The 72089-nt window shown below is 32.6% G+C and overlaps 3 protein-coding genes across 3 annotated transcripts; all 3 read right to left on the bottom strand.

The window, feature by feature from the left end:
- Window positions 1-6650: 6650 nt before the first annotated feature.
- On the bottom strand, window positions 6651-35383 carry LOC145306433 (uncharacterized). Its single transcript, XM_080148528.1, has 25 exons — window positions 35326-35383; window positions 34543-34567; window positions 27037-27168; window positions 25693-25724; window positions 25194-25234; window positions 24672-24783; window positions 24048-24172; window positions 22858-23017; window positions 22381-22522; window positions 20891-20943; window positions 20081-20133; window positions 19380-19762; window positions 19050-19121; window positions 17385-17430; window positions 14868-14941; window positions 14521-14623; window positions 14131-14223; window positions 13762-13829; window positions 12933-13004; window positions 10511-10567; window positions 10016-10101; window positions 9600-9663; window positions 9190-9246; window positions 8610-8717; window positions 6651-6774 (listed from the first exon to the last, which is right to left on the bottom strand). The coding sequence occupies exons 1-25, from the start codon at window positions 35356-35358 to the stop codon at window positions 6710-6712; spliced, it is 2256 nt and encodes a 751-aa protein (XP_080004654.1). The 5' UTR covers window positions 35359-35383; the 3' UTR covers window positions 6651-6709.
- Window positions 35384-37558: 2175 nt separating this feature from the next.
- On the bottom strand, window positions 37559-42777 carry LOC145306580 (uncharacterized). The gene is made up of 4 exons (XM_080148784.1): window positions 42590-42777; window positions 41591-41744; window positions 39007-39160; window positions 37559-37989 (listed from the first exon to the last, which is right to left on the bottom strand). The coding sequence occupies exons 1-4, from the start codon at window positions 42626-42628 to the stop codon at window positions 37788-37790; spliced, it is 549 nt and encodes a 182-aa protein (XP_080004910.1). The 5' UTR covers window positions 42629-42777; the 3' UTR covers window positions 37559-37787.
- A 16255-nt stretch (window positions 42778-59032) lies between these two features.
- Window positions 59033-63950, bottom strand: LOC145305249 (uncharacterized). Its single transcript, XM_080146845.1, has 3 exons — window positions 63779-63950; window positions 62515-62662; window positions 59033-59734 (listed from the first exon to the last, which is right to left on the bottom strand). The coding sequence occupies exons 1-3, from the start codon at window positions 63815-63817 to the stop codon at window positions 59379-59381; spliced, it is 543 nt and encodes a 180-aa protein (XP_080002971.1). The 5' UTR covers window positions 63818-63950; the 3' UTR covers window positions 59033-59378.
- Between the last annotated feature and the right edge of the window lie 8139 nt (window positions 63951-72089).

Consider the following 72089-nt stretch of genomic DNA (forward strand, 5'->3'; position numbering starts at 1 on the left):
CGGTAGATATGACGTTTGCACGGCGATAAAATGAATTATATTCATGTGATTTAATTTGTAGAAACTTTGCTTATTATTTAGTCATTATATCTTTTATAGTTTTAGAGAAAGCAGTGTGGGAGTGGGGGCTATATGAGCCCCATGCACCCCAGAATAAGTATTTTAGGGAGTATTAACGTAATAACGTAATAATGGTCTGATTATTCTAAAAAGGATTAATAAGGAAAAGTCATACAAATTTTTAAGGATCTCGTACTCATTTGTATATAACATAACTGCATTTTTATTACAACAAGGATGACAACATCCATAAAAGCGAAGCACTGAAACGGTAGGACAAACGGACATTAACACTTATATAGTGTCAGAACTGAATAATTAGAATAAAAATATATAAGAGTCGAAGCAAAATTGTAAACAAATTTGATGAAATACTGCCTGATACAGGATAATGTTTATGGACATACTTACATTTTTAGGACTTGATTATAGAGTTATAACATTATAAAACATGATGGAAATACAAATGAAACCATAAAAACATAAGTAATGCAGATAAAAAAGAAGGATGGGGTGATACGTAGGAACATCCAATCACAAAATATAGATGGGGTAAAAATCTCCAATGTAGGAAGATTGTACCTATGTAAAACTTTCCTGAAACCTAAGCCGTTGACGAGATCATGGCGGACAAACACACATGCATACATAAAGACTTCCTGGTACTTTAGCATATTGGATCTGGTCGACATCTAGTCAATTCTGACGGAATACCGTAGTAACTCCTCACCTAATACGGACAGATCTGGGACGCTGCCACTTTTACCACTAGCAAAAATACAACCACTGTGTTTTTGATAAAAATTTGTGTTTTTGTCGATTTCGTTTTTAGCTGTGTTTTTGGCAATATTTTTTTATCCACTGTCAAAATTACACCTTTACTACTGTCAAAAACACAGTATTACTGTCATTTTCACACCCATGAAATTCATTGAGCTGTTGATTAAATTCACAGTTTTTAAGACAAAAATACACCTAAATATTTTTACCTTATCATAAGTATTTTAACCAAGTTAACTTATAACTTATAACTATTAATGCTTATAGTTAAATTAATCTACACAACAATAATTTTGTAATGTACCATTCCACTTTTAAACTGACCATTTAAAAACGATAACATTAATATTTATTTATCGCATAGTATTATAGACAGCATTCATCAAATAATAAAATAAAAGATTATAAGTTGTCTTTAATACGATGCTATACATGATTTTTCAGTATGGCTAAGAATCGGCTTTAATCCAAAGGATATTAATCGAAGCCATTCTGGAAAATAATATTTAGGACTTACGAAGAAATCCTAATTTGTGGAGCAGCTTTGCTGTAAAAACAAGGATGACAACATCCATAAAAGCGAAGCACTGAAACGGTAGGACAAATAGTTTTAGAACTGAATAATCAGAATATGAATGTATAAGAGTCGAAGCAAAATATGTTGTTGAAAAACAGCTTGATACAGGATAATGTTTATGGACATACTTACATTTTTAGGACTTGATTATAGAGTTATAACATTATACTTTGTTGACCAAGAAATCAGCATACCAAAAATCAGATCAATCGGATGATTAGATCACATGAAAATTTGTTGTTTAAAAAGTAAAAAAAAAAACATGTTTAAAATGTACGTACGGACATTCTTGTAATGATTATAGAGTTGCTAAATCGTATCTAACTTATAAAGGAATCACCATGCAAAGTTTGAATTCGATGGGACTATTTTAACATGCCTAAATTAACGAAAAAAGCTATCCGTCTGTGACGGACGTACGGACGGACCGACCCTATTAATAGAAAAGCTTTGCTTTTGAAAAGAGAGAGAAAAACTTGGTTATGATATTAACTAAGAAGAAAAAACACGTAGGTCTTCTGATGAAAGAGTTATTAGCAGCCTTTTCAATACAAATATATGGTTTCATATCTGTCAACAAGGATGACAACATAATAAAAAATAACATTTAAAAAAACAAATAACTATTGAGAGACAGCACTTTCAATTTAAGATAGTAAACCGATTAAAATGTTCAACATAAATTGAAAAGAAAACGCTATTCCCAATCGTTCAAGGATTAAGCAAATAAAGAATGAAGTTCATATTTTTTAACGTAAAAATTGGGTTTTAAAAAATATCTAATAGTCATATGGAAACGATTCTAGAGTTGCTTTCTAGATTATACCAAGCTGTTAGAGGAATCCTTGTGGATAGGGTAGGTTCTAATTTTAAAAAAAGCATGTTTAAAATATCTAATTTATTGACTAGAGAACAATGTGTTGTGGACGGATATATAGAAAAGTGTTGCTTTATAAAAAAGAGAAATAGCTACTAGTAGTTGTATAAACTTTTAAAATGAAACGTACAGCTTACTTTTGGCTACACTGTCAGGTGTATGCCATTAATAAATATAGAATATATGTGTATATCTTGCCAGTTTCAATTTATTAGAGAACATGAAAATCTGGTGTAAGATCCAAGTAAGATCCAAGTATCCATTATGCCAACAATATCAAAAGGTGGTTCAAGTGGACCAATCCTTTATTCGCAACTTTTGTTTTTTACTTAAAAACTAAAAACAACTATAAAAATCAAGTTTGAAAAACAATTTTTTCTGAAAGTGTCTTCAGGTAGGACAAATAATTTGGCCAAGTTCAAAGTTTGTTGGAGACCTGGAGGATCATGGCCTGCAGGATTATATCTGGCTGCAAACTGGAATACGATTGTAAACAAAACAAAAAGTTAAATATTCGCTACTATGAAACTTTATTCTTGTTTTATTATGAAATGAAATAGCTTTCTCTTTTTATTTCTCTGCGTGCTAATTTAATTAACTATAAAAACATGTTATTTGTTTTTAATAAAATTAAATTGTATAGGTTAAAGGTTATGAAACACTTCTTTAAGAAACAAATCGTTTTTAAACACATTAATAACCAATGTGGTACTAGCTTCTAAGAAACTTAGTTAAATATAATCTTTTTTTCCTTTTAAACAAATATTAAAAATTTTGTGTCTTATGTACGTAAGAACATTTCAAATGAAATGATTCATAAAAACACAAGGATAGTTATCTCCATAAGTAGAGTAGCAACTTAAACAAACAATAATTGAGATAATAAACAAATTACTAAAAAAATCATAAGTTTAATTCTGTAAAAGGGACGTCTAAGTTTTTTTTTCTTGATGGTGGTAAAGGAGTAGTTTCAAATGTTTCAGAAGGGTATCAAATGTATATTTTTAAAGGTGATAAGTTCGACGCATCGTCATAACTAAAGACGCAGTTCCTACTTCTGTTATTTCAGGTCTGCTACATAAATTATTAGAGTACAGGGATTGTCTTGGCACAAAACAGGCGCAACTCATTAATTTGCACATATGTACTACCAGACAAAGGTCGTGCAATCAAAGGTTTTGTAGCCATATATATATATATAAAATCATTCACATCAATTAAGCAAGATTCAGTTCAAAGAATTCACACTGTCTTTGAGTAAAAGTTAGACTGACTGACGTACGTACCTTATTGTAGAGTAGCGTTATAAGTAAATGTACAGTAGAAAATAATCTAAATATTTGTGCAAATGTAAAAATGCCCCATTGACGTAAAAAAACAGTCTTATACCAAATACATATTTTCTGGGAGGTACAGTAAGGTTTACTGTCAATAATCATCATTATGCATTGGGGACAAACTACAAACTTTTCCACAAATAATTTCAATCTACAGAAGGGGTAATTTTGACATCATACATAAATTATTGGTGTACATCCATCTATTTTATATTGTCTTATTCCTTGTAGATTATACTTCCACTATTTACAAAACTCCAATACATATAGACAAACTGACACTATTACCACATATTGTAGAATGGCTTCGCAGGCAAAACAAAATGTGAAAGGTTACTTAGTGTAATGTTTAAAATTGTTATGTTATAAGATACTCCTCTGTCATTTATTATCATTTCTCTTAGTAAAAGCAGAGATGGGTTTTTTAAAGATGCCGCGTTTTTTCTCGACATTTTTTACGCTATGAATAACAAGCGCGGCATTCGCAAAATCTAAACAGAGTATATAACTATTTTTAAAATTATTTCGCTTTTGTTGGTACAGCCTTTTTGAAAGAAAAACAAATTATCGTAAATCCATTTTTGCTGCATATTTATTAATATATCTTTTTATAGCTATATTAGACATTGTACAAATGGCTAACATAATAATTTTAAATTTTGAATTCTTAAGTTGTATACTCTGTTTAAATTTCGCGAATGCCGCGCTAGTTATTCATAGCGTAAAAAATGTCCAGAAAAAACGCGGCATCTTTTAAAAACCCATCTCAGGTATATAAGGTATGTAAAATAGAAGTAAAATTATTTGTGCCAAAGGTTCAATTCAAAGATGAAATAGTGACAAATAAAGGGTAGCAGAGAAAAGAGGGGCGTCGAAGTTCAGTGGTAACGCACTGAGTTACGGTGATGAGAGTTCGAGTTCTAGTCCACATGTGGCAACTCGAATTTCTCAGTTGAATACATTCATGCAACTTCCCCTGGTTGTGTAAGAAGGTGATTATTGAGTAAGTTTGGATACTTAATAGTCACGTACATAATAACAGTACTACCCTTATCCCAAGCTCCTCTGCGGAGAGCATCATTCATTATGGTGACTTAAATTGGGACACCTGCCATACTCGGCGAGGGTGATGTAATAATGAGTAGCTCTCATGAGATAGCGGGTCAAGTCATAATGTGCTTGAACGTGGAGCTTGATAGCCCTAGTGGCTATACAAAAGTGTCTCAGCCTACTCCATGACTACTTAGGTCCAAACCCTAAGAGACTATGGCTAATCAATCAAAGCAGATAAAAAGGAACGTAAAACAAAGAGTTACATAGTTACAAAATGAGCAATGCTAAGAGCTTCGTCACAAAGTTAATGCAAAAAAAATATCTAAATAAAGTCACCTTTTTTCATTAAATAAGCCATTTGGCTTTTGATGAACTTGTGAAAAGCTTGACAAGTATCAGATACAAATGCTTGTTGAAGAGGGATATCAACTTCACAGGACAAATTGAAATTGGAAGCGCCTTTACTCCCCCCCTCTCCCTTAAGAAATACACCCCCTTGTAAAACCCTGTGGACGCCTCTAATCTGATGTAATCCTTCATATTTGATATTTTGTGGATATTTTTTTTATCCCTGCTACAAAATATATCCTGTAGAGGTAGACATGTGAGAACCAAGGAATTGGATCATGTTTAAAAGCAGAAACCTTCCTATAGAATATATGCAAAATTATTATCCTGCCATTAATCATTATCCTGCCATAATTTCAAATATAAATGTCTCCCGTTAAGTCTTTAAAGTTTACAATTTTAGATAAAACATTTCTTACAACTTAGGCATTTAAGCTTTCTTTCAGAGGTTTTATCTTTAAATTATCCATCTTATCATATCGTCATATGTTCAGGTTTCTTTACTATCACATGTTCCAAACCTGAGGTCCCCAAGTCGACAAATAAAAGTACTAAACATCTATTTTCTTTTGTATGGTATGTACTGTTTATAATCCTTCTATATAAATATGATGTGTGTCTATCTTTTTATGCTGTAAGATCTAGCTAACCGCGTCACCGAATTGATCGAACTTTTTAATAAATCTTCCAAAGCCACTGTTAGGGTGGATATAAACATAAACAAAGAGGGAGGTCATTTTCTAGTAAATCCCGTAAAGGTGTGTGTTATAAGGCCTAAAAATAGTAGTAGAACGATAAGGTGCTCTATATATTTGTATTCCCTATTGAATAGAACAATATGGAAATTTTTTTTTTTTTTTGATAACCGTACCTGGAATATCTTTAAAAAATACGAAATTTCTATCAAACGCTTTGTTTGGCTCAAACTGACAAAAATTTTAAAAAAATATAATTATAATAATAATGTTTTCTATAGGTACAAGGTAAAGGTTAAGAACAATCTATACCATTAAACAAAGGAAGAAGCCATTCTTTACAGGTTGATTTATTATAATTATATTTTTTTTAAATTTTTGTCAGTTTGAGCCAAACAAAGCGTTTGATAGAAATTTCTTACATTTTAAGATATTCCAGGTACAGTTATCAAAAAAAAAAAAAAAATTTCTTCCCTATTGTTCTATTCAATAGGGAATACAAATATATAGAGCACCTTATTGTTCTACTACTATTTTTAGGCCTTATAACACACACCTTTACGTGATTTACTAGAAAATGACCTCCCTCTTTCTAATTTAAATCTAGTAGATAATGATTTTTTTCCAGCATCCATCAGACAATCATATCCTGAATTGCATAACTTTTTTCTGGAAGTCTTAACTATGTAGGGTAATGAGCATTTTTGAATCTGACATATTAAAGGACCTCAGTACTCTGATTTTTCTTTAAAATTAGATGAGGGGGGGGGGGTTAATCTACTTACAGTTTAGGGGGGAAAAAGTAAAAATTAATGGAGGGCGGGTTGATTTTAGTCCCAAATATTTATTATTCTCTGAATTGTGAATAAGCGAAGATAACCAAAATTATAGAGAAGTTGCACTTTAAAAAGATATTATGAAGCTTATCTTATAATATTTTATTTTGAGTATGGTCATATAAAAATAAAGATTTAAATTATATTTAAACCGCGAGTAGATAGATAATATCTTCTTCATACAGCCCAATCACCAAAAGTAGAACAACTCCTAATAAAAAGACATATATAAATTAACAAAAAATGATCCTTTCACTGAAGCCTATTCATGGTTGGGTTCTTAACCTGCGGGGCATCCCTGTACCAAATTAAACCTAACCTAGGTTAAAATACTAATACTTTACGAAAAACTTAACACCCCAACACTTTATTTGATGTTACTTTTCTTTTCGCAGAAAAGAATTTGGAATTTCAGTAGTTAAGAATTGATTTTAGTTATTTTAAGTTATTAACCAACAGAGAAAAGGGAATGTGATTCTGACAAACAATACTAAAGGAAAATTTTCCCACAACCCCCTTCCCTTTTTTCTTCCCTTCTTACCCACTTCCTTTAAGTTACATAAAATAAAATGAATTATCGCCAAGTTTGCCCAAACAAAATATTAGGGAATAGTCCCTTTCGTAACATCGCCCCATAAGGGGAGATTCGTCGTATTTTTAAAATGACTTTTTATAGGTTATTTTAGGTTAGGTTAGGTTATATTGGGGTAAGTGATTGCCCCTCAGGGTTAGGTAATTGGCCCCGAAGGATTAGAGCCCCCCACAGGTGCTAGAAATAGGAGAAAAGCTACTGTGAAAAATACAAAGAATCGCCCCATAAGGTGCGATGTTACGAAAGGGACTATACCAAAATATTAAATTTTGCGGCAATTTCAATTGGAATAATTTTGCTGAATAGTAGCCCCTGATTAACCATAAATTATTAATTTTGTGTTACTAAACAAGGGGAAACAAAAGTTATTGAGTATCTTCACTCTTAAGAAAGTGTCTACTCTCAAATTTCAAAATTGTTGATACGTTGTGGTGCAAAATTGAGATGAACAAGGATAATTGCATCCAACACCAGCTTAAGTCTGAGTTAAGATTTTATTTTAGTGCTTTGAATGTCAATATTTTTGTCATATTTTTCCCTTTTTATATACTATTATTTACATTCATATGGGGGGTTTGAAGGTGGTTACATTTACCCCCCTATTCATTTTCATAAGGGCAATATACATTCCTTCCTTACTTAAAGTCTTTTTCATTGGAGGGTGTAAACAAATTGTTCCTTTAGTTTACCCCATGTGAGAAATAAAGCTAGTGGGGAGGGTTACAGTGTATTCAAGTTTGTTACTTATAAAAAGACTAGCGGCTTCGCCCCTAGCCTCTAGGGGCTGTGCCCCAAGAGGTGATCAAAAAAATAATTTGGCGAAATTCTTAAAAGGACCAAGGAAATCTAAAAAAAAAAAAAAAACGGGGGGGGATTTTTTTGTTTTTTGGGGGGTTGGGGGTGTCCCACCCCCCAAGAAAATAGCCTAAAACCACCACAGGACCAATAGGCATATACCCTGAAGAGTAGAATCCGATCGGTTCAGTGGTTACCGAGATCTTAAGGGACAGACAGACAGACGGAAAGACTGACAGACAGACATCGTTCTACTTTGTATTATAGATAAATCTAGAGTAGCTACGCTTCTTGAAAGGAAAATAAAATTTCATTCAATAAGACACAAGATACAAATAGGCATTTTCTTAGTGAAAAGAATATCTAGCATGGTTTCGAAACCAATCAATATCCGTTGGATTAGAACCGGTTCTCAACCAAACTGGAAAATCATGATCGGTTTTGGGATGAATAAAAAGCCATATTATAGCTAGGGAGGGAAAAGGCCGTAAATTAAAATATTATTCAAAGTTTAATAACAATGTTATCTTATTCTTTGGCTCAAAGCTTTTTAGATACTTGCATTGAATTCAATTGATTAGTTCCAACAAACAAGTGTCCACACTTTTCAACCAAAATTATTTCCTTGATCCCTTATTGCAATATAAAATAAATCCTACCTAGTATCATACCACCAATGTTGCAGGCCATCATCAGCTTGGTGTTTGCAGTGATTTCTGGCAACATACTGACAAGGGCCACATACAGAAATACCCCCATTATTCCAGCTAAACAAAAACACATCAATTTGCAGGGAGGGATGGGAAATTTGACTGTTTATTGCACTAGTCCTCAAAGTATTATAATAATGTGTTCTTATTCGTTGGCTTAAAAAGTAAGTTGAGTGATCAAACGTTTCAACCACTAATTGTTATCTAAAGAAGGAGAAGTTTTGTGCATCATCATTAGGATTATATAAATTTATCGGCATTTGTCTTATCCCTTTATATCCCTTTTATTTTTTTCAGAATTGCGGGTGTAAATTTTGTGCAAACTAGATGAATATTGTGTGTAGTTTTAATGCAATTGACAATAAAATTGATGGATGTAAAAAGGCCAAGGTAAGTATTTATGTAAGATAATTTATGTACATCAATCTATCAATTATTTTTTCATCCCTTAAAATCTCTCCAACTTTACAATTTCAGCCATTAATCCTGAATATTTGATTGGAAATTAAAAATAGAAAATAAATGTTACCTATCATCCAAGACGAGTAATCTCCATTTGAGCCCATCACCATACCAAGACACATTCCTAATTAATAAATAATTTTCAATATTAACAAGTGAGCGCAGAGGAGGTTTGGGAGTGATTCCCCACTTTGTTTGATTTACAATGTTGCCATTATTATTAATAAAAAAACATTGATAATGTTAAACCAAAGGGTTAAAAAAACGCAGCCTTTATAATGTTTTTTCAATGTTTTTAAATTTTCTTTTCATTAGGTTTTTTCAATGTTTCCCTAGGTTTTTTTTTGAATGTTTTTAAAAACATTGTGAGAAAAAAATCTATGAACTGGAAAACAATGAGAAAAAAATCCCCCGTTGAAAACGTCCAATAATGTTCAAACGAATTTTTTTAAAGTACACAGTAAATAAAATTCTCACCAATAAAACCAGTTACAGATGAGACAAGATTGTAGAACAGGGCCGTTTTTATTGTCATGCCATTCTAAAATTTAAGATATTTAAAATCAAGAATCATGAAACCTTTCTATTTTATTTTTTTTATTTTCATATTTTGTAGCATGACTGATAGAACCGACGGACAAAGTAACTTGCATAATGGATGCTCATTGGTATTAGGAAAAAATCAAAGCGTTACAGACTGAATTTGGGCTGGGGAGGGGGTGGTTGTTGATGGAACAGCTAACAACAATTTTCATGACCACCAAGAAAATGTTTTTTACTTAGAGATGGGGTGGGTGCCCCCTAAAAGTGATGTGAAATAATGAAAGTGACCCATCAAACCCCCAAATTATTATAATTGCCCTAAAGGTAAAAACTCCTTTATTTATATTAACCTGAATAAGTATGGCAAAGTCTCCAATTTCATGAGGAAGCTCATGACAAAGCACAGCTATACTTGTGGATAACCCAGGACCATAACCTGATTAAAAAAAAAAAAACAGGTAAAGTATTGCTTCTTTCCCACAAAGTTCCAATGAAGCACTGAAAATTAACTGAAAGTAAGGGGGATGGGTAGATTTTTTTCTAAGCCTAAACCTTGCGAAGGGCTATAATCTCCCGGGGCTACCCAACAATCAATATAATCTAACCTAACCTAATCTAAAGTAATGAACACACAATCGGTTTTTTTCGTGTTGCTTTCTGTCCCTAAGTTCAAACCTTAAATCAAAAAACACAATTTTACCAATGTTTGATTACTAAAATAAAATTCTATTAACAACTAAGAAAAGTTTTCAAAATAGTAATTTGCATGAAATATGACGTTAAATAGTAAAGGGGACGAAGCTTTATAAAACACGCTTTGCGCACTAAAATTAAAGAAGAGTTACCAATAGAAAAGGCAGCGCCAATAGCAATACCATCTGCAAAGTTATGGATAGCATCACCTAAAACATACATCATAAAAAAAGTAATTCACTGAATATTAAAGCCAAACAAAAAATGTTCTATACACTAAATATATAGCTATATGTGTGCTATATAAGATGTCATAAATGGCTACACAGATTATTCCACAATTTCTAAACACTTCACATTCATTTAGAGGAGGTTTTAGGCTAACTTAAGAGGCATCTGTTTCCTTCCGATAAAACTTGTAGCAATAGGTAAAAATAATCCCTTATTTAAAAAAATATATTTATATTTTAAGAAAAAGTGTTTTCTAAACTCCTCCCTCCCCTTATCTATAAAAACTGCTCCTTAATGACAAATTCTCTTTCGACAAACGGACGTAAATCTAAGTATGATGACATTTATATTAAATTGCCTTGCTCTGTATAAAAGTACAAGAATAAAAAATCAATTATTTTTAATATTATACAATTTGTACTCTATTATGTACAGAATACAGGGCTTGGTAACTGTAGCCGCATCCTTATCCCAAATCCACATCTAAGATGCATTTGTTTTATTGGGAGAGAGGTGACATTAAATTGTAAATTACACTGGTATCCAAAACATAAAACCACGTCATATTATTCCTGAGCACAAAAAAAAACTAGGTACTTTTATTGAAATATGATTGGTTGGTTCCAAACTAGTAGTGTTCCAAATATTTAACCAATAGCTTTAATCAACAAAAGTTTAAATTTTGTTTACCACCATTGGGGTACACAACATAAAAATAACGAAACCTTTCACATATGATTTATACGAAATAATAATTATATTTTTTAAGCATGACTAACAGACCGACGGACAAAGTAAATTGCATTCCTAATACTCATTGGTACAGAGTTCTCCTAAAAAACTAGGTTGTTGTCAGTAATAGCTGCTAAGAAAATCACAAATCCCTCATAGATAAAACAAAATGAATAATAGAGTAGCTTTCTTACTACAAATACCAATCAAAAAAGCAACTGCCTAGCCCTAAAGAAAATCCAATATATTATCTTTATACTCCATATAAACTGTTTTTACGTAAAAGTGCTATAATACATGGATCTAAAGGGATAAGACAATAGTCAATAAATTTCCCCAATCATGATACATAAAATTACCCCTTCTGTAGATTAAAAGTAGTAGTTGAAACGTTTGGACACTTGAATTAATAAACTAACCAATAAAATTCAATAAGAGTCCCCAAAGTAAATGAGCCAACGAATAAGATAACTTTGGGACTAGCGGAATGAAAAGCCCAATATCCCCTTCCTCCCTGGCTTTAATAGAACATCATACATGGCTAGACAAAAGAAAAGTATAAAAATACAGGGATTTTAAGGGAGAGGACAATGGACGATAAATTGATCTACAATCTTTACTTTCTCTAGATAAATGATACAGTCTCAAAAGGTTTCGTGAATAATCTTTACATCCCATTGCGCGCTTAATTTCTCATAATAATAGTTATTTCTCGCATCGTATTATAAACAGGTTTCCGCGGATGTAAAATGTACAATTAGAAGATTAAAACCAGTTTCTTAGCCCCGAGATGCCGAAGGCACAGGCTGAAAAACTAGTTTTATTCTTATGATTGTACATTTTTATATTCATAGAAAACTGGATATAATACAAGGCTAGACATAAATTTTTAGTATTGCTGAGAACCGAGCTGGATCTTTAAATTGTTTAGTGGTGCGCTAAATCGGGGCGATCCAGTTCGGCGCACCTAGATATTATTAGATTTCAATCTTTAAATCAAAATGGAATGGGCGAACCAGCGCGCCCAGTGGTACGTGCGATACTATACTGGCGCGGCAATGGCACTCAAAAAGTGTCATTGCCGCGCCAAACCGGGGTGAACTGAAATCGCCCCGATTTAGCGCACCAGTAAACGATTTAAAGATCCAGCTCCGGTTCAAATTCTTTTAACATTAATTTGATACTGGAAAATATATTTAATCATATTTAGTTATTTCAATTACTTATTATTTAAAATATTTATTTGCTTATAATATTGTACTTTATTGTCCCAGGAATCAGTATAACAAAAATCAGAACAATCGGATGATTAGATCACACAAAAATTTGTTGTTAAAAAAGTAAAAAATCAACATGTTTAAAATGGACGTACAGACATTCTGATAATGATTATAGAGTTGCTACGCTATCTAAATCGTACCTAACTACTACAAAAATCACCATGTAAAGTTTGAAATCGATAGGGCAATTCTAACATGCCTAAATTAACCAAAAAAAAAGCTATATATTTCGGACGGACGTACCGACCCTAATTATAGAAAAGCTTTGCTTCGATTAGAATTATTATAAACAAGAATGACAAAATCTATATTGGGCACAACTAAAAATTACCTATAATAACCATGAGATTTGTATTTGATACTTTATGTTTATGTGGGTGTTTCCCGGTGCCAGACACTGTTTCTGAAAATAGGTTAAATCTTAAATTTAAAATTATAGGATTTACATTTGTCTTGCAACATAGATTAGTAGCGAATAAAAATTTGTAGGTAGGGTAAATGACCTTCACATATTAACATAAACCTAGTTTTTTCACCGAGGGTTCGAATAAATCTTTTAAAATAGGTATCCGATTTTTTTCAAATCCGCTAATTAAAGGTGAAATAAAAATGGAATTTTCTTTCCCCGAGAATTTTACCTCACAGAAATTAAAACCCCTTAAAAACTCATTCCCATATAAACAACCCCTTAAATAGTGGATGTAAATATTCATTTATTTCCCTGGTATCTCATTTATATCCCTGGTATGATTTTAGAAGATTTTTAATTTTTTTTGGAAGATTTTATAATATTTATTAATTACTAAAAGAAAGAAAAATTATACCAGGGAAATAAATGAAATTTAAAAACCAAAATTAAACCACATTTTACTAGCATAAAAATGAGTTTTTGTTTAAATGAGAATGATATTCCTGTCCAGTTTTTTTGTATAGGAATGAATATTTCTTACCCTTGTGAATAAATGATGACCTATCGGTCCATCATTTATTCCCTCGGGTAAGAAATATTCATTCCTAAACAAAAACTGGACAGGAATACCCCATTTTTATGAAGAATCTGCACACAAAAAAAATTAATAAAACTCTAGAAAAACACCTTAAATTTGCTTAAATTTGCTTAAATCTTTGGAGAATGATAATTAGAAAAAATTAAAATTTACCATGTAGTATGCTAGCATTAGACAAGGACCCACATTCTTCAGCCATCATCGTCGAGGCTTGAGAGAAACTACACAAAAAAAGAATTAGAGTTTATTTTTTAACTAAAATCTTGCTTAACTTTTAGGTGTCATTGAGGTTGGGGACTGCGGGTAGTTCTCCCAAGACTAGTCATATTTCATAAATTCCCCTAATTTTTCAAGATAAATTGTATACATTGAGGTTTTTCGATTGTTCATAACTTTAGGCCAAGTTAGGTTAGGTTATCATGAGTCCTTAGTAGCCCCCCCCCCCCCCCAGCCCGGGTTGGTAGTGTGGCACAGATACCCCTTATTTTGATATGAAGCTACGCTCTGAGAGAACGTAAATACCTGTCATCAGTTAGTTTGTCTTGATCCTGGTCATTCTTTATAATTGGTTCAAAAACTGTGACATGGCTGTGACTGTGCTTCACTCCCATAAAACTAAAAAAACAAGGATAACAACATCCATAAGTAGCGAAGCACAAAAAATCATTAATAAACAACAGGGCAAACTGAGTTATTAAGCAGATGTCATGAAAATAAATTGATATAAAAAAACTTCAGAATGTTTATAGCAACGATTATAGAGTTGGTAAGCTATCTAAAACATACCTAACTGTTACAGGAATCATCATGTCAAGTTTGAATCCAATATGATGATACTAACATACATAGATTAACAATAAGAGCTATCTGTAACTTACCGACGGACGTAAGGACCGGCTTTAAATTGCTTACCTGAGTATTTTATCCAGTGTAATGAATGCCATAACAACCATACTGGCCAGAAATCCCTTCCAGGTTGTCTCAGGACTGTGGCTGTGGGTCAGGGCGTGCGGAGCTAAACACAACAGAAAACTGTTATACAGTAAGAAAAGTAAATCTTTTGGTGGATTCAGAAAATACAGTTTTTCAACCCTCCCACTTTACATTTCAGTTAAACCTTCCCCGAAATAGTTATAAATCTTCTTGAGAAGCTACAATGAAAAGGAGAACCATATCGGTTTATCAGTTAGCGAGATCCTTCGGGACCGACCTACAGACACACATCCTTATACTTTAATATAAGGAATTAGAGGATTTACCTAAATGAATAAAGGAGTCACCAACGAGAGTTCCGACAGCAATGCATATAAATGCTTGTAGAATTGCTTCTCCCCTTAAATAGAATATGATATATACCAACCAGATAAGTGGAGAGAGGGGGTGTATCCGACCCCCTAAAAAAGAAAAGGGGTATAGTGGATAACCCCCTTGGGGGTTCATTCTCCTAAAAAATCTAAAACCCATTGACAACCTCCTGTTACTCAGGGGTAGCTGTTGTAACAATCAATGCTACAAAAAAACTCACGAAACCTTTTAATGTATGTGGAAGTATATTTTGTTTTGTTTTTTCTAATTGAAGAGGGGTGGGTAAGAAGGAAAAGTGGAAGGGGTTGCAGGGAAATTTTCTTTAGAATTGTTTGTCAGAATATCATTCCCTTTTCCCTGCCTGTTACAACCTGATTTAAACTAGTGTAAATATAGGGTTATTTTAAGATCAGTTAATCTTATAGTGATTTGTCCCTAGTGATAATTAAGAAAATAATAAGTTAATATGAAAAAGAGATTAAGATAATTAAGTATTGAATGCAGTTTTAGGTAAAATATTCAGTGGGAGCGCCTAGCTAGTGAAAACCCACGATAAAAAGGTCTTTTTCGTACATAACTATGAAGCATTATTAAGTGATCATCTAGAAAATCCAAGAGCATCAGCTTGTAATGGGATGCAATACTCACTGGTAGGGAAGCATTATTATGTCTTAGCCATTCCCAAATAATTGTAAAAAAAACACGTAAGGTCATCCATTTGGTCACTAAATGTCAATAAAGTTCTTAGTTGAGACAATAAATATACTACCATAGATGGGCTGTGGAAAGACAATAATCTGTCCAACTTTAAAACGAATTTTTAGCAGACAAAGATTTTTGTTTGTATTTAGTCACATAAAATTCATTCAAATAAAATTTTTTGGTTGGTATAATTTAGCCTTGTTATAAGAAATTCAACTATTTAATGATGATTTATTAAATTTAGTGACTAAGTAAAAATGTGTACACGTTGTAACCAGTAATATGGCCAAATTGTTCCTGAACTGAGTTCTTATTAGTTCATTTTACTGATTTGGGGTCTAGATATACTATGTTAATTGTAAAGATGAATTATTCGATTTCTCCAACATTTTACCGTGAACTGCATAAGATTCGATAATTTTTTTAAAACACATCTACGGACTAAAAAGACCATTACTTTTTAAAGAAAACAAGTATGACAACATCAATTAAAGCAAAACACCGAAATGGTAGTAAAAACAAATATGAACACTTGTAGGGTGTCATGAATTAATAAGAAGAGGATCGATTAACAAGTCTAAACAAAATTGTATAAAGCATGTTGCAAAATTGATTGAATACAGAATGATATTTAGGGACATTATTATAAAGGTACTTCACTTTAATATTGTACCTTGTTGTCATAGGATTTTTTATCAGAAATGAGATGAAGATGATAATTATGTAATGACCAGAAATTGTTATCAAAAAAGGTAAAAATAGAACATAAATGGACGTATGACCTTTCCGTTAACAACTGTACAGTTGCTGCGCTTTCTAAATATTACCTAGCTGTTACAGGAATCATAATACAAAGTTTGAAATGGATAGAACAATTCTAACATACTTAAGTTAACGATAAGAGCTAAATGTTATGTACGGACCGACCCTAAATACAGAAAAACTTTGCTTTAAAAAATATATATTTACAAGGCTTCAATAGAAATTAATTCCTCTTTTATAATAAATCTTTTTCTGTAAAAATCATTTTTACATGTGTCACATTAAGGATGAAACCATTAAAATCAATATTCTTTCAAAGAAATATGTTTCAGCTAATTTTCAACAAAATCAGAGCCAAGGGGCCCTTTTTAAATTAAGCAAACATTAATTAAGATGAAATTATTAATAACTAAAGCTTTTGCTGGTTTTAAGGTTTGTTTAAGATTTTTTAGATTATGCTTTAAAAATCTAAAAATTATTCAAAACCTGAGTCAAAAAAGGGTTAAACAAACCAAAACAATTTCAAAAATGTTTACTAACCTCCATCTATAAACTATAGAAAATGCATTGAGTTTTTAAAAAATAATAGAAATAAGTTTTTAGTAGAGAAGCTACTTTATTATTAACTGAGTCTGTCCGTCCTTCAGTCAACCAAACTACTCTTTAATTCACTTTGTATGTCTGTCTGTCTATCTGTCTGTCCGTAACGCCAAGGGCAAAATGTGAATTTCACGACTGCATTTGAAGATAGACAGCTGCACTTTTTAGTGAAGCATTCTATGACAATGTTTTATCTGTCTGTATGTTAGTGAAAAAAAAATAAACCCCACTTTTTAAATGTTTCGTGATTTATTTGAGTTTTTGTATATTCTCTCTCTTATTTTTCATCAATATAAGAACTAAACATCTGCTCTATAGCTCACGCTGTCAATTTGTCCATTCCATGATTTTCGCTCTCCTTTGCTACTTTTGGATTTTGTCATCCTTGTTGACTTACAAATGATTACCTTTCGTTGGATAGCAGAGGTAAAAATGCAACAGAAATCACTCCAACTAAAAATAGTAGGGTTGGGCCGGATATCCGGCCATTTTCGATATCCCGCCGGTCACCGGATATTGGAACTATCCGGATACCGGATATCCGGCTGATTTTTACCGCCGGATATCTGGTAATTTGCCGGATATCGAGCGTTGACCAGATATCCGGCCGGATACCGGATATCCGGTATCCGGCCAAAAAAGTATCCGGCCCAACCCTAAAAAATTGTTTATATCATATTTCATTGGTTTGCCTCAAAGTGCCCATTCGAGCATTGAGAGCCTCTACCCTTATTTTAGAATGATTTGAAATTGGGAAGAAAGGTTTGTCTTGTGTTTGAGTTTTACTTTAGGACAGGTTAGGTTGGGTATTGCTAGTTGTTGCCATCCCCCCCCCCCCCCCAGCATGAGTTAGGTAGTTAATGTAGGATAAAAACTACATTCCTACTTCCATATTTTCATTTTTTAAAAGGGAGGGGGTAATTCTGTGCTCGACAAGCTCTTTGAGAAAAAGTACCTATACTGATATGTAGGATCTACTGCAGTTTACGGTAAAATATTGCTGGTAAGCAATATTTCCAAAAATCTATGAATTTTAAAGGCTGCTAGCTGCCAAACGGCTGAACGTACAGATCATGCCCGCACACTGTTTTAAGCGGCATAAGAAGGCCTACAAATAATCTGGAATAGCCATAAATCAATAATGCATAATTATCTCGCAGTGCAGAGAAATGCGCGAAAAAAGACCTATTTTACGCGTTTTTTCTTCAGTGAAGCTTTCCCTGTGCATAATTGAATCTTGGCTATTCCAGATTATTTGTAGGCCTTCTTATGCCGCTTAAAATGGTGTGCGGGTATGATCTGTACGTTCAGCCGTTTGGCAGCTAGCACCCTTAAAAATTAATAGATTTTTGGAAATATTGCTTCCCAGCAATATTTTACCGTGAACTTCAGTAGATCCGATATGTATATTTTATACTGAAATGTGAGAATGTTAACAAGAAAAATCGGAGATCTAGTTTTAATAGCAGCTGAGTAAATTTCATTTACCCCATAGCGTTACGGACTTACGGACAGAAATGGCGAATTATATAGAAGCTTCGCTACTAAAAAATATTAAGAGTCATTTATCGAATAAATAAAAGAAGTGATAAAAAATCTAGTTTTCATTCGTTTACCAAATATAACCAGAATATAATCCATATTTTCAATTTCAGAAAAACTAAGCAGGTTTTACATTCTGTTTCTTGAGAAATTTAGTACATTCTATTGACGATATACAGCCTAAATTTTCATATAATTTTGATAACCTAGATGTCTTTCATAATTTTACATTATCAAAACTATGCCCCTACTCTCTAAGGCTATTATCCTCTCCCCTTAGAAATAAGCATAAAACCAACCAATTCTTAATTAATAAAAAAATCTAAACATTACTCCACCAGGATTTTATTTTGAAGGGGGAAGGGAGAGTCCGACTTATAAATTGTCTAAAATTAACATGATTTACTACAAAGGTTATTTTTAGGATCGAGGGTGGGGGAACATTTGGAATGGGAGGGGAGTTAAAATGAATAATCTTTGACAACATTTTGTTTAATTAATGCATATGATAAAATGTCTGAATATCTTACCTAGACTGATGACTAAAACAGATGCACATGCAACCAGCCATGTGGAACCAGTTATGTCAGATAATGCACGTCCTTAACATTACAAACTCACTCAAGCATACTTGCATTATTTTCATTTACTTTAATATTTGTTGATTAACAATTACATACACCGATATTTAACACAACATTTTATTGATGTGATATTTCAATTTTAATTTAAATGCATATTCCTAAAAGGCAATAAAAGAATTTGAATGATTTGATAAACAAAATCTGCCTTATGATATAAAAGAAGGGTTTTCAAAACAGATTATTTTAAACTAATTTAAAGTACCCAGTCATTCTTACCTTTGGCTGCATGACTGTGTCCTTTATGACCACTATGGTCGTGGTCATCAGTGCTGTGATCATTATCATAACTGTGGTCATGGTCATTATGATTGTGGTCGTGGTCATTATGATTGTTGTCATGGTCATCATATCTGTAGTCACGGTTATCATGACTGTGACCAAGATCATCATGGCTGTGGTGTTGATCATCATAGCTGTGATCATGATCATCATGGCTGTGGTCATGATCATCCTGGCTGTGGTCATGATCATCATGGCTGTGGTCATGATCATCATGGCTGTGGTGATGATCATCATAACTGTCGTCATGGTCATCATGACTGTGGTCATGGTCTTCATGATCATGGTCATCATGATTGTGGTCATGATCATGGTCATTACTATAATCAAAACTATGAGGATAAGTAAATAGTATTTAAGAAAAGATTTAGCTTACAATTCTTACCATATTTTACAAAAAATAGTATGATTCAATTGCAATGAATACTTAAAATAATCCATAATTTATTTTATAGGTATTTTCATTTTTAATGGCAAAAAAAGTTTGATGCTAAGCTCTAGAATTTGGCATGGCAGTTGATTTAATATTGAATAGTCTAATTCTTGTTTAAAAAAGGATAAAATGGTCAATCTTTGCATTAACAGGGGAAAAAACAAAGTCACAGAAATGATTATTATCATTTACATATCCCTTATCCCTGTTATGATCATGAATATTATTTCCCTCATTTCTTCTCAGCCATCCAAAATACTGGTTTTAAGTATTCAATTATTCCTCATATTTTAAACAATCCAGATTTACAACACCCCCCCCCCCTTTCCCTGAAATATATAAAGTGGAGGCGAGAGGTCAATGGAATTTCCAATTAAAAATGGTTTATTTCTTAATTTCCGGTATGATATTACAAAAGGTTTTGGACTGATTTCATAGATGGTAAAATGATAGAAAAGAATACTAAAAAGTAGATTAACTTACAAAATAAATTATGCCTTAACAAAAAACTTTTAGGCTAGTTTTATAGCATATCCAACAAAAAAGAACATATACAACATACAACAAAAATCATGGCCTTTCATTTAAAACAATGCTTTTATATAAATAAAACACATATTGCTTTTCCTTTTTAAAGGAATTGTTTAATAGGTGGTGCCACACATTTTAAGAGTGATACAAAATGAGGATCATGGAAAGAAAACTAAGTAACGGGTTTCGTCGTATTTTCACAGTAGCTCTTAATAGGTTATTCTAGGTTAGTAAATGTTAATGATTGTTCCGCAGGGTTAAAGTCATGGTTCTGCATGGTTAGAGCCTTCCCGCACCAAGGGGCTAGAAATAGGAGAAAAGCAAATGTGAAAATACATTGGAACCCGATACTTAGTTTTCTTCCCATAATCCCAGAAGGAAATCTTTCATACAATAATTTAGGTACACCATCCCATTATTGATTTTATAAAACATATGTCTGAGAGGATAAGGTAATAAATAATGTCAGAATAATTGATTTTGCCTGTTTTTTGACTGAAGCAGGATTCATTCCCATTTTTGTGAGGAAACTTTCATCTGGGTCAAAGTGTGAATGTAATATTTTAAAAAGAAGACTTTCAAATAAATCATTTAGATATAAAAAAAAAGTTAATTTAAGGGTTAAAAAGAAGAAAACAAGGATGGCAACATCCATAAATAGCGAAGCTCAATAATTTTGAATAGACATCTGGGAAAAAAATATCTTTAGAGTATGTTATAAAAAACTTCAATAATAAAAATCACGAAACCTTTTTATGATGGTCTTTTGATGAAGCATTTAGCTAATAAGAAAAACGTTAAAATCAAAATTCGTTTTAGCACCCCAACCAATAGTAAGTCTTTATAAAACTTGATCAAAATATGCAGAATAATGACTATTTTAATCACTAAAAATTCCACCTGTTTATCTTGAACAGGAGTTAAGAAAATCACAAAAACTTTAAAAACTAGGAATCGATCTAGCACCCCAACCAATAAGGGTACCGTAATAAAACTTGATGGAAATATGTAGAGTTTAAACTTATTCAATCCCTTAAAATTTCATCTGTCTATCTTGTATAGGGATCAAAAAAATCATGAAAACCTAAAAATCTAGGAATCGATCTAGCACCCCAACCAATAAAGGCATCTTAATAAAACTTGATAGAAATATGTAGAATTTGAATTTATTTAATCCCTAAAAGTTCAAGCCATTCATCTTGAACAGGAATTGAGAAAATTGCAAAAACGTAAAAATCTAGGAAGTGATCTAGCACCCCAATTAATAGACATACGGATAAAACAATGTACAGATTAGATGCGCATATATCATAGTAATCTTCACTAAAAATTTTAGCTGTCTATCTCTAATAGGAGCCGAGAAAATCATGTTTCCCCCAAAGCGTTACTGACGGACGGACAAACAAGGGAATTATAGAGTAGCTTCGCTACTAAAAATAAATTATTTCTATTACTAAGGTGAGACGGAAGTTCATGGACGGGACATTAGTCTATAAATTATACTGGAACCTAAAGTTTATAAACTCTATATCTTAATCGTTACAAACCTTCAGTGTTCAATCTTTCCCACCAAAAATTTCAAACTATGGAAGGTTAAATTTAATATATGGTATATGAGGTTGTAATGTACAACACTTTATCGCGAATTGTCTTATCCCTTGAAATCCCTGACATAAAAAGAGCTAGATGGATAGATAGAAAACAAATTTAGTAACCCAGCAATAAGAAGCAACAAAAATGACGAAACCATAGACAGCTTTCCGCTGATATTAAAATGCAAAATTATGTTAGCCCCGAGGGTCCGAAGTCTCAGGCTAACAAGATAGCATTAATTTTATGATTTTTGTTGTAATATACATAGAAAATGTCCTTTATACGATTTTAGTATGGATGAGAACCGGTTCTAGTCCAGCGGATATTAATCGGTTTTAAAGCAATGCTGAGAAAAAATATTTATTGATTCACACTATATACCTTCAGCATTCTCCACTAACATAGCAACATCTTCATGTTCAACATTTTCAGAATGATTATGTTCATCAATATGTATTTCTGTGGCTTCATTCTTGTCTTTTGGGAAAATAAATGTTGCATGGCCGTGATCATGTTCATGCTCCTTTACAGAAAAATTTAAAATCGGAGATAGATAAAATTTAAAGACCTCTTAATTTATCTTTGTATTAAATAAAAGAATAAAATTATTAGAAATTTATTGCAGTGCAGTGGTGTGCCTGAGTGGGGTATTAACACTCTCCTGACGAAGCTCAGAAGGGTATGTGAATACCCTTCAAAGGCACCACCACCACCCCCCTAAATTTTTCTTAAATTTCTAAGTGAAAATTTAAAAATTGCAAAATTGATAGGTAATTTTAGAAAGACATAACGAAATATTTTGAGGTTTTGGATTTTGATTCCCTAAACAATCAATACCTAACTTCAAATTTACTGTGCCTTGTGATCATGATCTATATGATCCTCATGAGTATGATCATGAGCATTATGATCATGACTGGAGTGATCATGGGCTGAATCATGATTGTGACCATGGTTGCTGTCATCATGATCACCAGGAAGAGAATTGGTTCTGTTAGGAGTCTCAGAAGGATATTTACTGCATATAGTTATGAACTCATTTTTATTAAATTAAAAGGGATAATTCTATGAGCGATATATATCAAGTTTGGTATAAGAAACAAGAACGGATGTAGAATACGTGTATAATGTAACATGCAAAGGGGTAGTTTCACGAAATGCATTTGAACTTAATTTAATGAACCGCATATTTTTTGCTAGTTAATGGGTTAAACTATATTCACATGGCATATATTTGAAAGAATTTCAATTTTCTACCACGTAGTCTTGATATTTTAAAAACTACGTGGTTTAAAATTAAAATTTCTTACAATTATATGCCATATAAATGCAGTTTAACCAATTAACCAGGAAAAAAATATGCGGTTCACTAAATTAAGTAAAAATGCATTTCGTGAAACTACCCCTTTTATCGTCATTTTAGGTTGCTGATATAATCCTCAGATATTGGTCATTACGTTCATCTGTGTGGCCAGGGGGAGAGGATGGGATAAAGACATATGGGTGTGATTGGGGAAATTGTTATATTAGTCAGCTGGGAGAAACATTTTATCAGGGTATGCGAGAATCTCTCACAATATTCATGTATTATATATCCATTGAAATAATGAACATCAAATAACATTTATATTAGCTTTTCAAATGCATCGCAGGTAAACTTTCCCCTAAATTTAGAAAATTTAAACTGTTTATGACTTACAGAGGGGGGGGGGGAGCATTGGGCTTTGGGTACTTTCATCAAGTAGGGATTGGCTAGTTTAAAACTATTTCCGTTCCAACTTTTATCCAACAATTTATTTTACAGTATCGGTAATTTTGATAACATTCATTGGGCAAGTATATTAATTTATCGTTCATGATCTTATCCCTTAAGATCCCTTTGAAAATTAAAATAATAGGGTATGTCTTTCAGATTAATATTCACATTAGAGGTATTGTTTCGAAAGGAAGGCAAGAAAAAAAGCATAAAACCACCTAAGTACACATATTAGATATCCAAACATGGTAATTTTATCTTAGAAATATTATTAATCTTAATGAGCGCATTCCTATTGCCATGACTATGGTCAACATTGCTATGATGGTCATCATCCATAAGGTCATTAACTTGCTCAACAAAATCTTTAGAGTCATCACTGCTGTCAAGAAGATCACTGAAAGCAACACCAATATCCTAAATCAATAAATGCATGTATAAACATACTGAAGAGTAGGATGTGTAGGTATAATATGTATGTTCTGTAAGATCAATAGTTTCTCAACTTTTTGAGTGAATTTTATATTGGTCCAAGGCTATTGTTTTTTTAAAATATTTGAATTTTTACGGTCAACTCATATCGCTATACATAGTAGTATATGCACATATGTACTACTACCTGCTTCGCCCCTAGACTCTAGGAGACAAAGGGGAAGTGTCAAAACATAGGCATTTAAAAGATTCCCAAAAAAGCACAACCTAATCAGACTAGCCTTTTTCGAGATCTTATGCTTCAGACTGAAAAAACCTTACTGCTTTATATTATAGGATTGTTTAGTTTGGCATGTGCAGCAATGTTAGCGGTCAAAATGTTGGTCAATATTTCAAAGTGTTTATTTGTTTGATTGGAATTAAATAGAAAATTTGTTAGAAACTATATTTTTTATTTCCTTTAAGTTAATAAACATTTGCATACCTTGGCAAAAACATTGATTGAATCCTCAACAACTGCCAGACTCTCTGTGTGGGTTAGTTCATCATAAATATGAAAACCATCATCATCCTTTTCATGGTCGTCATGGCCAAAACTAAATCACAAGTATTAATGATTATAAACAAAATTAGCAAGGTTTTATAAGCTTTTACTTTTACTTTTTGCATTTCAGAGTTATTTGCTTTTTTAGATGTGGGGGGGGGGGAAGAATTCCCGCAATTTCCCATTGTGTTGTTTAAAAGGAATATTCCATGAAAAGTAGAGCCCAATAGGCCTATTAGTTAGTAGGATCTTGATCGAGCTTCAACAAAACAGATTTCAAATATTTGAGGAGTGTTTGGATAGAATCTAATATTTTTTTTTTATAAATTGTGTTTGTTTGGGTTTTCGGTGGGGGGGAGCATTAGGCTTTCTTCCGACTCTTATGATGATTATTTGAAAGAAAGTTCTGGTTTAAATTTTACATTTGTTAACGTTTTTGACTTTTTAATACTAAAGCTTCACCTTTTTGTTGTGATTTGTTCTTGTGTTACTTTTGTTTTCTCCTGAAAAAATGTAAAAATATTTTGAGCTTCATGACAAAAAAAACTTTTTATCCTATAAAAAGTAGTCTTACGCGGGGATCTGAAGGACAAAACCAATGACCGATATAGTTATGATGATTAACAAAATTACCCCTTCTGTAGATTAAATCAGTTAAAAAACGTTTAGACACTCAACTCAGTTAACCCAAAGTCCCCAAAGTCGTTAAGCGAGCGAATAAAAAAAATAACATAAATCTTTGGTGACTTGTGTAATAACCAGCCTATTGCTTCCTCCCTCCTGTGTATTATATCTATATGAGCAATTAATCTAATCCAATGAAAACCCACAAAGATATGTTTCTTGGAGACCATTATTTTTGAGGTCCTAGAGGCCATACAGGTTACTATAAAACATAGATCTGTAGAATTTGGTAATAACTGATATGCATTAAAATAAAATAAATTAAATGATAACAAACCTGAGTTGAAATTCTGATTGGTTCACTCTTTCCTTAAAAACATACATTTTATAATCCTTTAATAAAAGCAGAGATGGAAAAAAAACAGTTTTTTTTTTAAAAAAAGAACAAACCAGTTTGGTTTTTTGGTTTAAACCGTTTTTTTATATATGTAAAAACTTGTTTTTTTTTTTAATAATATCCTAATTATAGGCCTACCCCCCCCCCTCTTTTTTCACCCCCCCCCCTCTTTTTTCACCCCCTTCCCCTTTTTCTCACCTCCGAAACGGGGGGTGCCAAAATCTGCTCAAAAGGACCCAAAAAAGGGCAGCCCAAAACCGCCCGCCCGATTTGACAACCCTGGCTGACAGTTATTTACTGTATTAATTACGTTATGAAAAGATATAACTGGAAAGATAGGCCTTTGTATAAATATTTAAAAACAAGGATGACAACATCCATAAAAGCGAAGCACTGAAACGGTAGGACAAACGGACTTTAACACTTGTATAGTGTTAGAACTTAATTATCATAATATAAATTTATAAGAGTCAAAGCAAAATTGTAAGTAAATTTGTTGTAAAACTGCTTGATACAGGATAATTTTTATGGACATACTTACATTTTTAGGGCTTGATTATAGAGTTGCTTCGCTTATTACATTATACTTTGTTGTCCCAGGAATCAATATACCAAAAATCAGATCAATCCGATGATTTGATCACATAAAAATTTGTTGTTAAAAAAGTAAAAAAATCAACATGTTTAAAATGGACGTACGGACATTTTGGTAATGATTATAGAGTTGCTACGCTTTCTAAATCGTACCTAACTACTAAAGGAATCACTATGCAAAATTTGAAATCGATAGGACAATTCTAACATGCCTAAATTAACGGAAAAAGCTATCCGTTACGGACGTACGGACGGACGGACCGACCCTAATTATAGAAAAGCTTCGCTTTTAAAAAACATTTAAACCATTCCACCTTACTTTTTTTGTTTTTTTTTAAGCTTGTTTTTTTTTTTGGTTTAAACCACTTGATTTAAACCACGTGATTTTTTTATGCCATCTCTGAATAAAAGTAATATGTTGTCTATAACACCCTTTGTACCAAAGGATTTCGCTAACCGCTGAACCTATATCATTCTGCTTTACAATGTAGCTTATCATAGGTCCTAGGAAGGTTTTATAACTATTTGAGAAATAAATGACCACACCCCTTAAAAAAATATTTTACTAATTCGGAGAAGCTCATATTAAATTAAAATTGCAAATGGTTGGGGTCTCCCCATCCCCCTCCTCAACTCAAGTGCCCCTAGAGGCCTCTAGGGATGTATCACTAGTTTATATAAATTGTATGCCTTGCGCGGTGGTTGGATATAGTAAAACAGTACAAATTGTACAGTAGATGGTTAGGATTGACACCAGTCTGTGTTTGTGGCGGGGTGAACAGGCATCCCACAGTAGGACAATCATCTTACTAATAACATAAGCTAAATATATGAATAGTCTGTGTTTATGGCGGGGTGAACAGGCATCCCACAGCAGGACAATCATCTTACTAATAACATAAGCTAAATAAAGAAACAGTCATTTACCCTCCTAAGAGAAATCGTCCATAAAAAAAATTACATCACCCCAAAATTTTATTTTTATTTTTTATTTCTGTATTTTAAAAAATTGGTTGTGTGAAATCAATAAACTAAATCAAGGAATAGTTTTTTATCGCATCATATTTATAGACAGCTTTCCGCGGAGAGTAAATGAAAAATCGGCTTTAATCTAGTAGATAATGATCAGCTACGAAGCCATGATGGAAAACAATATTGTTTCCAACTGTTAATCCTAATATTTAGTACATTTTATTCAAACAAGGATGACAACATCCATAAAAGCGAAGCTCTGAAACGATATGACAGACGAACATTAACTTTTGTTGAGTGTCAGAACTGAATATACAAAATATGAAAATAAAAGGTTTGACAAAATTATACGTAAATTTGTTGCAAAACTTCTTAAATACAGAATTCTGTTTAAGGACATACTGACATTTTTAATACTTGATTATAGAGATGCTTCGCTCATAATATTGAACCTTATTGTAATAGGAATCAGTAATAAAAAAATCAGATCAATCGGGTAATTTGAACACATAAACAATTGTTATTAAAAAAGGAAAAAAATCAACATGTTAAAAATGGACGTACGGACATTCTGGTAACGATTATAGAGTTGCTGCGCTTTCTAAATTGTACCTAACTACTACAAATAAAGGTACTAAGAAAGAGAGGGAATGTCTGATTGAGCCAATAGGAGAATCGCATCGGAATTTACATTGGATCTCATTGGTTGAAATTATGTACACATTTTCCTACGAAGGCATGTTTTTTTTCATTTCATACATACATAAAAGTCAGCTGTTAACAGTATATTTTCTTAGTAGAAAGCTTTGCGGAATCAGAATTAATTGCCCAAAAATTTCGTTTACAATTTGAAAGCTTGAAACAAAGTTGGATTCTTAAAAAAAAAAGTTAGGCAAAATTATTTTTGTGAAAAATCCTCCAAAATCGAATAAAAAAATTTACAAAAATGAAATAAAATCTTAAGAGGGTTATTAACATATGATTTTGTTTAATTTTTGTAGATTTTTAATGTGCTTTTGGATGATTTTTCACAAAAATAATTTTGCCTCACTATCGAATAGCGAGTCTATCATTTTTTAAGAATCCACATCAGCTTGAGTCAAAAGTAAACAATACTTTTGTCTGCTAGGAATGTTCTCTCTTAGATTTGACGAAAAAAGGGTTCAGAATATTCTTCTACTCTTCTATTTCTATTCTACTACAGGAATAACCCTACAAAGTTTGAAATCGATAGGACAATTCTAACATGCCTAAATTAACGAAAAAAAGGTTTCCGTTACGGACGTACGGACGGACCGACCCTAAGGGGGTTTTTTTTAATGCAACCATCTCGTAATCAATGTATAAATGGCACTTAAAATTCGAATTTTGATCTGAAATTTTGCATGAGTAATTCTTGGTAGGTCTATTTTCCCTAAATCGAACAAAAAGTTGAAAAAGTAACAGCTAGCGGCTCAGCCGTTTAGTCGCTTTTTGGCTATTTTTAGGGCAAATCTGTCATAAATTACGTAGAAATCAACTTTTTGAAACATATTTTTGCTTTAAATCATGTGAAATAATACAAAAAAAAACATTTTTTAGATTTCTAGTACCAGCAACTACCGGCTAGAACCGTTTGAAAAAGTTTTGGAGGGGAAAAATAGCATTATGTGGAGAGAGGTTTCGTGATGGATTTCCCTTGAAAATACCCAACAAATGGATACACGGCTGAGCCCCCAGCCGTTAGCCGCTACTTTTCCAACTTTTTGTTCGATTTAGGGAAAATAGACCTACCAAGGATTACTCATGCAACATTTCAGATCAAAATTCGAATTCTAAGTGCCATTTATACATGGATTACGAGATGGTTGCATTAAACCCCCCCCCCCTTATAGAAAAGCTCCGCTTTTAAAAATGAGGGAATAGGGTTCGTTCAGTGCAATTTGAGGAAAAACACCCTAAGCTTACCTAAAAAAAAAACGTTGCGCGTGTTAAAAATCAATTTTAAAAGTATCCATAAATATAACTACGATTTGGTTAAAAAATACATAAAGGCACTAAAAAAACACATATTAAAAACTCATTTAAATCATTTTTACATGGTGAAAGCTTTAAAAAAAACATGTACCGCGTGATAAAAATCAATTCATATAATTAACAATTAAGATAAATTAAAAACAAAATCATCAAAAAGAGATTAATTTAAAAGGTGTCCATATGAAATATGAATACGATTTTGTTAAAAAATACATATAGGCACATTAGAAAAACACTTCTTAATAAATCATTAAAATCTTTTTAAAAGCGAAGCTTTTCTATAATTAGGGTCGGTCCGTCCGTCCGTCCGTCCGTAACGAATAGCTTTTTTCGTTAATTTAGGCATGTTAGAATTGTCCTATCGATTTCAAAGGGATAGTTCTACGAAGTGTATTTAAAGAGTTAAGGTACTTAGAGTAGTGAACTTTTATATGTCTTAGTAGAATATATTAGGCATTGGATAGATATGATTATATGTTAAAGAATTTTTAACATTGACCAGGCCAAACTTTTTTTATTTGACAATATCTAAAAAAAGTTAAAGTGATTTGCCACATAAATTACATGAGAATGGTCTATTTTTTCCAAATATGTATAGCCAAAACACCAATATCAGAGAATCTTTTTCCACATATTTCACAAGAGTTATAAAAAAATTGAACAGGGGTTCCCCTTGGGACAAGTTACTTAAAAAACATAAAAAATAACGTCCGGTTCATTATAGGACAGGTTTTCTATAGATTCTTTTTTTTTTAAATGAAGAAAACCGTCCGGTTTACTTACAATATACACATTATCTCACGCGAAAATAACTAAAACCATATATATATATTTATATAAAAAGACCATTCTCATGTAATTTATGTTGCAAATCACTAACTTTTTTAGATATTGTCAAATAAAAAAAGTTCGGTCAGGTCAATGTTAAAATTCTTTATCACAATCATATCTATCAAATGCCTAATATATTCTACTAAGACATATAAAAAGATCACTACTCTAAGTACTATACTAAATATTTTATTGGTCATTCATTGTTGTTATGTGTATTTTGTTGTATAAAAAGTTTGAAGTTCTATTAACTAGTAAATGCTTTCTAAAGTTGTATTTATGACAAAAAAGTTTTTGCCATATATAACATGCATCGAAGTTGAAAATAAAAATGAAAACTCATTTTTTAAGGAAAATCCCTGGTCAAATCTTTTAATTTTAATCAATAACTTTATATTATGCACTACTACGTAATTTAAAATAGAAAAAACTTACAGTTCACTACTTTTTTTTAAATGCACTTCGTGAAACTATCCCTTTTGCATGGTGATTCTTTTAGCAGTTAGGTACGATTTAGAAAGCGTAGCAACTCTATAATCATTACCAAAATGTCCGTACGTCCATTTTAAACATGATGAGTTTTTTACTTTTTTAACATCAAATTTTTATGTGATCTAATTATCCGATTGATCTTATTTTTGGTATATTGATTCCTGGGACAACAAAGAACAATATTTTAAGCGAAGCAACTTTATAATCAAGTCCTAAAGATGTAAGTATGTCCATAAACATTATCCTGTATCAAGCAGTTTTTCAACAAATTTACTTACAATTTTGCTTCAAATCTTATACTTTTATATTCTGATTATTCAGTTCTGAAACTATACAAGTGTTAATGTCCGTTTGTCCTACAGTTTCAGAGCTTCGCTTTTATGGATGTTGTCATCCTTGTTTTTATGATAAATCCGGAATTCATGCAAAATTATTAGAAACAAAAATTTAGAAACCTACCTTTAATATCAGCTAAAAAATCTGTTTTTAAGTGTCATAAAAACATACGGACGGACACTCTAAGATAGGTATCTATGTTACTTAAATGCTCTAGTCACTTTTTTTTTCGTTAAACTATCCCTTTAACGAAAAAAAATCACATCTATTTACTAGAAATATTAATTACAAAATTCAACTGTTTATTTGTAAGTTTCTAAATGGACTAAATAGTACTCTAAGATGTTATATCTGATATTATACAGGGAGGGAGGGAACATTTAACTTGAAAAAAAATTGTTCAATCACTTTTGGAACTATTATTTTAATCTATAGAAATGGAAATTTTGTTTGTCATCATTGGAGATGTCACAAAAATTTTTCTCCATTGTTCTATATCCCTTAAGATCCCTGGATAAGATATATCTACCAGATGTGCTGAATTTTAATTTCCAAATGTGTACGCAGTTTCCGCGGTGTTTCCTCATCCTATCTCAATATTTACTACTAGCTAAAAAAGCTTAAAATTTCAAAAAAAAAAAAAAAAATTTGAAATTTAAAGTTTTGAATGTATTGTATAAATCGTTTATACGTTCAAAATTTTGAAAGATTGGAAGTTTGAAGCTTTTTAGCTAGTAGTAAATATTGAGATAGGATGAGGAAACACCGAGGAAACTGCGTACACAGTCGGCAACTCAAGTCAGCTGACCATCTACCAACCCTTGAGTATAGTACATCAATCAGGGATACGAAGATAGTTAATTCAAGTCAATTAATGCTCATTTAAAGGTGACAAGGATGACAACATCCGTAAAAGCGAAGCTCTAAAATTGAAAGATAAACGAACATTACAACTTGTAGAGTGTCAGAACTGAATAAGCAGATTATTAAAATTATAAACAAAATTATTGCTTTGTTTATACTTGTAAATTTGTTGCAAAACGGCATAAATACATAATACTATTTAAGGACATACTTACATTTTTAGGACTTAATTATAGAGGCTTATAACATTGTACCTTGTTGTAATAGGAATCAATATTCCATAAATCAGATGAATTGGATAATTCTAACATACAAAGATTTTATGTAAAAAAAGTAAAAAATCAACATGTTTAAATAGACATACGGACATTTTGGGATTAACTAAAGAGTTGCTACGCTTTCTAAATAGTACCTAACTACTACAGGAATCACCATGCAAAGTTTGAAATCGATAGGATGATTCTAACGAAAAGAACTAACTGTGACGGACGGACTGACCCTAATTATAGAAAAGCATATCCTTTTGTAGCTTGGAAACATTTAAGGGGATAATTAAGGAAAGAAATAAAATGCCTCTTTGTATGTATATTGGTCTGTAAAGATCTCGCTATCCTCTGGTCTGATTGGGTTCTCCTTTTCAGGGGAGCTTCTTATATGTTTTTAGCTATTTAGTGGAGGTAAGGTTAAAATTTCCCCTACAAGAATTTCTCTTGAAAATCATTTTTAAATCATGAAAACTTCATATAATATCAAACTCTTTGATGGGCAGTAATTTTTATCCCTATAATAAAGTAACAGGATTGTTGTTTTTCTATCTGTGTGTTTGTCTGTATGTTTGTACTAAAATATCTCGCTAACCGCTGAACCGACATGGTTCTCCTTAACAGGGTAGCTTCTAATAGGTCCCGTGAAGGTTTATAACTATTTTGGAGGAGGGAACCACCACCCTCCAAAGAGAAATCACAAAAAAATCGAAAAAAATTTAATATTCGTAGAGACTTGAACTCAACGTCAACATAGATAGGTAACGTAGAGACTTGAACGCAACATAGATAGGTAACGTACTTTTTTTAAACCAAACATTTAACGTGCTACTAGAGGCCTCTGGGGTCGAAGCTGCTAGTCCTATAATAAAGTAACAGGATTGTTGTTTGTCTATCTGTGTGTGTTTGTCTGTATGTTTGTACCAAAGGATCTCGCTAACCGCTGAACTTATATGGTTCTCCTTTTCAGGGTAGCTTCTCCTGGGAAGGTTAATTACTATTTTGGGGCTGGGTACCACCACCCACCCAAGAGAAATCTCCCCTAGAAAAAAATCCCCAAAAAATTTAAGTTAATACCAGCGAATATTTACATCAAAAAAAAAATATTTGTCCCTTAGTCTGATAAAGTTTGGTCATAAAAACCAGTTAAATCTAGATTTACCAGAACCACATATTTACCCATAAAATTATAATTTGATTTATTGTCACCATTTCAATACGAAATAACCTCTCATTCTTTTTTAAAATCAAAAGCTTTAAACAAACAGTTTGACCTTAAAAATAAGATTATATTTTTACTTTTTAAAAAGGTTATGTAAGGTTGAGATAGTTTTTTCTTATTCAAATCTTAAAGTAATAAAGTTTAAAAAACAAGGCACTTTTAACTACCTTGCATAAAAAAATATTTAGTATACAAAAAAAATGAAGAAAATATACCTTTTTTAAATAATTCACAAAAACAAATATTTTTTATTATTACCACAAGTACAATATTTGTCCAAATGACGAGAAAAATTCCAAATAATATTATTTATTCATGCTCCAACTTTGAGTGGCTACAAAGAGTGTTCTACGATAAATATCACAATTGCATTCCAGCCCGTTTTGAGTTCAAATATGCTGTAATTTCTGTATAAGATATAGTTCTATAACCAATTTCTAGACTTCGTACTACAGCTGATTAAATCAGATGTTATTGTCTTGTTTGTAAACAAATATATTTCTCAAGGATAAATGGATATGTAACGAAAAGATTATTATCTTCCCTCTAATAATAATAAAATTCAAAAAACGATCTTTTGGAAAATTTCAATTGTTGATTTCGTTTTATAAAAAAAAGATTAAAGAAATCTAAAACACAAAATTGATGACTCAAATAAACCTTCACAATCCCTCAACAAAAGATTTTTATTTAATAGAAAAATGTACAAAGAGTACTTAATTGTATTTAAAGAGCATACAAAGAGTTCTTTTAGTACGGAAAGACGTCGTATACCTCTGCTTCTGATTATCACATATTTCTTTTTTTTCTGAAAACTGACCATTCGCTCATTAATTGATTTTAATCCTTTTTTCTCGTATTCATTCGAATCTGATGGATAGGAACCGGTTCTCATCCATACGAAAAAACTATGTCTAGCATCGTATTTTATCCAGATTTCTACGAATATAAAAATGTACAAGCCGTATATAATACGATGCGAAAAATAACTATTCTTTCCTCAAAATTATTAAAATTTTGTCGGGCATTTACAATTAGTTGAAGAAAAGCTATGCCCGAGGACATCTATGGGGGGGGGGTTACTTTATACCATCTCCCTCCTCACTCCTCGACCTTAGAAAACCCTAATGTTAATCCTAATGATTAAAATATAAAAAGCTCTGACTTCATTGGTTATGCCTCTTAAAAATTTTCACCTACCTGAATCTTCCAAACTGAGTTGATCCTGAGCATAAACCATTCAACAAATATCTCATTATTATTATTTTCTTACTCCTTAGAGGCTTCAAGAGGCACTTGGGTTAAAGGGGAGGGAGAAGTCAAACCTCCACTTTTATAGTTTAAAAAGAAGTAGGAACAAAAGACTTCTTTTTTGGGGGGGAGGGGGGGGGACGTTTGATCCAAGGGCGCTAGCTGCCAAACGGCTGAATGTACAGATCATGCCCGCACACTGTTTTAAGCGGCATAAGAAGGCCTACAAATAATCTGGAATAGCCATATATGAATAATGCATAATTATCTCGCAGTGCAGAGAAATGCGCGAAAAAGACTTATTTTACGCGTTTTTTCTTCAGTGAAACTTTCCCTCATAAAAGGCAGATTCGTCGTATTTTTAAAAAGTCTTTTTATAGGTTATAGTGGGTTAGGTGATTGCCCCCTAGGTCAGGTAATTGGCACCCTATAAGGTGCGATGTTACGAAAGGGACTATACCTGAAGTGTCAAAATTTGTTCACGAGAAATTTAAATCATCAGAAGGGGTAATTTATGGCGCAAACATAATATCAAAGCTTTATAGTTTCTTGATTTTAAGCAATTAACGTTTTGAAATGTTAAAATTGGACAAAAATAAAGAATAAACAAATTATTATAATGTCTTTAACAATCAATGTTATGGCAGGTATAGTGTCTAAATCAATAACATACCAACACACCCAAATAACTTCTTTTTTTAAATTATATTTTATTGAATGGTTTTTCATTGCCTGTCCGTTACAGTGAATTAAACAGATTACCATATTATACACTTACAAAGCTTTAGCTTATACTAAACAGAATTAAAACCTTTTTTATTTACTTCTTTAATTAATTAATTGGAATACGCTCTTAGTTAGTGGTCAATGAGCGATTCATTTCATAGAAATTTTAGCACGCAATTAATTGTAGAATAGCTTTTCTGTAAGTCTTAAATGTTGGTTGGTTTTTATTTAGTTCAAAAGAATTTTAATAAATGTAGGAAACTGCGTTCAAATATAAGTTCTATGGTTTATGCAAAGGAAGAGGGAACATTAGGCTGTTTATTACACTAGTTTTATAATATCGTTTTCTTATTAGTTAAAGACATTTGGTGAGTTTTGATTGGTTGATTCATTAAGTTAGGTTATCAAACGTTTCAATTATCAGCATTGGGGATGTACATAAATTTATCGTTCATTGGCTTAACCCTTTTAGATCCCTTGGTTTATGAATATTTTTCAAAACAGTCATGGCTGATAGACTATTAACTTGTTGTTGTGTATGAGATTGCCTGAAATCTACGTCGACGTTTGTCCAATAATACGGAGATAACAAGAGAATATAGGGAGATATGTGCATATCTTTAAATGGCTATCTCAAATATCTCCAATTTTCCATCCATTCCGAAGATTTTTTATGTAAAATTAGGAGGTTTCACTCAAAGTGCCTAGTCGAGCAGGCGTAAACCCGACCCCTTATTTTAGAATAAATTCAAAATAAGGTAAGGGTGGCCGATAGTTTTTTGTGTATTATTTTAGATCAGGTTAAAGGGTATAGGAAAGCTCCGCATAGAATTAGGAACCCCGCAGGGGTTAGACATGCAATACCAAGACCTACTGTATGTTATTTTGTGTCTTTAAGTTTTAAGTTATCAGGACGATCCAAGGACCGGGTACTTCTGGCGCCAAGAATACCTATTAACGGCCATCCTAAGGTCAATATGCTGCTTTTAACTTTTTGTCATAAAAAAAAATTTAGAATATTAATGCATTTTCGAAAATTTACTCGGATTTTCCGCCATTACTTTTAGATCCTATGCTTTTTCTTGTATATTTTGGCAATTTCTGTACCTTTCACTCAGCTAATTCAATGCGTTGCATTTTGAATATTGTCATCCTTTTCAGGTTTTTTGTCAAGTGTAATATTGGATTCACATCCAAGTATTGTTTGGAAAAATCTTAATTGAAAGACTGTAAAGATTGATAGTTATATATTTGTTTGGCCTAACAATTTAAGAAAAAAATAAAACTTTTATTCTGGTCTTATTTAGATCTTGTCGTTTATTTGGGCATGTTAGAATTTACCTACCAATTTCAAACTTTGCGTGGTTTTCCAGTAACAGTTAGGTACGATTTAGAAAGCGAAGCAACATATAATTGTTACAAGAAAGACTAAAATTTCACATATAACAATCCCATTCATCTTATTTACAGAACAATGATTCCTAAGACAACATGGTACAATGTTAAGCTAAAAAAACTGTATGATCATTGATCAAGTCCTAAAAATGTAAGTATGTCCTTGAACATAAAATATATAAAATTTTGTTAATTCTTTAAATTTATACATATTGTGCTTATTATTTGGGACGAAGCCCAAAATACATAACTGTTGCACCACGTCGTCTTCCTGTGACGTCATAAAATGGGGGAGATTAGAGGAGAAGGGTGAAAAAAATTCCCTAAAAAAGAGATGGAGAATATGACGTCACAGGAAGACGACGTGGTGCAAAAGTTATGTATTTTGGGCTTAGTCTTATTTGGCACTGCAATTGTTGATGTTCGTTTGTCTTACCGTCTCATTTTAGAGCTTCGCTTTTATGGACATTGTCTGCCTTGTAGAAATATATTTAAGGAAATTGATCTTTTTTTCAAAAAATTTTTTACTTGTTGAATTAAGCTTAGACTTTAAGATGCTCTTTTATTATCTAATAGGTATATCATCAATAGTCAGCTATTGCGTCTGTTTAACAATCTTCTAATGTCAAAAGGTGTAAAACAATTTACGAAACAAGGATGATAACAATTCAACAAATATCCCCCCTCCCATTAGATAGGTTACTAAAATAGAAAAAGTTAGGCATTAAAATGGTAGACTTCTGTTAAATACATGGGCTAGGGACTTGGATACTGTGCTGTTCATATTTAGATCTGTTTTAATGGATGATGTCATTCTTGTTAAAAATTAAAATATTATAAATAATAAAAAATACAAATATTTTTTTCATAATAGATATATTTCAAGCTTTCTATAACAAAACAATTAAAAACTTAGACTTTGGACTAGAGATAGGTGGCAGTCATTTTTTTGACTGGAGGGCTGCACAACCTGACGACCTGTACCGCCACCAGAACAGGCATCAGAACCCAGGTATAATATACAATATATACAAAGATTCTAGAGAAAAAAAAGTAGCACAGCTACTCTGTATTCAGTTCTTGAGGACGGGACAGGTGGCGTACCTCTTCTGGCAGGCCACGGGGTTCCTGGAGAGGACGCCGAGCCTGACGGCCTCGTCGTACTTGGCCTTGCCGCTCTCGGGCAGGCTGGACTGGGTCTGGAACAACAGCAGGGAGGTGATCTCAGACTGGGTCAACAGCTCGACAGGGGTAGCAGCGATCTCGCACACGTATCTAAATATCAGAAAGTAGTAAGTTTTACTAGAGGCTAGGGACGAAAAAAATATTCATCTTTTTTAAAAAATAATATACTACTATATAAGTCTGGTAATAAGTCTCAGGGAGCTTAAGGGATAAGACAATGGTCAAAAAATACAATCCATTACAATCAAGGTTCATTGAAAGTTCCCAACGTTTTTCCCTCCCTCCTTGCTTAAATCCAATAAGATGAGCATTGTAGTTTAATAGTACATAGATTAACAATCAAAGATAATTATAGAAAAAAAATCATGAATGCTTTTTGGAATAGTTATATAGATTAAATAAGAATAAATATGCTCATAAGTAGCGCAGCAATAAGTTTTGACTTTAAAAAACCATGCCCTTAAAAGTGACCTTCAGAAAAATTTAAATCATCCATTTCACGTTTTGCTAATCTTTATCCTAATATTTTTTACTATGAATAAAAAAGTTTTTTTTAGTACTTTAGGAATATGTTTATAAATATGATTATATACGATTTTTTTATAAATTGGAAATCAAAGTGCTACATAAACTCTATAAAGTAAAAAATCTCAAATTTGCAAATAAGCTTTGTACTAATTTGCATTTTTTTAGCTTTGGGAATTTTATTGTAAATAGTCATGGATAGTTAAGGACAGGTCGTGGACTACAAAGTAATCACCCCTCTCCCAAATTCTTGAAATTATGTTTGAAATATAGGGATAGAAGTAAGGCTGTAGAATAAAATATCAGCTATTGACCACTCCCTGCCTGTTAAATAATGGCTCTCAACTTCTAGGAATTTCTTGATATGTAATTTAGAGGAATTGTATCGTTTCTTTTAAGAAATGTGACTTTAAACCATTCAAATTTTAGATTTAATTAAATTCGTATTTAATAACATGTTAGAAATGGTAACAGGCGCAACTCATTATTACCAAGTGCAGTTTTAGGACAAAAGTCGTGGAATTGAAGAGCATTGCGTAGTAATTTTAAATATTTTGCTTAGGCGAGCTAGTGCAAAATTACCTCTTTCCGCAGTCATTCTTGTCCATGGCGTTGATAGCATCAAAGATAAACTGTTCGCCGATCTGCTCATCGTCCACGACAGACCTCTTACCACGGCTGCCGGCCCTCAGGGCAACAGCGGCCAAAGCTCCTGCACCAGCGGCTAGTGCAACACCTAAAATAATTAAATAAATAAACGTGAATATTATGACAGGGAGACAATTCTAATAAAAGAATGGGTATAGAAAATAAGTGGATATATTACCAGGGGAAAATTTGTCGTAAATTTAGGTTGCTAATAAGGAACTCATTTATTGGTCAGTTCGTTCCTAGAAAAGAAGCGAAGGGGATGGGTTAAAATGGGTGGGTGGTACTATCGTTATTTTATCCCGCTGCAAGTTTCATTTCATTAGAGAACATGAAAATATAATGTGACATCCAAGTAATAATATATCCATTCATACAATTTTCAATTTTGTTTTGGCATTATGACAATAAAATATTATGATAATAAAATCATTGAAATAATCTTTTGTCGATAAAATGTCAGCCATGGTAACTTTTATTGCCTTGTAGTCGACAAAAATATGTTCATTTATTATTTTGTTTCAGTGCATGTTTATTTCTTTTTTGCTTGGGGAGGGAGGGGGAGAAAATTAAATGTTAAATCTATTCATTTGTGTACTAAAACCAACAGGAAAACTAACATGAACTATAGAGTAGCTTCTATACTAAAAATATAATTGGGAAATTGAAATTTTATGGTTGATAATTTTTTTGTTTTTTCTCTGAAATGCATTAAATGGATATATTATAAATTATGTCCTAAAATGCAGTTTCATGTGTTAACTTCTTAGGATAGTGAATATTATTTAGGAATAGTTATTTCTCGCATCGTATTATAAACGGCTTTCCGCGGATATAGAATGTACAATTATAAGATTAAAACTAGTTTTTTTAGCCCCGAGGTGCCGAAGGCACCGGCTAAAAAAACTGGTTTTAATCTTATGATTGTACATTTTTATATTCGTAGAAAGCTGGATATAATACGATGCTAGACACAGTTTTTTCGTACGGATGAGAACCGGTTCCTATCCACCGGATTCGAATTTTAAGATTTTAAGCTAAAGCGTTCCTATTTTAAAATAATTGCTGCTAAAGGGAAAGAGAAAGGTTGTGGTAGTCAATAGCATAAAACCGTCACGAATTATAAAAAGAAATTGTTAATTGTACAATCTGTTTTCGAGATATTTTGCTTCAGACAAAAAAAATCCTATATCTATAACTGTATACTAAATCAATTGAATAAGTTGTATTTGCAGGTTTTATGCTATTTTCCAAAAGTCTTGACAACCCAACTACGAAAAAGCAATGGTTTTCATTATCTGAAACGCTTGGCATTGGCTTATCAAATATATCAACTTTTTTCATGGTTAAATTTTGAAACAAAAGTTCATTTCAAGTAATTTTCTTGACAATTTTAAGAGCGAATCGTTCATTACTGAGTCTTATCTGTAAGTTTGTTTGTTGAACATAAAATTAGCGTGTGTTATTCGGACGTCACCGAAACTGTCCCAATTTTGTATAACTTTTGCGGAACAAGTTCCAATTACGTCGTATTTTTCTTTCCTGAAAAAGGGAGGGGGGGAAGAAAATCTCTTCAAAAGAGAAGGGGAAAACCCCCTTTTCTCCCATCTCTTTTTTCTTCCCCCCTTCCCTTTTTTTTCTTTCCCCCTTCTCTTTTTCGGGAAAGAAAAATATGACGTAATTGGAACTTGTTCCGCAAAAGTTATACAAAATTGGGACAGTTTCGGTGACGTCTTGAAAATATGATAGAAAGAGGGTTTTAGAAGGAAAAAATAAAAGCTTGTGTATATTTAAATTTTCTCGCTAGAAGCGATGCTTTTCTTATTTTTGGCGTCGTTCTGTCGGTGCATTTGTAATTAATCATTAATTTAGACATGATATAATTTTCCCATTAATTTACATCTTTAATTTTTTTCCATAAGACGATTGGGCCATGTTATGCATCTTGTATTTTAGCAATTTGCTTCATACGATTTGTCTCGCTTTTATGGATGTTTTCTATCTCACTTTATATCTTTTTAGAGCAATTAACTTTTACTAATTGCAGTTTTAACAAAATAATTACATTCTAAAATTCTAAACTATCTATTTTTTTGTTTAAATTGTATTACATGCATTCTGGATGTGATAAAAAAGGACAATTGTATTTATTATATTAATTTGAAATAACAAAAGAACTGGTTTGCAGGAATTTTCAACAGAATAATGTATTAATTGCTGTCCTAATATTGTAAATCTGCCATTTAACAAGAGAAGTGTAGTATTTTTTACAGATATACTTTGAAATAATAGTGGATGCGTCCCTAGCATCTAGGAGCTTTGTATTCGAAACTTGACAAAAAAAAGCCTGACTTAAATCTTAGATTAAATACTAACTACTAGGAAGCTTTCTTAAAATGGAGGACTTGATCAGTTCAGTAGTTATCAAACAAAAACTTACAACTGTATTTAATAGAAATATATGGTATACTTTTGAATCTTGTAGATTAAGGTTCAAAACCATGCAAAAAATACTAACCTCCAAGACCGGCGGCAAGAGCAGTGCCGGAGGCCAGACCAGTAATGGCCAGGCCAGAGGCGGCGGTACCGGTGGTTGCTCCACCCAGGGTGATGAAGGGGAAACCAACACCGGTGGTTGTGCCCAAGCTGATGGTGGAGAGGACAGCGGGGACCTGCAAAAATAGCGGGAAAAATAAATATTTAAGCTGCCCTGTTGGCGGGAAATATTATGGACGCAAATATGTGGCGAAAATTTTTTCGAAGATTTCGTTGTAAAATTACATTGTTATATTGTAATACTTTGCAAAATTATCTGATAATCTTAAAATAATAAGATATGTATTTTTAATTGTCAAATATTTTGAGCTCTTATTAATTTACAAGTGTAAAACATAGAATGTAGTATGATACTGCGCCCAAAGCATCTAGGGGAGGTAAAATAGCAAAATTGCCAAACGCTTAGGAGAAAATTACCCTAAACAAACAAAAAAAAAACCTTACTGCTTGATATAATGATAAAAGGTAAAGGTAAAAGATGATTGGAATCCTGAAAACGTTTATGCTGTTATTATATCAATATTAGACAATAGGCTATCAAATTCTTACACTAGCCTTTAGGGGTTATGGTTTCCTAATCATACATTCTCATTAGTATATATAAGAGAATCATAACTCATTGGCTATCCTCGGCATTTTTAAAGGTTTAAGAATGAAACTATTGCTACTTATATATAATGCCATAATTGTCGACATAATGACAACATTGCGCCATAAATCTCAACAGAGCAAAGAATAGTTATCGCATTATATTATAGACATTTTTCTGCAGATATTAAAATAAAAAAATTATAAGATTGAAACTAGTTTTGTTAGCCCCGAGATGACGAAGGTCAGGGCTAACAAAGTGGTATTAATTTCATGATTTGTAAAAAAAAAAGATCAGTATGGCTGAGAACCGGTTCTAATCCAACGGATATCAATCGGCTTCGAAGCCATACGGATATAAAATGATACTTACGGCAATAGCCAGAGTAGCAACAGCGATGAAAGCCTTCATTTTTGTAGGTTTTGATATGGGGGAAACTGACCAAGTTTAAAATAAAACTTCTGTCGTAAGAATTCGCAGCTAGCTCAAACAAGCTCCAACGATGGATTGACGCTTCTAACTTTTGCGTCAGTTTAAATAGTTGACGCAAATAAAATAACTGCCTACCCTAAAACACCCTGACGCACCTGCCCCACCCCCTCAAATGTACGACCCACTACTCGTGTAAGAGAGTGCGTAAAATAATAATCTATTTTTGCTGCATCATTTTACGACATCAGGAGTGTAAGGATCCAAAAATTGGATGTAGTACGATAAACTAACATATAAGTCATCATTGGTCCCTCTAAATGATGTGGAATAATCAAGATGAAATCATAGAAAGTCAGATTTTACGCGAGTTTTCACAAGACGTGTACTACCCGTACATTATTAGTTCTTGGCTGTTCCAGATTTTATGAAGGACAAGGTTTTGCTTGCTATGTTTAAAATTCTCAGCATGACTAAGATAGACAGACGTACAACCTAAGTTATACAATAGCTTTGATATAAAATTGATTATAACTTAATTGCTTATTAATAATTTTGAGCATAAATTTTCTAAGCTTGTTATTCAGCCGCTTTTTATAAATTTGATTTAACTTTTTATTATACTTCACCGCTCAAAGAAAAAGCCTAAAACCACCCATAGACATGTATAATGTTTCCCTAAAATTTTCAACCAATTCAGACAAACATTTTTATAGAGATGTTTTGGGAATAGCCCCTTTCATAACATCGCCCCAGCCCATAAGGGGCGATTCGTCGTATTTTTAAAATGGCTTTTTATAGGTTATTTAGGTTAGGTTAGGTTATATTGGGTTAGGTGATTGCCCCACAGGGTTAGGTAACTGGCGCCACAGGGTTAGAGCCCCCCGCAGGGGCTATAAATAGGCGAAAAGTTACTATGAAAAATACGGAGAATCACCTCATAAGGTGCGATGTTACGAAAGGGACTATACCCGATGTTTTTCTTCATATTTTTGGATTTGTAACTAATTAAGAAATTATTTATTTTAAAAGTTGTTCATCCTTTTATCCCTACAATTTAAACTCTTTCACTCTCCATCTCATTTTTCATCCCGCGTTTATTTTTGTCGTGTGTTGATCATTTACAGTGATGTCACAGTTCAATTTCAGGCTAGCTAGGGCTGAGAGAGTATTGTGATTATGTAAAGAGCAGCTACTCTATAACCAGGCCGCTCCCACTCATCGTTAATAATACCAATTCTCTGGGAGTATGTGTGTGTGTCGTGTATTGTCAAAGGCGTGTTGGGTATTTTAAAATTGGGGGGGAGGAGATTTTCTTTTATAGATATAACGAGAGCCCAAAAACCCATTTACTTTAGGGACGAACACATTATAACAAGGATGACAACATCCATAAAAGCGAAGCACTAAAACGGTAGGACAAACGGACATTAACACTTGTATAGTGTTAGAACTTAATTATCATAATATAAATTTATAAGAGTCAAAGCAAAATTGTAAGTAAATTTGTTGTAAAACTGCTTGATACAGGATATTTTTTATGGATATACTTACATTTTAGGACTTGATTATAGAGTTGCTTCGCTTATTACAATATACTTTGTTGTCTCAGGAATCAATATACCAAAAATAGGGGATTTTTTTTTCCCGGCTTTTTTTGAAATTCAAGTAGTGCCGTTGCAATTATTATGCCTTTTGGTGAAAAAACACTTGTGTAAAAATTTTAACCATTTTGGACAAGTATTATGCCCAGTAATTTCACTTTGAAATTTTGACGCCCCCCTTATGGGGGTCAAAAAATCATTGCATCAGAACTATGGCTTCATGGTGCTCCCTGAATAGGTCTTGAGGAGTAGAATCAGGAATTTTTGAAATTTTGAAAATATCTCGTTCCTAGACTGAGAAAAGTTCAAAAAACCCCTAAAAAACGCCATTTTTGAAAATTGGCCAATTTTTATAGGTTTTTTGAACTTTTCTTAGGCTAGGAACGAGATATTTTCAAAATTTCAAAAATTCCTGATTCTACTCCTCAAGACCTATTCAGGGAGCACCATGAAGCCATAGTTCTGATGCAATGATTTTTTGACCCCCATAAGGGGGGCGTCAAAATTTCAAAGTGAAATTACTGGGCATAATACTTGTCCAAAATGGTTAAAATTTTTACACAAGTGTTTTTTCACCAAAAGGCATAATAATTGCAACGGCACTACTTGAATTTCAAAAAAAGCCGGGAAAAAAAAATCCCCTAACCAAAAATCAGATCAATCCGATGATTTGATCACATAAAAATTTGTTGTTAAAAAAGTAAAAAAATCAACATGTTTAAAATGGATGTACAGACATTTTGGTAATGATTATAGAGTTGCTACGCTTTCTAAATCGTACCTAACTACTAAAGGAATCACCATGCAAAATTTGATATCGATAGGACAATTCTAACATGCCTAAACTAACGAAAAAAGCTATTCGTTACGGACGTACGGACGGACCGACCCTAATTATAGAAAAGCTGGAGAATTATTATGAATAATCTATCCTTAAATTTTTGCTAGACAAAAAAATCTTTATGTTTTGAGGCCTCTAGGGGTACTTTAGGGAAGGGTGGGTAAGTAGGTCAATCTACACTTTAATTTATTTTTTCAACCCTTCGCTGGACCTGTAAGAAGCTTTACTGTAAAGTACAACCATATCAGTGCGGTTAGCGAGATACTAAGTTACAGGATAACAAAAACACAAACATCTATTACTTTTATAAAAAAAAACGTAAACACTAAATGACGTATAACATGTTTTGGTCGGCAGAAAAGTTAAAAGTTTTCTTTTTTGGATGAAAATCAAATCTTAATTTATTTCTTGTGAAGCGTGTGGGGGGGGGGCTACACTTTTATTGTGACCCTTGCGTCTAATTTATCCGCCAATGTGTCGCTAGGGCAAGTAAATTGCTCGTGCATCTATTTTTTGACCAGGAACACATAAATAAATTATGAAAATAATTTAAAGATTGTTCAAATTGCATAGTAAATCCATATAAAAAAAATAACGACATATAACAAATAACCAATGATAGGCCAGTATATCATGCATTTAATTGTCCTTATTAATATCCTTTTCTATAAAGCAGTAAGGTTTTTTGTCTGAGCTTTAGATTACATTATGGTTTTAGGCTATTTTACTGCTCCCCCTACCCTCTTTGAATACACTCCTAGATGCTATGAGAACAGCCCCTAGTAAAATATATTTTGCACTGTTCTATATTTTGGGTATAGTCCCTTTCGTAACATCGCACCTTATGGGGCGATTCTTTGTATTTTCACAGTAGATTTTCTCCTATTTCTAGCACCTGCGGGGGGCTCTAACCCTGCGGGGCCAATTACCTAACCATGTGGGGCAATCACCTAACCCAATAAAACCTAACCTAACCTAAAATAACCTATAAAAAGCCATTTTAAAAATACGACGAATCGCCCCTTATGGGGCGATGTTACGAAAGGGACTATTCCCTATATTTTTAATTGCAATTCTACTCTGTAACATTTTATGTCCTTCCGTCTTTATGTCTGTAATGCACAAATGGGATTTTAAAATGACAAAACTTAAATTTTATTTTCTTAACCTTTTAGATAAGATATTACTTAATTATGCTTGCTATGTGCATTTTTAACGTTAATTTCTTAGTATATGTTGCTTATTATTCAAACAGCTTTGCTTCTATTGGACGTAAGCGTACTCTTGTTGTTTGAGAATATATTTCTTTGTTGCTAATTGTTACCACACTTGATTTATGCCATTAATCTTTTATTAGAAGCACAGCTGGTACAATAGATATATTATTAATTGGATGTTGCACCAGATTATCAAGTACTTATTATAAAGTGAAACTTGCAGCTTGATAAAATAAATAAAAGCATCTACCCCAATAAACCCATCTCCTCGCCTCCTACTGGATGAGCGATCTGACCAATAAAAGAAGTTTATATTATCATGCTAAATTGACAACAAATTTCCCCTGTCAATATATCCACATATATTATATATCCATTACTTTATTATAAGCTCTGCTGGTACAAATATCTATAATTAACTCGCAGAGTTAGATTAACTTTTATCGCGTCTTAGTATTTAGTTGTTTCGGTGACGGGTTCGAATCTTGGTAGACGACATAACTTAATCCAGATGAAAAAATTACATAGATGTTTGTCTGTCAGTAGCTTTGCACTAGACATATATGGTTCTCCTCCAAGTAAAGCTTATTTAAATTTAAGGCACGTTTGAAACTACAGGGAGTAAGGGAGGGGACAATGGATCGAATATTCAATTTTTAGGAGTCTCAGACTTTGGGTACTGGCTTAAAGGGAATGTGCAAGAATTTAGCAGTTTCTGACTGAGTTTGGGTACTTGCGCATGAAATGCCGCTACTCGTTATGTATGTTTTGAATATTGCAGACGGGGAGAAGGAATAAGGGAAGTGGGGGCAAGGGAAATAACTACTCGTTGTGTTAGTTTGGAATGTAGCAGACGGGGAGAAGGGAGGTGGGGGCAAGGGGCAAGGGAAATAAACAGAATAAAAAGGGGCAGTCATATTCTTGCTAGCAGCTGGCCGGGTCCAATAATCATGTAATATAAAAATCACACCATAAAACCTCAATATATTTCATCAGAAACAAGTTGTGATTTCACTTTACATGACGCTATGGAAATCTATTATTCAATTAACAATCCCTTTATAATTTCCTACAAATTTATTGGATTAAACTGGATTTCATGCCCTTTCTTTGATAACTCTTATATTGAATTAATTGCCCATTGTCCCCTCCCTTACTCCCTACCTCTTCCAACAGTTGCCAATAGAGGCCTCTATGGGTAAAGCGGCTATTCCTAATATACAAAGTAGTAAGGTAATTTTATCTCAAGCTAAAATTCCTGCTCCAAATTGCTTGTACTTTTTCAGGTAAGCTTTATAAATATCTTGATGGTATTTTCCTGACTTTCTGTCAATTTTACCAACTTCTACTGTAAGATGCCTGACTTGAAATTCATACAAACAGTAGGAAAATGTCTTGGCAGATAAACAGGCACAATCAATATATTCAATGTTCTCAAAAATGGCCTGTAGATAGAAGACTTACCTGAAAATCATATCACAATCGACATGTATTGGTCTATTAATTGTTTCAGAATATCATATATAAATATATGTGTAGGTGTCGCCCCCTTCGGACTCTGTAATTGATTGAGATGGAAGTGGGCAGAAAAATAGCCCAAAACATTCCCAAAACTTAAATTCAAACATAAATTAGCCTATACCCATGTAAAGCTTCCGTAAATAGAGAACTAGTAAACCAGACTTAATTTCAAATCTATATATCCAATTTTTCATTCTTTTTTATTATTATTACATTAATTTTTTTTTACATTTTTCAATGATCTTCTATTTCTTTCTACTCTGTTTCATATCTTGTATATTTTAGAAATAAAGCTATTATGGTTTGAGAGAAGATAAATTTTTTTCTTGCATTGCCCTATCTAAGTGTACCTGGTAATTATAGGATAATTCATTTAAAAATTGAAATCTGGATCTTTTGTTAGCAATTAACACAAAGACAAAATTACTCAGCGATCATAAGGGATAAGACAATGGAAGATAAAATCATGTTCATCCCAAATGATTATAAATTTCATGTATAAACACTGTTTGTTTGAATCATCCAATTCAGGATTTAGAAAAGTACCCAAGGTTTTTTTGGCCAAGGAATAAGAGAACTTTTTAAAAAACCTTGGGTATCAGTGTAATTGACAGTCCAAAACGTAATAACAAAATAGTCGAAAAAGTTCAAATCATTCTAGATCCTATTTAAAGCTTCCCTAAAATGGTTTCAGTGGTTAGCGGGATAAACAGTTTTACTACTTTACATAAAGCAGTCTTGTAAAAGACTTAATTAATCTTCCATTGACTAACCCCCGTAACCATCAAAAGATCAAAATCTTATAATTGTTACTTTGATCAAGAACAATAACATCAACTAGTAGCAAATGTTCTTTTTCATTGTGTTTATACAGTGCTCTTTTTTTATCTTTTAATTTTTTATGTCAGGGCTCGGCAGCCGTGCGTAAACCACCTGTAACTATGTAAGTCTCAGGAAAATGAACCTTTTCATCAGACGCATCTCTCTTTTTGACTGTGAAGGCCAGAGAATACGGACACCTTGTTCCTCCATGAATTCCTGCTGTCTTTGGCAAGTTTCTCAGCTTTTCCCCATGTTAATTCCAAATTAAAGAGATCCTTTTCAGTGCTCCGCCTCCAGGTCATTTTTGGTTGTCCCCGATTACGTTTACCAGTGGTGGGATTCCATTTTAAGCACTTTTTTGGAAACCTATTTTGTTCCATTCTGAGCACATGTCCTAGCCACCTTAGTCTTTTATATTTCACTTCTGCTTCAATACTATTGCACTTGGTCTTAGCATACAGCTCAAGGTTTGATATTTTGTTTGGCCAGAATATTTTGCAAATTCTTCTTAGGCAGCTATTGTGAAATGCATTAAGTTGATTTGTTTCAGTTTTCACAGTTCTCCAGCATTCCGCTCCATAGAGAAGAACTGATTTCACATTACTGTTGTAAAGTCTGATTTTTGTTTTCAGAGCAAGTTTCTTTGAATTCCAAACGTTGTGTAGACTGTTGAAAGCAACCCTAGCCTTATCAATCCTGGTTTTAATATCAGCTTTTGAGCCATTTTCACTGCTGATAACACTCCCCAGATAGGTGAATTTGTTGCTTTGTTTCAATTGTTCACCATTTATTGTTATAGTTTGATCAGGGTTTGTAGGTATATTCATAATTTTAGTCTTTTTGACATTACCCTAGTTGTTTAATCTGAAATCATAGGTTTATAATTGCATAATACATGGAAAATCACTATTAGAATTTGCCCATAGTAATCAGGTTAAGAGTATTAAAAACAGAAAATCTTAAAAGTGGCTGACATTAAAAAAAAAATGTTTAATAGAAAAGTCTTTAGTTTTCTTGCTCGAATAAAATGTGTAAAATAAAAAGTGAAAAATACTTTTGGTTTTTGATATAAAAATAGTGAACTTTGAATGTTATAATTACCTTATTTTTGTCTGAACTTCTTAATAGAGAAAATAGGAAAATGTCTTATCAAGTCTCCTAATTTTTACATAGGGTCAAGAAATGTCACCATAGATTCATTAATCAAATTTGTTTAAGTGTTTCCTCAAAACTGTACTAGAATTTTTATTGAAATGAAATGCTTTATATGTTAACTAAAAAAGATATTCTAAATGCAATTTAACTCTAGAGTTTTCCCAATATTAAAAAAAATATTTTTAAATATATTTGACTATTTTCTGAACCTTTTATTTAAAGACATTGTACAAACAACCATACTGTCTCAAAATCGAAAATGGGAGGGGAGGCATAAACTAAAAACAAGGATAACATGTTCCTTAAAAGTAAAGCTTAACAAAACAGGCGGATAATCGAATCTTGACAAACATTATTTATAAAAATTTAATACAAAATATGTTTTATGCACCAAGGTTTTTTTGAATGAGTTAAAGAGAAAATTATTATTACAGGGTGCCTGCCTAACAGCCATAGGAATAAACATTGCAAATTCCTGTTATTAAATCATCTATGTACATAATCTAAACATTTATATTCCTAATATCTAAAGCATCTAAGTTTAATATGTACAAATTGAATTATCAATAAAGTTTATAAATTGTTAGGTACATTTTTAAAATTTGTACCTACATTTAAAAAATATGTAATGTTTCAGGAATCGCATGTTTAAATCAAGAGGACAATTCCAACATATTAAGATTAACGATCGAACAAAGCTATACATTACGAACAGCCCTACCCTAATTAAAGAAATGCTTCGCTTTATGGATTGAAATGTGTTTACATATTCTATTTTTAGTCTTGAAAACTATCTTCTAGTATGTTTAAAGTTTCATACAGAAAGGGGAAATAACATGATTATAACAACTCCCCAAACCCCTCTTTTTACCCCTCCTCATTTATTACTAATGAAAGGTATTTCTTTAATACAATTAAAAATTACTAATTCAAATTATGGACCTGTGGATTCGCCAAAGCATCTAGGGGAAGCCTAATACTAATAAGTCCTAATCCCAATTCCACGCAAAAAGTTAAATTTGATGATAAAAAAGGCCAAAAACCACTAAATTATGCTTCTCTAATAAGGAAAGCTCATTTGCCTGAGCTGTTAACAGAAAAAAAGCTAAGTCTAACATATATGATGATCAATTTCTTTAAAAAATGCAGCACAGCCACTCTATAGCTATGGTCGGTTTGATTGTTTGTCAGTCTGTATTATAGAGTGAGAAAAAATAGATTTTCTCATCAGCTATCAAAGATAGAACCCTTCATTCATATAATATTAAGTTCAGACTTGTTTTTGCTATTCAAACATTTGTTGCCTTGTAAAAACGCTTTGCACTGAATAAATGTCAGTTAGTTGACCGTTCAGTTAGTTATAGATATTCAAGGCAACAAGACATGTGCACATTGACAAAATGAACTAGAAACAAACAAAGAAATTAACAACAAACAGCATTAAAGTTAATCATTAAATTTATCCAGGGGTATGAAACTCAAAATAGGTTTCTTCTTAATAATAATATACTAATTAAGATGAAAGTTATTTTTGTTTTATACTTCTAAATTGCTACTATTTTTGGCGTGTATGTGATATACAATTGATGAGGATAGTAATGAATAGTTAATAAATCCAATTAAAAAAATGATCATTTCCTTATTATTCAACTAAATTGAAGTTTTATAATAAGTATCTGTATCGTATCTTCATAATTGGTAAACTAATTATCAAAAATGAAAGAAACAAAACTACTTGATGATATACCAAGCTTCTATATGAAAATAAACCTTTAAAAAATACATAAATTTTTGTTTGTTTTGTTCTATTATTTATGGATACTTATAGAATTTTTTGTGTTCATGATAATGTTTAGTATAAAAAAATTATAATATTGAAGATTTTATTTATGAATACAGTATTTTTCAAAATTAAGTTTATATATCTTTATCTTTAAATAGATTGTAGTTAATTTGACTTATGAGTGGTAAAGATGGAAAGTAGGATAATAAAAGGGGAACAATAGACATACGTGGAGAAAAAGGAAGGTCATACAGGCCTGTGCAAAGATAATACGGTACAGAAAATAAAAGGATGCAATTTACAGGAGAATGGGAAGGGGTGTTTTTCACCTTAGGGGATAGGTAGTTAGGGTGGGTAGGATTAGAGAATTTTTAGTGAAAGGGGAGGGATTAGAGAAAAGAGAAACTGTGGAAAAGAGGGTAGGTGGTTGAACCATATAGAGGGATGGGGAAAAAGGGTCATTAAAAGGGGGGGGGGGGGTGGATTAAGTAGGTAGGAGAGGTGAAAAAGGAGGGGATAGGTTAATAAAGGGGGTGGGGAAGGGTGGATATAGTGGAGGGGGGAGGTTCAAATTAAAGGGAAGAAGAGCAATACCCAGAAAGAGGAGTGGGTAAGTAGGGTAAAGGGGTTATTATAAAGAAAGGATAAATTCACATAAGGGAAAAACAATGTAAAGAAAGGGTAGAGGGGATTTTAAAAAGGGATTGATCTCTGGGTCAGAGGTCAGAAATATGTCATTAAATATGTAGTTTTTTATCTGAAAAAAAAATTATATTCCAATTAATAGATTCATATTCCCCTTCAATATTTTCTCTAACTCTCTTAAAAAAGCGTCTTACATTACAAATAATTCCTGTGACAATTTATGCACAGTAATTGTCTGAAACTTTAGGACTATCATCAACTTCAAACATTACTCTAACATTAATATACTAACTTTGTGATTTCAAAAGACTAGGGTAACAAAGAGCCCGACTTGTCCTGCATATTTGACTAGTCTATCTGTCTTAGCTTGTAGATGTTTAATTGTTTCTGAAATCAGTGCCAGGTCATCAGCAAAGTCCAGATCTTCTAGGTGTCCTAGTATGCCCAGCTGGAGACCACGTTTTTTGTCCTCTGTGGTTTTCTTCATCACCCAGTCAATGACCAATATAAATAGAATAGGTGATAAAATGCATCCCTGTCTAACTCCAGTGCTTATTTTAAAGAAATCAGATGTCTTATTGTTTCCAACTGAAACACAGGCTTGGAAGTTGTCATAAAATTTAGTTATCATAATTATCATCTTTTCTGGTATACCATAACTTCTTAGTATTTTCCAGAGTGTTTGTCTGTGTATGGAGTCAAAGGCCTTAGAGAAATCAACAAAATTTACGTGAAGTGGCTTGTTAAATTCAACACATTGTTCAATAACTGTCCTAAGGGTGAAAATTTGGTCAACACAGCCCCATCCAGCACGGAATCCAGCTTGTTCTTCTCTCAGTTTATTGTCAATTTTCTCATCAATTCTGTTTAAAATAACTTTACATAGGACCTTGCTTGGGATAGAAAGCAATTCCTCTCCAATTATCACAATTGTTCAAATCTCCCTTCTTAGGTAGTTTTATGATTATACCTTTAGACCAGTCCGTTGGTATCTTTTCTTGCCTCCAAATTTTATCAAAAAGATCAGTTAGAGTCCTAGCAGAAAGATCTATGTCTGCCTTAAGCATTTCGGCAGTTATCAAGTCAGGTCCTGGTGCTTTGTCATTCTTTAAGCTATGTATAGCAGCTTTAACTTCTTGAATAGTTGGTGGTCTTATATCTATGTCTATTTCATGTCCTGGTTCTGGTTCAGCAGTAATTTTTGGTTCGGGTCTGTTCAACACTTCTTCAAAATGTGATTTCCACCTTTCAGCAATTTCTTTTTCTGTAGTGAGTAATTTACCATCTTTAGCCTTGATAGTTTCACCACTCTTTTTGCTATATTTGCCACTTAATTGCTTGGTTATGTTGTATACTGTTTTCATGTTACCAAAGTCAGCTGCTCTCTGGGCCTTTTCAGCCAGATTGTCAATGTAATCTCTCTTGTCTTTCCTTGTGCACTTTTTGACTTCTTTGTCTTTAGCAGTATATTCAGCTTTTAAATTGCTCATGTCAGCCAAATGTTGAGCATTATGGATTTTGTTTTTGAGCTTCTTTCTCTCTTCTATTTTGATCCATGTTTCTTCAGAGATCCAGTCCTTTTTCTCTGGTTTCTTGTGTCCTAGGATTTCCTTAGCAGTAGATTGAAAGTTTTCTTTAATTGAAGTCCATGTGATCTCAGTCTCGTCATTTAGGTCCTCTAAGACTTGAAATCTATTTCTGAGTTTTAAGACAAATTCATTCTTTATCACAGGGTCCTTTAATCTTGAAGAATCATATTTGCCCAGTTCACAAAAGACTTTTAGAGGTCGACCGATTTAATCTTTAGGTCAACCTAAACAAGTACAACTAACAAATGCCTTTATAAAATCGGTCAACCTAAAGCTTCTTTAGGTTGACCTATGTTTTTTGTGAACTAGGCTATTGTCTACCAATCTCACTCTTTTTAAGAACCTTTTACTGTTTCAAAATCAGCTGGAAGTCTAAACCTGACCCAAATATGGCATTTCCTCTTTTCCAAAAAAATTCAGAGCATCCAAACAGGTTTAAATTTAAGGTTTAGTGGCGACTGCCGAGCCCCAGTTACAATCTAATGATTTACAGGTCAAAACTGTCATTTTGAGTGATTTATTGACTATAATTCTGATATTCATCAAAAATTAAATGGGGTATTTTTTTCTATTATAATCTTTCATTTTCGACACACAATGTGTGTGTGTGTGTGTGATAAGTGATACTACGCCAGTGTACAGTTGTAATGATTAATTGAAGAACAAACAAACGAAAATTTGAATTTTAGAGAAGCTTTGTAACGTTTTAACGTCAATAATAAAAGAACAAGAACGATTATGTCAAACATAATTGGGGGAGCTATATTGATTCTATGGACCTTTTCTCTTGGGAGTTTGGAGATCTCCCTCCCAAAAATAGTTAAAAAGAATATTCACTTTAAAGGAGGACCATTTCGGTTCAGCGGTTAGCGATATCCTTTGTACAATTTGTGCCTGTTTATGGGTAAAGGCATTCTCAATATTCTTACTAAAGATTGTAAGCGAAAATCATTTTAACGTCTTCTGTATGACTTAAAGAAAAACTTTGCTACAGACTAATAAAAACAAGGATGACAACATCCATAAAAACGAAGCACTGAAACGGTAGGACAAACGGACATTAACACTTGTATAGTGTCTAAACTGTATAATCAGAATATAAAAGTATAAGAGTCGAAGCAAAATTGTAAGTAAATTTGTTGAAAAACTGCTTGATACAGAATAATGTTTTTGGACATACTTACGTTTTTAGGACTTAATTATAGAGTTGCTTCGCTTATAATATTGTTTTTTGTTGTCCCAGGAATCAATATACCAAAAATCAGATCAAACAGATAATTAGATCACATAAAAATTTGTTTTTAAAAAAGTAGAAAATCAACATGTTTAAAATGGACATACCGACATTCTGGTAATGATTATAGAGTTGCTACGCTTTCTAAATCGTACCTAACTACTAAGTTTGAAATCGATAGGACAATTCTAACATGCCTAAATTAATGAATAAAAGCTATCTATCTCGGACGGACGGACGGACCTACCCTAATTATAGAAAAGCTTCGCTTTTAAAAATTTAGGATGTTGAAAATTGATTTACAATTTGACGCCAAAAAAGTGTCTCAACGTTTTTGAAATCAGAATTATTGACAAGTACAATGACATAAAGCAAGTAAAGAATCGTTTATTAAGATATATAAGTTTTCCGGAATTTTAATGTTAGGGAGAGATTTGAAATCTGCATCAAATTTTAAGGATTTTTTTTTTATAAAATTCGTTTTTTGTATAATTCTTTATCTAAAAGCGGAAATGCATTTTAAGTTAATTAATTTTGATCAATAGGATAGGTGGATTTTAAACTACCTGCGCTCTAATTGGTTGAATGATGTACGCCATCCAATCAGAGCGCAGATTTTTTAAATCCACCAATCACAGATGCCAAAATTAATTAACTTAATTTGCATTTCCGCTTTTAGATAAAGAATTATAGAAAAAACGAATTTTATAAAAAAAAAATCCTCAAAATTTGATGCAGATTTCAAATCTCCCCCTAACTTTAAAATTCCGGAAAACTTATATATCTTATTGTTTATCTAGTTGTGTTACATGCTTTAACATGATAAAAACAGCTTTTATTTTACTTTTTATTGGCGTTTTTCATTATTCAAGCGGGTGCGCCCTTAGCATTTAGAGGACTTTTATTCTAAAGGGTAGGAAAAATAACATCTAAAACCATTTCAAATATTAAATTTTAAAATAAAATAGCCTAAAACCATCCCTGGAACTATGTAAAGTTTTCCTAAATTTGATAACTCTATCGGTTAAGTTAAATCTTCAAAGTTGACATTGTCGACAATTAGAACAATTCGTTAAAAATTTATGTCATTTCTAAAAAACAAGGATGACAACATCCATAAAAGCGAAGCACTGAAACGGTAGGACAAACGGACATTAACTCTTGTATAGTATCTGAACTGAAAAATCGGAACATAAATGTATAAATGTCGAATCAAAATTGTAGGTAAATTTGTTGAAAAACTGCTTAAAAACAGGATAATGTTTATGGACATACTTACATTTTTGGACTTGATTATAGAGTTGCTTCGCTTATAATATTGTTCTTTGTTGTCCCAGGAATCTATATACCAAAAATTAGATCAAACGGATAATTAAAACACTTGAAAATTTGTTGTTAAAAAAGTAAAAAAAAATCAACATGTTTAAAATGGACGTACGGACATTTTGGTAATGATTATAGAGTTGCTACGCTTTCAAAATCGTACCCAACTACTACAGGAATCATCATGCAAAGTTTGAAATCGATAGGACAATTCTAACATGCCTAAATTAACGAATAAAAGCTATCTATCTCGGACGGACGGACGGACGTACGGACGGACGGACGGACGGACGGACGGACCGACCCTAATTATAGAAAAGCTTCGCTTTTAAAAAATACTGTACATCTTTTAACATTTTTCCGTCTTTTTATTTGTCTATGTTCTATTTGCATTCTTTTAACAAAGTCATTTTTGTAAACGTACTTATATGTTTTATTGTCTTTTTGGCGCATGTGTATAATTTTATGCATTAAAAATGTAATTGGACCTACATTTCATATATGCGAAAACAATGGCAATAATGTTCAAAAGCAGCGCAGCTTTAACAGCAAAAACCGGAAGCATAATAAAATTCGTTTCTTTAAAAAACAGTTTATCTTTTAACTTTTTTTATAATGCATTGGCTCTTACCCAGCAGGGCCTATATCTGCGACGCTCTAAACTTAAAAAATATAACTCTAATCTGATCTAAGTAAAATTCAAATACAAATTAAAAACTCCCTCCCCCTCTCTCCTCTTTTTTCCATTTATTTCGAAAATAAAGGGGGGGGGGATATCTATCTCCTTCCCATTCTTTCTCACTTTAACTTATACTAATCACATATGGAAGATGGACGTAAACGCCTTATTTATTAAGAACCTGTGCTATCTGAAATTAAATTTGGCACGTCTAACTTTTTGATTCAAAGTGCATATTCAAATTTTCAGCAGGAAGAAATATGTCAATGGATAAAAAAATTATTTGGTAATTTTTGTATTTGGTAGCTCGTATAAGTTTTTTTTAGAGCGAGTTCTTCACCTAACTTTAAATTTTCGGTTGTCATGCAGTCGTTGATTATAATGGTAGAGAATATACTGTATAAGTATGGCATGCCACAGGAAGAACGTCCAAACTCAACAACTTTTTAAAAATAATTATTTTAATTTTACTAACCTCCCCCAGATAGTTTCCCCAAATCTTGCAAAAACAAGACAAAAGTTTATTTAAAAACTATAAAATAGTTATTTTACCATTAAAAGGCACTTCATCAAATTTATGAGGCTTGAACTGCGTCCTTTAATTTCATGGACGTGTTCATTAATGGATTTTTTACTACTTGGATATTACACCAGATTATCATGTACTTTATTAATATGAAATTTGTTTAATTTGTGGCTAAAATTACGATTTCCCACTCCCATCCCCTCCCCTCCTACAGGATAAATTAACTGACCAATTAATGACCCTGTTAGCAACCTATATTGACGTCAATTTACCCCTGTCATAATATCCAAGTATATTTTATATCCATTTGTCCATTTATAGATATTTTTTTCATTTTTTAACATTTGCTAATATTTCAATGTTATTGTGTTCTATTATGCTTAGTCTCTATAACTCTCAGTGTACTATTGGCTCCAATCATTGCAAACAGGGCCTTTTTTGTTATAAAAACTATAAGAAAAAATTTAATTGTTAAATTTATTTTCTTGAGACTATAACTAAAAGGGCGTGTCTTACACTCCCTTACTCCACATAGCTTTCCCTGGACTAATGTAAAAATTCCCTAAAAGTTATTTAATGATCGATCCAGTCGTTTAGAAGATCTCAGGAGAAACAAGCCGTTTAGAAGATCTTAGGAGAAGCAAGACAATTAGATTTTCTATCACTTTATAAAATAAGATTCTACAAGGTAAACATTTGATACTACAATAAGTTGGTTCATGTCTTTAGTGTATTTATATCATAATACAAAGTAGAATGATGTCCGTCCGTCTGTCCTTCCGTCTGAAGCTTAAGATCTCGGTAACCACTGAACCGATTGAATTCTACTCTTCAGGGAATGTACCTACTTGTCATGTGGAAGTTTTAGGCTATTTTCTTTGAAGGTGGGAGGGACAACCCCCAACCCCCCCCAAAAAAAAACAAAAAATCTCCACCTAATTTTTAAAAAAAAATTTCGCATATACATTTTGGGAATTCGCCATTTATGAAATTGGCGATCAATTCGCAATTTTTTCAGCTGGGTAGGTAATCGAAGATGTAATGATTCCTATACTCGCATAATTATTAAGGTATGTACATAATTTTTTTTATTACCTCTTGGGGAAAAGCCTCTATATTCTAGGGGCGAAGCTGCTAGTTTAATAGAATATAAATTTGTTTTTTTTTTAAAGTAACTATTAAAAGAAATAGTAAAAGAATAGTATGCTAAAATAAATTGACTTCTGTACTTATATGAAACTCACTTAATTATAGTTTTATTTATTTTTGTTTTTGAATATTTTTTTATTATCTCTTATTTTCAGGAACATAGCATATCTATAAGTGTCATTATCCCACACTAACAACCTGACAGACTCAGGATTTTTGTTATGGCCATACAATGTCATGATTTTTTTAATGAGATTTTTCATTATTTCATAATATATAGGCAGTAAAAAAACAAATATTTAATCATTTTAAAATTTTTATTCAGAAAATTTTCTTTTAATTTTAAAATTGTACGGTACAAAACAACAAGAACATTACAAGATATTTACATAATAATAACCTAACTAATTTCATTTCATTATTCAGGTGTATACTATACATATTAAACAAGCTCAGACTTTTTTTGGTTTTCTTTGACGATTGATTGATTGCCCAGTTAAGAGAAATCAGCAGAATGAATGATATGCACAAATGCCGCATAATACAAAATAAACATGTAAACAAAGCAAAAATGCGCGAAACAGTTTTGATATGAGTGGGTGAATGCCGCAATTAATTATATACAATGTGAAGATGTAAATTAATTAAGCCTTGTTGGGGCAGGTGGCGTATCTCTTCTCACAGACCTTGGGGTTGCGGGACAGGACACCGAGTCTGATGGCCTCATCAAACTTGGCTTTGCCGGAGTTGGCAACAGGTGATCTGGTCTGGAAGAGGAGCAGGCTGGTCAGCTCAGTCTGGGACAAGAGCTCAACAGGGGTGGCGGCAAGCTCACACACATACCTCTTACCACAATCCTTCTCGTCCATCTTGTTGATGGCCTCAAAGATGAATTCCTCGCCAATAAGTTCGTCATCAACGACAGATCTCTTTCCACGACGGGTGGCAGCAGCAAGAGCACCACCAGCCAATGCGCCAGCGCCGATAGCAGCTACAACACCTAAAGAAAAAGAGTATTAGTAAAAAATAAAAAGGATGTAAATAAAAATATAAAGTTGCTTTACTTTATTAATTAACTTTCAAGTGTACAACTGAAATGTCATGAAACTAGTAACCATGTTAAATGTTATCAAAATCTATGATCGTGATAAAGATTACAAGTTAAATCACATAAAAGTTAGATATACCCATCTATAGAAAATATTCTTGATTAAGTCGTTATTTAGAAGAAAGGTAGGAATAGACCTATCTGGAAAAAAGTATACAATTATTTCTAATTAAGCTACAGTCTATAATTTTTTTTGTTTAATCTTAATCTCCTTGATCAATATCATATATAAGTGTTAAAAGTGTAATTTGTCCCAATAGTATTTACAAAGACAGCCATAACATTTAAGCTCTTTTTAAAGTCACCAAATCATAACAAGATAACAGTACAGTAATGTGGTTTATAGGGTTTTTAATTTATTGTGATTTTAGGTATAAAGAAATACAGGAAACCACAATTAGTGAAGCAAAACTAACCACAAAAGTGTGGAATTTCAGTTGACTACCATTTACTTGTGAGATTAATCCATTATTAATTTTGATCTTGTTTTTTTTGTAATTTTAAAAAAATATCCAAAAAGATTCTTATTTTATAGAAACAGGTAAACTTTTGTTTAGTTCTTTTTAAAATATTAGACTATAACTTGTATTACTAGATTTTTCAGGCAGGAAATGAACATCGAGCTGTTAATTAGACTGGTACCCAAAGTTTTATTACCATGATATCTTATTCATTGGCTCAAAAACTTTGGGGTCTTTTACTAAATTGTAATTGGTCAGTTCAAAACAAGAAGGGAGTAAACGTTTCAACCAATTGATTTAATCTAATAAAGTGGTTATCTTATTTTTCCTCATATGGGATGTATATCAATTTATCGCCCATTGTCTTATCAGTAATATTATCTGCTTAATTAGACTGTGAACAACTCAAATACCACCTTGCACAATATTTAATAAGATAAATTATAATTAAATGACCAACAATAAATTATTAAATATCAGACAATAGCTATCAAAACAGCTGGTCACACATTTAACATTTTATTTTAATGGCCTTTTTATTTATTTTTTTCTCAAATAAAAAAATCTTTTGTCTGTTTTTTCAAAAGAAGTTTAAGTGCCAATTTAGATACAGAAAAAAATCTATTTACTCCCAAATTTAGTATGTCTGTCCGTTCGTCATATTGTCCGTCAGTCACTCAGGACGTAACGCTATGGGGTAAATGTGAGTTTCTCTAATGTTATTCAAGATAAACAGCTGAATCTCTATACCAATTAGCATCCAGAATGTAATTTACCGGTCTATCAGTCATGCTACAAATATACATAAATATTAAAAATTTATAAAAATGTGAGAAAGGTTTCGTGTTTTTTTATTTTATTTTATCAGCACTAAGGATGTATAAATTTTGTTTTAAAATTCGTATTTTTAAAGTGTACAGTACAATCATTATTTGGAAGGTCAAAATTGTGGAGTATTTGAGCCAATAAAGATTTGTCAAGTCACTAACTAAACATCTACTAACATTTTCCAGGGAGAGATATAGAGAAGAGAAAAATCATTTGTCTTTAAATTTTGACTTGTTTATTATGATCATTTTTAAGACAAATGCACTGTATTTCATCATATTGTTTACAAAGATTTATAGATTTAATAAAAAAATATTATTTTTATTTGAAGGCCTAAAAGTTTTCTTCATAAAACATTTCCCCGTCCAAAAGATTATTTCATTGTCAAGCTGCTTATAATATGATGCAACTTATAAATATTATTCTGAGGAACAAAGATATTAAAATCAAGCAGAGGAGGGGACGAAGCCCAATCTGTCCCACTTTTTAGCAAGATGATTCCCTTTTCTCCCATCTTTTGAAGAGATTTTCTTCCCCCCCCCCCTCCCTTTTTCTTTTCCCTTTATATGACGTCATATAGGAATCGTTTTGCTCAAAAGTGGGACAGAATGGGCTTCGTCAGGGGAGGGTAGTAGTAAATATACAAGAAAAGGGGGAGAAGGGCTGCGGATTAATACAATAAGAATTAAGATTATAGTTTACAACTACTGCGCTTCTAATGAAAATAACTGTCCTTGCTAAAAATATAAATTAAACTGCTCTATTGCAGAAAAATGATATAAGAAGTTCAATAAACTGCGTAAAATGTTATGACACAGTTTAAATAGCTATCATGAGTAAGGCTTTTTCTTTACTATTTATAATTCTTCAAAAAGTGACATTTTTGCAATCTTTTAATTGCTTAATCAACTTCCTAATAAAGGATATAAAAGATTATATGATGGCAGATTTTTTAATTATTTTCATCTGAAGACTTCTTTTTGAGTTTTAATATCTTAAACTCAAAAACTTAGGTCACTTATATTGCATTTTGATTTGTTAATCTTCAAGGTTTTTTATTAATATGTTAAATTTAAATCAGGGGTAATTTTGTTTATCTTAAGTGGAAATTTATATTAAATTAACCAGGAAGATAAAGACATAAGACAATGGCCAATAAATTGATATACATTCCCAATGATGATACATAAAATTACACCTTCTCAAGTCTACAGTTAGTGAATGAAACGTTTGGACACTCAACTGAATGGACTAACCAATCAAAAAAAATTTTAAAGTCCCCAAAGTTGTTAAACATCGAATAAGAAAACCTTGTTATAAACCCTTGGGGATTAGTGTAATAAACAGCCTAATGTCCCCTCCCTCTATGGTGTCATGTCTTACCTCCAAGACCAGCGGCAAGGGCAGCGCCAGAGGACAGGCCAGTGATGGCAAGACCGGTGGCGGCGGTTCCAGAGGTGGTGCCTCCCAGGGTCAGGAAGGGGAAGGTGAAGGTGGAGGTACCGTCAAAGAAGCACATCACTGAGGGGATCTGAATACAGGATATTTGTTTTAGTTGCATTACCAACAATCATATTATACCGACCGATCGACCATTTTATCATTAAAGTAGTAAGGATTTTTGTATGAATCGTAGGATTTCAATAAATACCAAACCGTTTGGGGTATTTTTACATAGGTCCTGTGGTGGCTTTAGTCTATTTTATTTACAGATTTAAGTCGTGTATTGGTTATTAGATATTTTTCTTGTCCCCTCTTTGTTCCTAGATGTAAATATATAAATTGGGTTAATGCTATTTTTATTCCTCAATTCAAGATGAAAATCTACTGTTAAACTTTTTTAATAACAGAAATTTTGGAACAAGGAACTTTATGAAATCGTATCATACCCTATTTTTATTTTATTTTGAAATACAGAAAAGAATATAAGATCATTTTATGGAATTTTAACAATTTGAATCTTTTCTACATTGAAAAAAATTGTATAGAAATAAAATCTTTTTATGATACTCTCAAATTAACATTTTTATTTCTTGGAAGAATATGAACGTCAATTTTGTTTTAAAAGAACATGAAAAATCTATTTCCATAAAAACATGAAGCCATACGGAATTGAAAAACTTAATATCTTGCATTCGATAAAAGTAATCAAAAAAAGATTAAGCTCATTACGAGTTTAGTTAATTTTCTTTAGAATATGAAATAAATAATATTTTTAAAGAATATATTCATTAGCTAAAAAGTTTGAAAAAGCACAAATCTTTTCATCTATAAATACATTTTCTGATTATTTTATTGGGAGAAGAGTCGATTTGTTGAAATGAATATTATTAATTTTGCAATTTGTAGGTAAATATATTTAGAATGGATTTATTATTACATGGATCTTACACCAGATTATCATGTAATCTGATAAAGTGAAACTTGTAGCTGGCTTAAATTAAGACCATTCCCCCCTCCCCAATACACCTCCTTTACTCCGTCCCCCCTTCTACTGGAAGAACAAGCTTCCCAATAAATGCTGTCAATGTTGGCAACCTATATTGATGAAAATTTTTCCCTGACAAAATATCCACGTATATTCTATATCCATTATATTGTGATTCTAACCCTTCCCTGTTAAAAAAATAATTAAAAATGTACTTACGGCAACAGCAGCAAAAGCAATAGCAACAAAAGTCTTCATTTTGTTTAGTTTTCTTGGGTTTGTTCTTGTAGTTTAGAAAAATTGATTTTGGACCAAGTTGTTTTGTGTTCAACCTCTGTCTTGATATTCCACGCAGCTAGCTATAGTAGGAGCTCCAACGTTGAATTAACAATTATTGGAAATATTTCTCTTTAAATAGGAATCAGAATTTTGTGCACTGTCATGATGGTGGCCCTATGCTAAGCGCCAGTGGCCCTATATACAGGCGGCGCCATTTTTTAGTGGAAGGGAAAATTGTCTCATTTGGTCAACTTTTAATCAGAAAAATCTACAAGATTATCAAATGATCCACAATCAAACCCCTTTAATAGTACAACAAACGAAAAAGTAGTAAGATGCTTTTTGTTTGTAGTATAAGATCTTGGAATTCGCATTAGGTTCCCTTTGATCGTTAGTAAAGCTTCTTGTATATCCCTAGAAGGTTAAAATTTATTTGAAATACCCTCCCTTAAAAAAACTATTTGTTACACTTTTGACTTCCAAGTTTAAATCTAAGGTGGTTGGCTGACTTCATTCCCCAACCCTCAACTTTAAGGCACATCTAGCTTCTGGATAGTCATGTATGTTGTAAATGTTTATATCCATGACCTTATACATTTCTCTTTTCATAAGAGTTCTGTTTTGGTCTTGGGAAAGTTTTTTCTATTTAGGAAATGACAAGAAACATAACCCCAAAATAATACTCTCCTTCCACTAAAAGATATCAAAGGATAAACCTTTTATGTGGTGATTTTCAGGGAAGCTTCACTGAATATTATTTTACAGGATGGGTTACACAAAGGAATACAGTCATAAATTGTAATTAGTATTTTCTAGTAGTATAGATTAGAAGAGGATAAATTTTCTAGATCAATACAATCATTTTATTTTCTATTTTAGCCCAATCAATCATATAAAATCAATTAAACTTATTTGACATATATTCATATATATGAAAATCTTCCAAAACCTAAATATTTAAGGAGGTTGAAAAAATGGCGCAGCTACCAATAATGGAAAACCGTGCTTTTGTTTGCCCCCTAGAGATATATTTTTCTTTGCCTAAAATGGCATTATGTCTGTAATTGTTAAGTAAGGCAATGAGTGTTTGTGTGGGTGTGTGTGTGTCTGTGTGTTATGCTACTTCTTTACGCTTAAAGTACAATTCTATTTTCTTATTGTGACGAAAATAGTATTTATTATAAAATCCAGGTTGCATTGAAATCTTTATTTTGATAAAATTTTGCGTTAGGTTCTTCCCTTAGGACCTCCTCAAGGTTTTGAAGATGGCATCCCTTAGTTTTAAGCTTTCTTAAGGTTTGGGATGTCTTTCCCTTATCCCCCTAAAAACTAAGACTATTGGCCAAATTCTTTTGATAGCTTTTAGGTAAAAGTTTTCTTAGCCATACATATTCTCAAGCCTTTGTCTGAAAGTCCTAACAGTGCATGGTAGTTCACCCTATTCTTACTATTAAAAGCCGCGAATCTGATATAGAAGCGTTAGGTATAACTTTTAAAGCCTTTAGTTAAAGGATGAGCAAAAAAATGCGTAGATTTTTAAAATTTAAATTATGCGGCTTGTGTTAATGGTAGAAAAAAAGGGACGCATATCGTTAGAACTGCTATGAAGTCTACTTTTAGGAAATATGAAAATGATTACTGTGTTACGCATAGTTTAGGACCTACGTGTCAAAACGTCCAGAAAGTAGACTTCATAGTGGTTCTAACGGTAAAAATCTGCGCATTTCTTTTTGCATATCCTTTTCTCTAATCTTTACTTTCATACTTGCAAATCAAGTTAATGGTAGAAAAAAGGTACGCATACCGTTAGAACCGCTATGAAGTCTACTTTTAGGAAATATGAAAATGATTACTGTGTTACGCATAGTTTAGGAGCTACGTGTCAAAACGTCCAGAAAGTAGACTTCATAGTGGTTCTAACGGTAAAAATCTGCGCATTTCTTTTTGCATATCCTATTCTCTAATCTTTACTTGTATACTCGCAAGTCAAGTTAATGGTAGAAAAAAGGTAGGCATACCGTTAGAACCGCTATGAAGTCTACTTTTAGGGAATATGAAAATGAATACTGTGCTACGGATAGTTTAGGAGCTACGTGTCAAAATGCCCTTTATAACCTAAAACGACAACAGTTTGTTACAATATTATATTATCCACGTATTTTTTTTAAACATTTCGACATAATCCTAATAAATATTATTACGATACTAAAAAGCATAATATATGTCATTTAAACAAAGACTAATAAAAACATTAAATAAAAAAAGAATGTTAAAGCAAATGTTTTCAGCATTTATGGTGTATCCATCAGTATTAGTGATTAGTTTTGATAAGATATTTAGATATATTAGTTTCTAATTATTAACATAAATGTTGAACCTGGGACCTTAAACGATAAGGTATAATCTGAGTAGTGCAGGAGCTCTTGTAGATTTATATTTTCATTATCCTCTTATTAAAAGTAGTAAGGTTTTTTTTATGCCTGAAACTTAAGATCTCGCAAATCACTATTGCTTTTACTTTTGGGGGGAACTTTGTAAATGTCTAAGTGTAGATTTAGGGTATTTCGTAGGCCTCCACCCGAAAGAATTTAAAATGCTTTGGCATAACTTATCTAAAGTTTTATAATTTTAAATGTTTTTTTATTTTAATTGTAATCTTTATGATTTTTAGTCTATGGTATTATCAGTATGAATCATACTTATTTCTTTATTTTCAACCTTCATTCTAGCAAGCCATATTTTTACATTTGGACACCTCACATTTTTTTCTCTTCAAATCTCAACTAAATTTCTTATCATCCTCTTTTATAAAGTAGTTAGGTTTTTGCTTTGTAACCTAAGATTGCGGTAATTACTGAACCGATTGAGTTCTTCATTTTAGGGAAGCTTGACATAGGTTCCATGATGGTTTTTGGATATTATTTTGTCCTTTCTAATTCCCTTGAGAACAGAGTCCCTAGATGCTAGGGGTGCAGCCACTGGTATATTATGAAGTAGTAAGATGTATCAGGGGCTTCCAAGCTTTTTTTATGGGGGGGGGGGGGATAAAATGGCACGCGAAGCGCGGCGCAAATATTTTTTACGCTCCCTGAAATCTGTTGGCAGGGGTAAATTTTGTTTACCCCCAGGGTAAAATTTTTTGGAGGGGGTAATTCAAATTCTATTAAATATTTAGTATTAAAAAAAAGGGGGGGGGGGGTAAAATTGGACGTCTATGAGATGTATGTGTGATTATATTTACTAAAATCTTTCAAATGGCTGGGCTAATTATTCCACAATTTTCAAGAAATGGTTGGTTTTATGCTATTTCTCTTTTGAGTTAATACCCCCCCCCCCTTCATTGGAATGTTAATTATACTAGCAACCACAAATTTTATAGACAATAGATACAGGGTGGGGCAAATAAGACCGGACAAAATTCTAACTTCCAAACAAATGAACATAAAACCGTCAATTTTAAAGATTTTATTGAATTTTTTTATTGCAAGCAAAATAGGTATATGACTTTTAGATTATTCAATAAAATCACTGCCAGCCTTAATCACCGCCTCTACCCGCCTCCTCAACCACTGGTAGGTCCAGGTCAAAATGTACCTGTCCAAGCTTGCGTAGTTCTCCTTGATAGTGGCAATGAGGGAAGTCTTTGTGGTATGGGCACGTCTATTGGTGCATGCTTCAAAGTAGCCCCAGGCCCAAAAGTCCATTGAATTAAGATCGGGCTGCTGGGAGGCCACATTTCCTTAGGAACATGAGTAACCGCAGGATCCAAATTCGCCAAACTTTCAAGCTGCCCTTATACACAAAGGCTCTTATTTGGACCGCAGTTGAGCTAGAACGACATTCTTTACATTTTTAGAAATGGCATGAAGTTTCAGCTAGGGTTGTCAGCGCAACCCATAGTCTAACATGAGTTTTTAAGTTCAATATGGGTCCCTGGAGTCAAGAACCGAGAAATTTTCATGGTTTTTGACGCTTTTTACATCTCAAAATCTGCCCCGTTTCACTTTGCTGGACTACTACGGCCAAGCCATTTCAGATAGAGAGCTCTAGTCTTTTCAAGTGTCTTACTTATGTATCTAACAGTATCCCCAGCTAGTTACATAACTCTACCTTACCTACAGATGGGCTGAGGCCAGATTTAGTGGGCCCTAGTTGAGAATCCAGTTTAAACCACCGGCGCATTTGGAATCTGCTATGTTGAACACATGCGCGGCCAGCTCGTTGTACACGTCCATCTTCGTCCAAAGATTTTTATGTGCTAAAAGGTCATTGCCTAAGCTTTTTATAGTGTGGTCATACGTCCTGATTGGTCAAGTAGTTTTGGCGCTAGGGCCGTTTAAAGTTTGTCCGGTCTTATTTGCCCCACCCTGTATGTTTTTAGTAGCGAAGCTACTCTATAATTCACAATGTCCGTCCGTCCGTCTGTCCGTCTGTCCGTCCGTCCGTCTGTCCGTCCGTCCGTAATTAATGAATTGGGGGAAACGTGATTTTCTCGGCTCCTATAAAAGATAGAGAGCTGAAATTTTTTGACAACATATCCACCATTAAGGAGCACAATTAACTATAAAACATCAATGGCGGTCGGACTGCTTTTTAGCAGGTTTTAGGCTATTTTTTATATTTTCCAAATTTTCCCCATAACTTTGGTGTTTATGGTCCGATTTTCAAAATTTTTTCAGTTAAAGATATCAAAATTAAATTTCCCGTCATTTGAAGAAAACAACAATGACGGTCAGACTGCCTTTTTGCAGGTTTTTGGCTATTTTTATATTTTTCACATTTTTCCCCATATCTTTGGTGTTTATGGTCCGATTTTTGAAATTTTTTCAGTTAAAGATATCAAAATTAAATTTCCTGTCATTTGAAGAAAACAACAATGACTGTCAGACTGCCTTTTTGCAGGTTTTTGGCTATTTTTGTATTTATCACAATTTTACCCACATCTTTGGTGTTTATAGTCCAATTTTCAAAAATTTATCAGTTAAAGATATTAACATTAAATTTCTGGTGTTTCAAGAAAAGAAACAATGGTGGCCAAACTGCCTTAGCAGGTTTTTGGCTATTTTTATATGTTTGACATATTTCCCCATATCTTTGGTATTTTTGGTCCAATTTTAAAACTTTTTTGCATTAACAGTTTCAAATTTTTTTCCCCCATTGTTATGTGCATGTAGTATGTAATTTACTTTAACCGTCTACTACTTACAAAATAAAACAAGGTTTCGTGTTTATTTTCTCCAATAAATCTATTTTTGATTTTAATAAATACACTTTAAATCTACTTCTACGTATTCCCATCCACAATTTTTTGTGCTTCGCTACTTATGGATGTTGTCATCCTTGTTTCATTATTAGTCTTCTAACATTTATTAAATTTTAATTGTAAAAACCTTTAATTTTTAAAGTTATCCCCAAAGCATGATTCTACAGAAGGAGTAGTTTTATTTATCTCAACAATTCTAAGGTGAAAGAAGTCTTATTAATTTTCTATCATTCTCATATTTTTTTTTGTTTTTTTTGGTCCCGTATTGTAAAAATATGGCGATCTCTTGATCAATTAGTTTACTAAAAGTGTACACAGATCGAGTAAATTATTGAGATTAGCTAGAGTAATAATCTTGTTTTCTAATAGATTTATTACCCTAGATAGTCAGTAGTCAGATATCTATGATTTATTCAAGATTATAAGAAACTTAATTCTTTTAATGTTGTAATTTCCTAAAAGCTAGCTTCATCCTAAAAAAATCAACTACTTATAGATGACTTATTATATTGATGAAATAAAAACATATGCACCATTCGTACCAAAATATATTACACCAATGATATAGTGTTTTATTGTTCCTACACTTGAAAAAAAGAATTAAACCATGTTATGGGGCCTCAATAAGTATGCAATTCATTTACCTATTCTTTCAGTACTCAACTTATGTTATCCCTTAATGGTTGGGGGAAAGGGGGGGGGGCGTTGAACGCCCCCCCCCCCCCATCCGTTTTTTTCTATCTCATTTTCTGTGTGTGAAAGATAAAGAGCCCAAACTGCTTGACTTTTTAAGTGTGGGTATGAGACATAACAGAGAGTTGAAATTTTTTGAATATCTCCATCCTGGCGGGCACAGGATTCCAGCAAACCTGGCATGGTCATCCAGGTAAAAGCAAAAATATTTTTTTTGACTAAAACAAAGCATTTTATCTTACCAAAATACTAAAATATCCTCTAGTAGTACATCCTCATATTAAATACAGATGTTCTAGTCAATTTTAGGTTCCAGGTATGATCCTGCAGGTCCTGATCCTCCAGGTCTCCAAAAATCTTTAAAAGGCTCCTGTGGCCGCAATTTTTGACTTAGAGACTTCAAATTTTAAACTTAAGCTTTTCTTATATGTCTACATAACGTATTAAAATTTCATGAAGATCCGCCGCCGTTATCCCGCTGACTGCCAACTGCGACGGCTGGCAGCTGCCAAGTACAGCTGCGGCCGCTGAAATTTATATTTTGATATTTCAAATATAAAATTTACATAAAGATAAACATTTTCCGCAAAAAAAATTTTATTCTAGCTTCAAAAATAAAAAAATTACAGCCGTTTGAAATTTTTAAGTAAAAAAGGACCTAAAAACAAAGGTTGTTAAATAAAAGGGTGAAGGAAGCAAAAATTGACCTTGACTCACTTAAGGTCGGAAATTCATCATAACACAGGGGACTTGCATAAAATTTTTAGTCCTCTAGCTCTAATAGCAACTGAGATAATAGGGGGGGGGCGTTGAACGACCCCCCCGCCCCCCCCCCTCCCCCCGACTGATTAAGGTGCGGCAAGGGGCCTGACTGTAAGGGGTTATTCTCATGTGCAAGCATCCTTATACTAAAGTAACAGGATGTCTGTGTGTTTGTCTGTTAACTGCTAACCGCTGAACCGATCGGGTTCTCCTTAACAGGGTAGCTTCTCATAGGTCCCGGGAAGGTTTATAACTATTTTGGGGGAGGGTACCACCACCCTCCCAAGAGAAATCGCCCCTAGAAAAAAATTACCCCTCTCGAAAAAGAGACTTGAACGAAACATAAACCAATTATTTCTCTAATTAGTGCCACTAGAGACCTCTAGGGGCGTAGCCTCTAGTACTAATTAAAGTAGTTAAAATGTAGCTGAAATGAAAAAATATAGTAATACTCTAATTCTTATTTAGTTAAGCAATTTTTTTTTACTTCAATTTTATTTAACTTTTGCAATCTTCAGAAAGATACTTATGGATTTTACAAAACAATCAGATCATTTTTTCAAATTATTTTAGAAGCTTTTATTTCAAAATAAAAATATTCACTATGATACTCTAATGTATAATATCTTTTATTAACAGTTTAAACTAAGATGACACACAATTTTTCATTACAACTTTAATATATTTACCAGAGAATGGACAGACTTAAAAAATATAAAAACAGATTAAAATAATTGTCAAAATATTTTTATATGTGTATATCTATAATACAAAGTAGCTTGATGTCTGTCTGTCTGTCTGTCCGTCCGTCCGTCTGAAGCTTAAGATCTCGGTAACCACTTGGCACTGAACCAATTGGATTCTACTCTTCAGAGTATATACCTATCGGTCCTGTGGTGGTTTTAAGCTATTTTCTTGTGGGGATGAAGATGAGGATCCTAAATTTTTTTTTTTTTTTGATAATGCATATGATGAAGATGAAGATCCACCACACATGTACTACATTTTTTTAAAATTATTTCTTGGGGTAAAGCCCCTAGAGGCTAGGGGCGAAGCCGCTAGTATATTTATAGACAACTAGAAGTATAGTTTAAAGTATAGTAAGCTCTTTTTTACAAATATTTACATTGACATTATGGCCAATAATAATATTTACATAATGGAACGTCAAATTACTATTCTTTGATTATTATTATGCAAGGGAATGCATTAGTACAAAATTGGACTTAGAATGTGCAATCAAAGGGTTGGTTATCTGCAATAATTGTTTTATTGTTTCATGTGGTTGTTTTTTACCTTAGGCTAGGCTAGGTTAGGTTATTTTGGGTACAGGGTGGACCCGAAGGTATAGGACATTGGAAGTTAATGCTCCGCATGGTTTCGACTTACCCTTATCATTCAATTATGACAACATTGGTAATATAATTAGTAAAAGCTTATCTAAACTACCGGATTTGATATTATTAGGCATAATCGTCTTTTTGGTTCTTACCTAGATGTGGATGGATAAGTACTATTAACCCCCCCCCCCCC

The sequence above is a fragment of the Acartia tonsa genome, chromosome 14, assembly GCF_053477335.1.
Source record: "Acartia tonsa isolate MP-2025a chromosome 14, ASM5347733v1, whole genome shotgun sequence".
NCBI classification, from domain to species: Eukaryota; Metazoa; Arthropoda; class Copepoda; order Calanoida; family Acartiidae; genus Acartia; species Acartia tonsa.

What these genes read in the sequence shown, in the direction of transcription:
- LOC145306433 (XM_080148528.1), bottom strand. Translation starts at nt 35,358, where the DNA reads ATGGTAATCTGTTTAATTCACTGTAACGGACAG. An exon ending in TAATTCACTGTAACGGACAG is followed by an intron (nt 34,568 to 35,325) that starts GCAATGAAAAAC and finishes GTTTATGCTCAG; the next exon opens with GATCAACTCAGTTTGGAAGA. An exon ending in ACACTGGATAAAATACTCAG is followed by an intron (nt 14,224 to 14,520) that starts GTAAGCAATTTA and finishes TTGTTTTTTTAG; the next exon opens with TTTTATGGGAGTGAAGCACA.
- LOC145306580 (XM_080148784.1), bottom strand. Translation starts at nt 42,628, where the DNA reads ATGAAGGCTTTCATCGCTGTTGCTACTCTGGCTATTGCC. An exon ending in TTGCTACTCTGGCTATTGCC is followed by an intron (nt 41,745 to 42,589) that starts GTAAGTATCATT and finishes CTATTTTTGCAG; the next exon opens with GTCCCCGCTGTCCTCTCCAC. An exon ending in TCTTGCCGCCGGTCTTGGAG is followed by an intron (nt 39,161 to 41,590) that starts GTTAGTATTTTT and finishes TAATTATTTTAG; the next exon opens with GTGTTGCACTAGCCGCTGGT.
- LOC145305249 (XM_080146845.1), bottom strand. Translation starts at nt 63,817, where the DNA reads ATGAAGACTTTTGTTGCTATTGCTTTTGCTGCTGTTGCC. An exon ending in TTGCTTTTGCTGCTGTTGCC is followed by an intron (nt 62,663 to 63,778) that starts GTAAGTACATTT and finishes TCCTGTATTCAG; the next exon opens with ATCCCCTCAGTGATGTGCTT. An exon ending in CCTTGCCGCTGGTCTTGGAG is followed by an intron (nt 59,735 to 62,514) that starts GTAAGACATGAC and finishes CTTTTTCTTTAG; the next exon opens with GTGTTGTAGCTGCTATCGGC.